Source organism: Eubalaena glacialis, chromosome 4 (genome assembly GCF_028564815.1).
Source record: "Eubalaena glacialis isolate mEubGla1 chromosome 4, mEubGla1.1.hap2.+ XY, whole genome shotgun sequence".
NCBI lineage: Eukaryota > Metazoa > Chordata > Mammalia > Artiodactyla > Balaenidae > Eubalaena > Eubalaena glacialis.
The window spans coordinates 57,440,278-57,512,366 of NC_083719.1; the positions used below are offsets into that span (position 1 = coordinate 57,440,278).

General features: G+C 44.1%; 1 protein-coding gene across 2 annotated transcripts; it reads left to right on the top strand.

The window, feature by feature from the left end:
- Window positions 1-621: 621 nt before the first annotated feature.
- Window positions 622-10,369, top strand: TMEM174 (transmembrane protein 174). Of its 2 annotated transcripts, none has more exons than XM_061187898.1 (2): window positions 622-1,347; window positions 10,147-10,369. In XM_061187898.1, exons 1-2 carry the CDS (start codon window positions 719-721, stop codon window positions 10,196-10,198), a joined length of 681 nt encoding a protein of 226 aa, XP_061043881.1. In that variant the 5' UTR covers window positions 622-718; the 3' UTR covers window positions 10,199-10,369. The 2 variants fall into 2 exon arrangements, with proteins under 2 accessions (XP_061043881.1, XP_061043880.1); XM_061187897.1 differs by lacking the exon at window positions 10,147-10,369 and adding an exon at window positions 1,538-2,913 and having other exon boundaries at window positions 628-1,347.
- Window positions 10,370-72,089: the final 61,720 nt, after the last annotated feature.

Consider the following 72,089-nt stretch of genomic DNA (forward strand, 5'->3'; position numbering starts at 1 on the left):
ACCCCAGGTCATACCTGATGCTCTGCCAATGACGTGGTGCATGGAAAGGCCTCTAGGGTGTCTTTCCTCTCCCACAGCTGGAATTGTTCCCCTAATGCTGAAAGCAAAGGCACTTGGAGCTGGCCAGGAAAGAGCAGGACCTCAGAGCTTTGTGAGAGTTGCTATGAAAGTTTAAGTGTCATCACAGCTAGAGATTCCTGGGGTGGGAAGGAAAACAGACAGTCATGAAACAGGTCTCTGTCTATTTCTAGTGAGCTGACCCAGCAGGAAAGTTGGGTTAGATTCCTGAGCATGTGGTGGACACATCAAGGGCCCCTGCACAACCAGAGGCCCTGGGGGGGGGGGGTCCTCTGCTATTTCTACAATCTTGGTTTGGGTAGGATGCAAACAGAGCCTTGGAGCAGCACCTAACACATCTAAAAAAGTACTGCCTGGCACATAAGATGGGCTCAGTAAAAACTTTCTGAATGAGTGAATGAAAGAGAGAGCTTGTCACTGAATTGCAAATCAGAGGCCTCCAATTGTTGACGATATATGAGAAAGATTCAGGCTTCATTTCTCAGACCTTTATTCTTCTAAACAAAGTTCAGGGCTCTGCATGTTCTACTCTGTTAACCACAGAAGCCCAAAGTTCTTCCATAACTAATCTGAACCTGGGATCCCTTTGCTCTGCTCTCAGGAGCTCTCACAACCTCTTTCCCCGTGAAGAAGTGTAAGGATGATGGAGCAGGGCCGTGGCCGCATGGAAGATTTCCCTCTCAACGTGTTTTCGGTCACTCCTTACACACCCAGTACTGCTGACATCCAGGTGTCGGATGACGACAAGGCGGGGGCCACCTTGCTCTTCTCAGGCATCTTCCTGGGACTGGTGGGGATCACATTCACCATCATGGGCTGGATCAAACACCAAGGAGTCTCCCACTTTGAATGGACCCAGCTCCTTGGGCCCATCCTGCTGTCAGTGGGGGTGACATTCATCCTGATTGCCGTCTGCAAGTTCAAAATGTTCTCTTGCCAATTGTGTAAAGAAAGTGAAGAGAGGATCCCGGACTCAGAGCAGTTGGCAGGAGGACAATCGTTTGTTTTCACTGGTATCAACCAACCCATCACCTTCCATGGGGCCACCGTGGTGCAGTATATCCCTCCTCCTTATGGCTCTCAAGAGCCCATGGGGATGAACACCACCTACCTGCAGCCAGTGGTGAACCCGTGTGGCCTCATACCATCTGGAGGGATGGTGGCCACCATGCCGAGCCCTCCTCAGTACTACACCATCTACCCTCCAGAGAATGCTGCCTTTGTTGATGACCAGGACTACCCTTCCTTCGTGGGTGGTGGAAATGACAGGTAGGATGTGTGCCTTGGGGATGCTCCCCTTCCAGCTGTGGCAGTCACAGTCTATGGCTGTGTTTGGTCTGTAAGGAAGGTGGTGGGAGACTGCAGATCTCCGTGTGGTCCGTTGCCAGGATGGTGGCATTGGTTCTGAGAGTGGTGCTGTGGGCTGTAATGCATCTTGTGCTTTCTGCCCCCGTTTCAGGACCAGCCCTGATGCTGAGCAGCTAGAAGAGACACAGCTGGGAGATGAGGACTCTGCCTGCTTCCCTCCTCCCCCTTATGAGGAAATATGCTCCCTCCCTCGCTAGAGACTATGCGGCTGAGGGCACAGAGTTTTAGTTTTTTGCTGACAACTGAAGTGTTCTATGCTGTGACCTTCAGAAGTTAGACAACAGAGCAGCCCAGGAAGCCTGACAGATACCATTCGAGGCGGGGAAGGGGGAAGTGGGAGGTAGACTCTCTCTGACTGTTAAAAATTAGTCTAGGGTGGGGATATGCCCTTCCGGTCAAGCTAGAAATCCCCTGGATATGGTTCAGGATCAGGAATTTCACCTGTTTATTCACCACCCACCCCTTTCCCACTGGAACGCACTGGTGTCTTAATTTGAGCTCCAGTAGCCAAGGGAAAAATCACTACTGCTGTGACTTTGGGAGTTTCCACAGTAGTGAGAATGGGGGTAGGGGAAGGAAGCAGGGAATAGAAAACGGGCTCAAATGGAGATTTCCCAGTTCCTGTTCTCAGCTGGGGATTTTCATATGTATAAGAACTTGGTTGCCATCTGGTGTCCCTTGAGGACTCTGGCATCTTAAAGGCTGCAAAAATAAATGAATTAAATGGAATAAAATAATGTCTTCTGTTAGAACAGTATTAGATAGCTGGCTAATAAAATAGACAACTGTTGGGAACATACTGTATAGCACAGGGAACCCTACCTAATGCACTGTGGTAACCTAAATGGGAGGGAAGTCCAAAAGCGAGGGGATATCTGTATGTGTGTGGCTGATTCATTTTGTTGTGCAGTGGAGGCTAACACAACATTGTAAAGCAACCATACTCCAATAAAAATTAATTAAAAAAAAAATAGGATGATGATGTCAATAAATCCTTAGGTTACCACGGAGAGACACATCACAGCGGCTCTCAGCTGCCGATGTTCTCTCTTGCAAGACTGAAGCTTGAGGTGCCCACCCCAGCATGGGATTTGTGCTGGACCCAGCGGCCAACAGAACACGAGCACCTCCCTACACATAGATGAGATCTGTTAAATTAGACAAAATAGAGCTGCTGTGTCAACACCTGGAAAATTATGTCATGGAAACAATCTTTATGGTCAAGATAAGCTCACCTGCTTTATAAAAAAACTTTGGTGCCCTTAATCTCCCAGAATCTGGACTGTGTAATAAACAACCAGAACAGATTCACAGGCTTTAGAAGAGACAGATAAAACCATCAGAGTTTAAAAGAAAGTATTTTCCATAGGCTACAAAGGTAGGCCACTCAAGGTAAGGGTGGGTGGCTCATCCCAAAGGAAGACCAGGATTTAGCAATCCTTTAGAGTTTTGGTACTGTGTTTGTATATGGAGTGATTTTTACTAATCTTTATCAGAAGTATCTAGTTTTCCAAGGATATGATTAACATAAGCTTGGTATATTATTATTGTGATTTATATTATATCTTAGGGATGAAATCTCTTTTTTTTAATTTAATTTTTATTTTATATTGGAGTGTAGTTGACTTACAATACTGTAACACACTCTCCTTTAATAGTCATTGCTACTTTTTTTTTTGTATCTATATTGTACTTTATTTTTTTTAACATCTTTATTGGAGTAAAATTGCTTTACAATGGTGTGTTAGTTTCTGCTGTATAACAAAGTGAATCAGCTATACATATACATACATCCCCATATCTCCACCCTCTTGCGTCTCCCTCCCACCCTCCCTATCCCACCCCTCCAGGTAGTCACAAAGCACCAAGCTGATCTCCCTGTGCTATGCGGCTGCTTCTCACTAGTTATCTATTTTACATTTGGTAGTGTATAAATGTCCATGCCACTCTCTCACTAGGGACGAAATCTCTTTGTATGATAATTCATTTTCATGTTCAGTGATAGCAGGTGATGGAAAAATATGATTCAGTTAACAGAAAATAGCTTTTTGCTCAGCATATTCATGAAATACTGGACTCCTGGTTGAGGGCCATCAGTTCAGGGAGGACGTTAGGTGACAGGGACATAGTTGAGCACCACCAGTGGCATGCCCACCGGCAATGCCTACACACCTGCCTCCCTCATCCCTCTCCCTCCTCATCCTCGCCCACCGCATAACTTTATATTCCTGGATTTGGGTTCCAATGAGCATCAAGGGTAGTTCAAAAGGGAAAGAGAGGGGCTTCCCTGGTGGTACAGTGGTTGAGAATCTGCCTGCTAATGCAGGGGACGCGGGTTCGAGCCCTGGTCTGGGAGGATCCCACATGCCGCAGAGCGGCTGGGCCCGTGAGCCACAAGTACTGAGCCTGCGCATCTGGAGCCTGTGCTCCGCAACAAGAGAGGCCGCGATAGTGAGAGGCCTGCGCACCACGATGAAGAGTGGCCCCCGCTTGCCACAACTAGAGAAAGCCCTCACATAGAAATGAAGACCCAACACAGCTATAAATAAATAAATAGATAAATAATTTAAAAAAAAAAAAAAGGGAAAGAGATGTTAAGAAAGGACATCCATGTGTGGAAGGTGGGCCGGTGGGACAGCCACTTTGTCTCAGTGATGCCTGGAGTCCGATGTGCAGGGAAGTGGCCTTGGGGGCTTTTTAGCTCTAGGCTGCCGTCATTCAGCACCAGCTGTCCCTGTTCCAAGGCAAAGTGCTAACACAGAGGTAATTTATGCTTCTGGAGACAGTGCACCAGAGCTGACAGCTCAAGGTGGGAGGTGGGGCTCAGAAAATAGGAATTCAGCACTTATTTATTGAGCACATCCTCTGTGTGAGGACCCGGGCCATCAAGTGGGGATATAACATTGAACAACCGAACCCACAGAAAAGCAGCTACGGCTAGTCTAGAGAGAGAGACAGCTACTGATCACTTATTCCCTGACACCCAAGAGGGGTCCTGGAGCCATAAGAGGGATTTGGACTAGTCGGGAGAGTCACCAGAGGTGACTTGGGAAAGTGAAGTCAGGACCACTGCCCTGTATAACCCCGGGAGCACCGTTACATGGACAGCCATGACATCGGACTCCCTGGACCTCTGAGGCCGGAGCTAAAGGAACAGTAGCTGACACCAGACAAAGAGGAGGAGGAGGAGCGGCTGTGTAAACCTTTTGATTTTGCTGCCGCTACAGCCCTCAAACAGAGCTGCCTTCCAGCACCTGGGAGCACCTTCTCTGGCTTCGAAGCAACCCCACCGTGCTCTCTTTCTGTTTTCCTTTTGGGGTTGCAGGGGCCAACATAATGGGAAGCCCACCAACTGGCCCCTGGACTCTGACGCCAGGTCTTCGCTGGTCTCTTTGACCAGCAGGGACACACTTCTGGCAGAGTTTCAGGTTTGTTGTCTGGATATTTGCCTTTGCTCATTCTCTCTCTCAGTATCTTATCAGGGCTGAATGGAGGGCTGTGATCTGGGGAGAGTGAATTGGGGTCTGTCTGGTCCCAGCTGTGCCAGCCACCCTGAGATTCCTGGTGTGGAACGTGGCCCTGGCTTTAGGCACATGCTCAAAGGTCCAGTGTCCAGGCCAGAACCCACGGGCCATTGTCGGCCTTGTTAAACATCTTAGTATGTGTCTGCAGAGCAATTGGGAAGTCATTGAAGAGTTTTAATGAAGAGGGAGCTGTGATCTGATTCTGAACACTTCCTGGTTAGGGCAAGACCCAGAGGCACATAGGGTGTGATACTGACCTTGCTGGTAAAGTCCAGATGTCAGTGACCGGAGCACCAGGAGACATCCCTCTCATCTACCCTCAGTCTTCACTGGGGTGCCATGGCTGGGCATGCTCTGGCAATCTACACATCATTCAGAACAAAGCCAAAAGGTCTTGTTAATCAAAGGGGACAGATGTCTTAAGAACTAAATGTTAACATCTCTCGGGAGACAGTTTGGGTTGGGCTTTTGGTCTGGAGGCACTGATGACAGCTGGCAACCTTGATAGGACAGGAACGGACCCTCCAAGCCTGGGTGATGAGGCCCAGGCACCAAAGGGAAGGAACTTTCACAAAGCTCTTAGACTTCTTTCTCCTCTCGGACTGATCTCTCGTGCAGTGTGGGTCTCGCCACACCCTCTGCAGGGCCCTGGGAGGTAGGTATCCTGCAGGGAAGGCAATCGTTTTCCCTTTCGCTCCACTGAACCAGGCACAGGTCTAAGTTTCAAATGCAGCAAGTGGCTCTGCTCCAAAACAGCCCTTTAAGTGCTCCCCCACCACTTTTTTGGGGGGCGGGGTGTACAGTATAAAAATAAACCGCTTATTTGTGATGAGCTGGCCTTGGGTGGCTGTTTTCAGCTTCAGCCCTCTGGGGTTCGTCGTTGGCCTTGTTTACTATCAGGTCAGTGGAGTGGGCCTGAGCTGAAGGTCCACACCTCCAGGGGGCTGGTGTTTCTCCCCCAAACAGAAGTGCCTCACAGGGGTCGTGGGATAGACACCTTCTTACCAACCGAGAGAAGGGGGCGGGCAGCCTAGTTCTCAGTAGTGTCCCCGCCTGTCACAAGCAGGCACTGTCTGCAGACGCCGCTCACACCCCTTGACGGTCACCAAGGGCCTCGCGCAAAGCCCTCTACAGATGCTCGGTTCCTGGTGAATAACAAATGCGAAATGAATAAACGAAGAACTTTTCAAATAGATAACAACCACTCTAGTTCAACTTAGCTCTTTTTTTTTTTTTCTCATTATGTAAAATTTCAAACAAGTACAAGATTAGAGAGGATAGTATATGAAACCCTATGTAGCCATTACCCACCCTCAACTCACGGCCAATCTTACTTCTTTTATCCTCCCACCCACAATCCCCCAACTGGATTTTTAAAAAGCAAATCCAAACCATCAAATGATTTCATCCTAAAACATTTCATTGTGTATCTTTAAAAGATAAAAACTCCAAAAAAATACACCATTATTACACCCAAAAAATTTATAATAATTCCTTAATGTCTCCAAATATTTAGTCATTATTCAACGTCTTCAGTTTTCTCTATTCTGTTTAATTTTTTACCTCTTTGTTTTGTTTGAAATCAGGATCCAAATGAGATTGGCTTTTGGCTAAATGGGTCCTTAATTTCTGTCTATATTATACTATATTTTGGAGGCAGAGAGTTCGCAAACTATTCATGGTAGCAGAATCATATTTATTAAATTTCACTTTCCAAACAAAAATGTTTTTCAAGGTTTTTTGCTTTATATTTCCCTGGCAGTTCCCTGAAACTCTAGGACTCTCCTGGAATTAGAAACTTATTTTTTTCTACTTTTAGCATATTATTAGAGATTTTTCTAAGCACAGTCCTAGAAAAAAATTTACATGAAAAAAATCTTTGAGTGTTTGAGAAATATTTGTTGCATAATAGTTTCAAGAGTTTCAATAATATCAGAAAACTGATAACCATCAGTATTTCTGGCTTGGTTGGTGAAACTTTTTAGGAAAAAAAAAAAAGTTTTTACTCCAGAGACCATAAAAAATCCTTTGAACATTTCAAAAGTGGGAACCAGCGTCTTCCCTCTAAGAAATAAAACCTCTTGCTCTACATTAAAATACCACCTGGTACTATTAAACTCTCTGAGGTTATTGACTGTGGGCCTCTTACCAATGAGTTCTCAATTTTCAAATTAAAAACGAATATATTTTCTGGTCATGCCTACAACTCTTCCTTTGAAGGTGTGTGTGTGTGTGTGTGTGTGTGTGTTCACCTACACCTTCTTATTATTGAATGTGATTTATGGATTTCTTTCCCACTCACTACTTGTAAATCATCAAGAGTTTTATGTCCCAAGCAGTCAGCAGTTGGTTATAAAATCAACAGAGAGCTGTACTAAATAAACCCTTACTGGATTGCTCCTAAGAACTGATGACAAATCAGAAAGTGAAGACAATTCCATGGGAATGGTTCTCACCTGCCTCTGGGATACCACAAAGGTCTCAGATATGGGGATTTTATTTGTCTTGCGCTTTTAGGAAGATTAATAACCAGATGAACTGGGAAGGAAGTCAGTTTTCTAGGTTCCAGAAGTTTTCTTATAACAAAGAATTTTTCCTCCAGCACAAAACCTACACATGTGTAAATCATAGACACAAATATGTGTGCTGGAGTCTGTGCTTACACACAAGGGGCTGGAAATGAAGCTATGTGATTTTCCTGTTTTAACCTTCCATTAGTTTAAAAGAACACATTTTTTTTTAAAAAGGGGTATGTGTGTGCATACTCTTTTTTAAATATATAGACTATCTCTTGAAGAAGACATAAAAACTGGTAATAATCATGTCTGGGGCAGAGGATGGGAGATTTATTTTTCACTTTAATTCATACTAATTAATAAATTTTTTTGCCATGTTCATAATATTGCCTGTTCATAAAATTATTTTTAGAATACAAGAAGAAAAGGAAATGATCTCTCTCCATGTGTTTTTAATGTTAACCTCATCTTCTTGAGTCCAAGGGTAAATGATTTTCATTGCCACTGCTGCTTATACATGTCACAGGTAAACACACACAAGACACATAGAAACAAATGTGGTATGTATACATACATCTATGTGGACACAATGCAATGTAATATGAGTAACACTTCTATATAGACACACACACACAAAGTCTCTGGGGGAGAGAACAGAGCTTTCACTGTGTATGTGGAAGAATTTTCACACATATATGTTGTTGCTGAAGTCCTCTGCCCATGGGGTAAAACACTGACCAACGTCAGTGTAACGGCAGCACACAGAGTCATGAATCTGATTCCACAGGGTTCTTCCTTTGATGATTTGTCTCAACCCAGGTTCCTCCTTCACACTTGAAAAACTGTTCACAGCAGACAGCCATTCACTTACCAAAGAGCCACCACCATTGTACCTTCAGAGGTGAAACAGAGCAACCTAAGTAAAGTGATTCCTCATCAGAACGAGCTCCAGGGATTAACTTTGCACGCTTCCCCTCCCTCCCCACCCCAAGTGGGTGTGAGAGGGAATCGTGGCTACAGCAGCCCCCCCTGCCCCTTTCTCTCCTGGAATTGGTCAGCGGCTCCTCCCCCGGGGCCTGTGGGGCTGGTCTGATCCCACCTCATCCAGGAAGGACGCCCTGATCCCTCAACAGCCTGAACAGGAGCCACACAAACATGCTTGGAATTTTTCAGAAGGCAAATAGATCGCTTTGTGTGCTGTCTACAAAGCTCAAAGAGGACAGGTTTAGGCTAGAGTGTGTCTGTGCCTCATTAGAGCCCCTTGGAGGCCATGGCGGGGGGGGCTCATCCTTGGGGGTCACCTTTCTGGTCCCTGTGCTCAAGTGACATCCCAACCGACTTCCCAGCCTACCCTGTGGTCCTTGAAGGCCTGTGGCAGGAGGCACCATAGTTATTCACTCGTGCATTTGGCAGACGTTCTCAAAACTGAACAAAGTGAGCCTGTCACTTCAAGGGAAATAACTGACAGTATTTGTTGCCAATGATAACATTCAACCTTTCAAGTGAAAATTAGAATTTTTGAAAACTTCTATTTGTCATCGTGAGCTTGACAACTTCTCCAAAAGTGGACTTTTCTTTTGAGATCGGTATTGATATTTTAAAATGTAATTTCTAAAAATTTATATAATGAAATGTGTCAGCATTTGAAAGGTCAGTACAACTCAGTGAACGAATATTTTCCACATGACCACTACATGATATTACAAAATCATGTATGGGAAAAATGAACTCAGTGTACAATATAGACCAATGGATTTTAATGTAACAGAGTACAAAATGTTCATTGATACAATTTCAGATTCCACATTGCAACTAGCCTTTCAGAAATTACCACCTGGGTTTTGGTCTGGTATCCAAGAATATCCACAATTACCTGAAAAGCTTTTAAAATACTTCTGTATTTTCCAACTACACATCTGTGTGAGACCAGATTCTCTTCATAGAGTTCAACCAAAACAACATATGGCAACAGATTCAAAGCAGAAGCAGGTATGAGATATGAGTCTGGCTGTCTTCTGTTAAGTAAGATAATAAACAAATTTGCAAAAATGGAAAACAATATCACTTTTTTTTTTTTTTTTTTTTTTGCTTTGGAAAAATATGCTATTTAATACAGAAAGGGTTTATAATTGTAATTTTCATGTTTTAATATTTTTGAAGGCCCTGGAGCTGTTTTAATTTTTTTCCAGCTTTATTGAGGTATAACTGACAAAAAATTGTAAGATATTTAAAGTGTACAATGTGATGATTTGATATGTGCATTATAATTTTTAAATGAATAAACAAATATTTTATCATTTTTTGGCTTTAATTTCTAATATAGTAAATGGTAAATACTAATAGACAGTCCATAAACAAAAGTTCTTTGGGTTCCTCAGTAAATTTTACAGGTATAAAAGGTTTTCAAGATCAAAAATGTTGAGAACTGCTGGCGTATATTACTGGGGGGAGAGGGAGAAGTGGCAACATGCCCAGCAAAAGACTACACTTCCCAGCCCCCTTTGCAGCTAAGTTTGGCCATATGACTAAGTTCTGGCTAACTGGATGTAAGGAGACGTTTTTGGAAGGGGTTTCCTCAAAGACTGCTTAGAAAACAGATAGCTGGGGGAATTCCTTTTTTGACTTTCTCTTTTTCCTCATTCTGTTTTTCTTCCTTGAAGACTACGACTTACATGTGATCACAGAAGCTTCAGCAGCTACCTTGAACCATGAGGTGACCTTGAGGATGGAGGCTACTTGTTACAAAGATGGAGCAGAAAGATAGAAGAAGGCTGGGTCCCCAATGACTATGATGCTGCCTGACTATCTACGTCAGAGCTCTTTTAAGAGAACATTTTGAGAGAGAGAAATAAACTTTGAAATCTTGTTTAAGTCACTATTATTTTGGTTTGTCTGTTCCACATAGTGGAACCTAATTCTGCTCCTTTTAAGTGTGGCAGTGTGCTAAGACCAGCTACAAAGGACCCATTTTATGCGGATTATATAATTATTTCATAGGTATTTCTAAGATTGGGTTTTATTCCCATGTCACCCACTGTCTTAAGGTGTGATGTTGAAAAAGCATTATTCAGGGTTAGTATTATAGGCACTCAGAAATTCATTCACATTGTAAAGCAATGATACTCTAATAAAGATGTTAAAAAAAAAAGAAGTTCATTCAACTCTTTGAGCGACAAACATTTAGGAAGCCCATCTTATTGGCAGGCAGTGAAGCAGGCACTGGGTACACGTGCGCTCAGAGCCCTTGTGGTCCATGGAGGAAATCGCCTCACTCCAGGACCTAGCACTGCCCTCACAGCTCTGCTGCATGCCCTACACTAGGATAACAGACTATTCTGGGTATGGAGAGAAAAGCAGACAGCTTGTCACTTAATTGGTATTTCCAGGGCGTGACTTAAAGTTCTCTTGAATAAATTTCATTGTCACTACACTCACTGAACCAGAATGGCCCAAATAAACAAAAAGACTTCCCTCTCCTTAATTTTGATGGGTTAACACATCTCGTGTCCCCGATTAGCCACGTCAGTTGTTGAGGGCTCTCTCACGCTACATTGTCAATATTGTAAGTAACTGCCTGGATTTGAAAGTCTAGTTGTAGGAGGCCATCAAACCTTGTCCATGGAAGCACCTGTAACTTAAATCCTCTAAGCAAAGGCAACTTTCTATGGACCCTCAACAGTCTCTTCTCTCCTGTTATACAGAATCTATTACCATTTATGTGGGGCATCACAGGTCGGGGCTGGATAAAGGAGAGACACACAGAAGCCTTACTCACAAAGTCCAGTAGATTCCAGAAGGGGAGCATCTTTGGGGTAAGCAAATCTCTCCCAAGCTCCTTGGGTGCGGAATGGATTCAGGCCGGACCTGACCATTGCACAGCCTGCTAAGGATTAAACAGTGTGCTAAGACCAGCTACAAAGGATATTATAATAATATTTATATACATATAATATTTATATTTAATCAACAAATAATATTGTTGATTAAAAACTGCACATTCTACAGAGCTGTAGTTATTGACTCATGTTCCACTGACAGGGACACAGCAGTTTTAAGTAAACGCATAGGCTGAGTTAGAATACTGCCTCTGCCGCTTATTAGCTGGGTGACTTTAGGCAAGTGGCTTAACCTTGCTGAGCACAAGAAATAGTTATGTCCATGTCCTCAAGTCATGCTGCTCACTCACGCAGATGGACTAACATGGGCAAAAATGTGCTGACATACTATAAGAAATGACTTTTCTATTAATTTTACCCTATCCTCATCTATCATTTAGGATTAGATTTGTTTTTGTATAAATAAAAACCCCAAATAACCTTAACTTAAACAAGAAAAGTTTACTTCCCTCTCACATATAAAAAATCCGGAGGTAGATAGTGTCAGTACAAGGTTGATCCCTCTGTCATCAGAGGCCTCTTTTTCCACCATCCTCATTCAGCACCTGGCTTTCCTCCTCAAAGTCATCTCATGGTCCATGATGGCTACTGAAGCTCCAGCATTATGTCTACATTCTAGAAGGTAGGAGAAAAAGAAAAGAAAAAAAGGACACACCTCACATCTGATTTGATTCCTTTCAAGAAATCCTTTCTGGAAGTTCCATGTCATACTTCCACTTCTACCTCTTTGACCAGAATTTGATCCTGTGGCCATACCAAGCTGCAAAGACATCTGGGAAATGTAAACTTTTAAAAATTACTGTTGTTAAATTACAAAGAGAAAAGAGTAGGGGAAAAAAAAAGGACACCATTGGAAGAAAGGATGAAATTGGAGTATGTACTGTAGACTATATAAAAAAGAGTAGAACAGATATTGGGTAAGCCACTAGCAGCCTCTTTCATACTTGGATCTCTCTCTCTCTCTCTCTCTCTCATTCACTTTAGTCAGATTCAAATATCTGCTCAAGAATTAGGAACTTTTCGGAAAATGTTTGTTTTAAATCCCTCTGCTGAACCAAAAATATTAACTCTGAAGTGCCAAGTATAAATACACGTGCCAGATGCAAGGTTTCAGCCAACGAAGTTCAACTTGTAATTTTAGAATGACAGATGCACTCGTGGTGGGGGAGCATCAGTGAGTTACAGAGCATCTAGGCTGTAAAACAGGCGAGCTTTTGACCGAACTGTGAGTCCACGGATTTGCTTACATCACATATTTGTCTCATTTCTCTGGATTTTTGTGGGATTTTTGGTCTGCCTCTTCTTCCCATTTGAAGGATGTTAGTTGTTATAGGAAACGGTGACATTAAATTCAGATGGCAGGATCTGATGATATTGACCTATGCAAAACAAAGTGATTTCATTCCAGAAGCTGTGATTTAGTAAGTTCAAATTGCTCAGAGTTTAACTTGCTCCCTGAGTTTGGAGAGGAGGTTGGGGTAGGGGGAGTGTGGGAAGCCAGACACCTTTGGGAGCTGCCATAACTTCTTTGGGGCATTAGAGCTATATTTATTGCAATTAAGTTGCTAATTCAGTAAAAACTGCACAGTTCCCTCGCGGCCTGGGAGAGGGAAATGCAGCTGCTAACAGTGGCTGATTTATAATCACGGAATGACCTAGGTACCAGGGGAAATAAGCCAGATTCTTCTGAGGGCCTAAATCACTCTCTCAGCCAGGCGATCAAAACAGCATGCTCACCCTGGGCAGAGCACCGGAGTTGGGTAGCCTCCAAAACCAGGCTTGATAAATTCCCAGTGTTCAGTGGGATTAGACCCCTGCCTCTCCCTCATCCCTCAGAAGGATGCAGGAAGTGTAAGAGAGCCTTCAAAGACTCAGAGATCAGTACCTACGTTCTCTTTAACCTCAATCCCAGCCCTAGGGAAAACATGACTCAAAAAAGTGTGTATTTAGTCTGTGATCTCTCCCACTAGCGAGTTCAGGTCATTGAAGATCACATATGGGGGTGAGCAGGGCCAAGCTGAAGGGCTAGCAGGTTGTATACCCCACATCCCCAGGGGATGCCATTCTCAGCATAGTCTAATTCAGTGGTTCTCAAACATGGTTGCATATTAGAATTACTTGAGAAGCTTAAAAAATCCCAGTGCCCAGACTGTACTTCAAACCAATTAAATCAGACTCTCCGGAGGAGTGACCAAGACATCAGTAATTTTTAAAGTCCCCCAAGTGATTCCAGTGTGCAGCCGGGTTTAAGAATCAATGGTCTACCCTCAGAATGGGAGAGAATATTTGCAAATGAAGCAACTGACAAAGGATTAATCTCCAAAACTGACAAGCAGCTCATGCAGCTCAATATCAAAAAAACAAACAACCCAATCCAAAAATGGGCACAAGACCTAAATAGACATTTCTCCAAAGAACATATACAGATTGCCAACAAACACATGAAAGGATGCTCAACATCACTAATCATTAGAGAAATGCAAATCAAAACTACAATGAGGTATCACCTCACACCAGTCAGAATGGCCATCATCAAAAAATCTACAAGCAATAAATGCTAGAGAGGGTGTGGAGAAAAGGGAACCCCCCTGCACTGTTGGTGGGAATGTAAATTGATACAGCCACTATGGAGAACAGTATGGAGGTTCTTACAAAACTAAAAATAGAACTACCATATGACCCAGCAATCCCACTACTGGGCATATACCCTGAGAAAACCATAATTCAAAAAGAGTCATGTACCACAATGTTCATTGCAGCTCTATTTACAATAGCCAGGACATGGAAGCAACCTAAGTGTCCATCGACAGGTGAATGGATAAAGGAGATGTGGCACATATATACAATGGAATATTACTCAGCCATAAAAAGAAATGAAATTGAGTTATTTGTAGTGAGATGGATGGACGTAGAATCTGTCATACAGAGTGAAGTCAGAAAGAGAAAAACAAATACCGTGTGCTAACACATATATATGGAATCTAAAAAAAAAAAAAAAAGATCATGAAGAACCTAGGGGCAAGACGGGAATAAAGATGCAGACGTACTAGAGAATGGACTTGAGGACACGGGGAGGGGAAGGGTAAGCTGGGACAAAGTGAGAGAGTGGTAGTGTATATATGGACATATATACACTACCAAATGTAAAATAGATAGTTAGTGGGAAGCAGCCACATAGCACAGAGAGATCAGCTCAGTGCTTTGTGACCACCTAGAGGGGTGGGATAGGGAGGGTGGGAGGGAGACGCAAGAGGGAGGAGATATGGGGATATATGTATAGCTGATTGACTTTGTTATACAGCAGAAACTAACACACCATTGTAAAGCAATTATACTCCAATAAAAATGTTATAAAAAAAAAAACAATCAATGGTCTGACTCATGTAGACTTTGATGTGAATGGCCCCCGCTGCAGCTGTGCTGGGGACAAACTGCACAGACATATGTCACAGCCCTGGGTGGGGGTGGAGAAGAAGAGAGGTGGCAGAGGACAGTAGGGAGATGAGTATGCCTTCTGGAAAGAAAGAACTCAAAAGGGAATCTAGAAATTGGGCCTCAAACCAGCAACCTGTGACGAGGGTGAAAAATTAAGGCACTGTATGATTTGGGGTCCCTGAATGGCTTATATGATTGCAAATTTCACTTTTAATTTGCCCCAGTTCCTGAGCTGCATTTCTTGGATATTTTCTAAGACATGTATTTTATGTCATTAAAACAGCAACCCACAGTCAAGTGTCACTTCAGAGTTTGCAAAGCACTGTTTCCATACCCACCATCCTTACCGGGCTGCACACCTTGTAAAGACCCTGCCCTAGTTTGTGGAGTCCAAGCCCCTTTCTCTGTCAGATCCAGATGTCATTAGAACCGGATGGTCAGTTTTCCATTTACGGTTTCTGCTGGGAATTTTTTTTTTTTTTTTTTTTTTTTTTTTTTTTGGTCTTCTCTGAGTTTTCAATTCCTATGGGCAGACTTAGAGGATAGAGCTTAAGGGAGAAATCACCATTTATGATGTATCCTCATCCTCACCAAACTCCACCCTCAAGCTGGACTCCAGATCAAAGGGCCCTGCCAGCCCCCCACCAAAGGCTCAGTGTTTGGAACGAGGGAATCACTCAGTGATACTTGTGCAACACGTGCACAGGTGAATGGTGCAGCGGCAAACCCCGCTGGGAGGCCACAGGTCAGAATGAAGGCTCTGGGTGCTGAGAGGGAAATGACAGCCCTGGAGAAGAATGGAACATGTGTGGTTATTTATTTATTTTATTGAAGTATAGTTGATTCATAGTGTTGTGTTAGGTGTTAGTTTCTGGTGTACAGCAAAGTGGTTCTTTTTTTTTTTCAGTTTTATGTATATATATTCTTTTTCAGATTCTTTTCCATTATAGGCTATTACAAGATATTGAATATAGTTCCCTGTGCTACACAGTAGGACCTTGTTTTTTATCTATTTTATATAAAGTAGTGTGTATCTGTTAATCTCAAGCTCCTAATTTATTCCTCCCCCACTGCCAACTTTCCCCCTTGGTAACCATACATTTGTTTTCTATGTCTGTGAGTCTGTTTCTGCTTTGTAAATAAGTTCATTTGTATCATATTTTTAGAATCCACATATAAGTGATATCATATGATATTTGTCTTTCTCTGTCTGACTTGCTTCACTTAGTATGATAATCTCTAGGTCCATCTATGTTGCTGCAAAAGGCAGTATTTCATTCTTTTTTATGGTTAATATTCCATTATATATATGTACCACATCTTATTTATCATTCTCCTGTTGATAGACACAGGTTGCTTCCATGTCTTGGCTACTGTAAATAGTGCTGCAATGAACATTGGGGTGCATGTATCTTTTCAAATTAGAGTTTTGTCTTTTCCGGATATATGCCCAGGAGTGGAGTTGCTGAATCATATGGTAGCTCTATTTTTAGTTTTTTAAGGAACCTCCAAACTATCCTCCATAATGGCTGCACCAATTTACATTCCCACCAACAGTGCAGGACAGTTCCCCTTTCTCCACACTCTCTCCAGCATTTATTATTTGTAGACTTTTTGATGATGGCCATTCTGACTGGTGTGAGGTGATACCTCATTGTAGTTTTGATTTGCATCTCTAATAATTAGCAGTGTTGAGCATCTTTTCATGTGCCTGTTGGCCATCTGTATGTCTTCTTTGGAGAAATGTCTTTTTAGGTCTTCTGCCCATGTTTTGATTAGGTTGTTTGGAACATGTGTGGTTAAACAGTGGCAAATTTGGCTGAGGGTTCTTCTGGCCTCAGTCTGCCCTCAGCCTTTTCAAAGGCAATAGTCAAAGGCGTCTCCAACACTGTCCGGAACACAGTCCTGGTCCTCGGGTGGCTCTCACGCTCACCTGCAGTCCCCAGGCCTCTGGCCCGCACACAGCAGAGCACAGCGGTCAAGGGCCGACTTCTGTAGCCAAAGGCTTGGCCCCTTACAGGCTGAGTGACTCTGAGTATGCCCCCGAAACTATCCCACCTCTGTCCCCTTTATCTGTCCAGGGGGTAGTCTGGGCCTCTTAATGTTGCCCTGAGGCTCAGCATGGGCCTGGAGCCCTGGTAGGAACCCTGTGAATGGTGCAGTGGTGTCCGGGCACAGCTCCGGAGCTACGATTTCACTGCCTTCACCAGGTGAAAACCGGCAGATGGAGGCTGGTGACCCTCTAGGTCTCCCTGGGCCCTGATTTGATGGGTGCTCTGTCCTGACCATGGTGTGAGTTTCATGGGTCTAGTGAAAGCAAACACTTCTGGCAGATTACATTCAACCTCTAAGGTTGTGGCTCAGTCTTTTTCTTTAAGGACATAGAGTGGTGTTTAGTAAAGCCGGTTCTGGAGTCAGACAGGTTCATCTCTCTCCATTATTCTCTTATGACCTTTGGCAAGTTCTTGGCCCTGCTAAGTCTCAATTTCCACATCTTTGGGAATGGAAGCAACATTACTATCCAGGTCATAAGGTTTATTGGGAGAATCAAAGGATATAATGCCTGGAACATAACTAGCACCTGATAAAAAAGAGCTGCTATTGCTGGGCAATCTTGTTTACATGCCCCCTCCTCCCCATGGGCCAGGTCTGGAGGGTCTCTCTGGGCTCCATGGTTTCCCATGGCAGTTCCTGCCAGCTTCAGTTCTGCTCAACTCCAAGCTTCTCCAGGGAGCCCCGTTTTCCAGGAGTTTCCATTCCAAAGTGTCCCCACCCGATAGAAATTCCTGATCTCCAAAAAGAGCTCTTGCTTCCTAGGGAAATAACCACTCAAGAAAATATTCTAACATTTGATCACATTGTCAATGTGCCCCATTAGGTCCCCTCTCTCTTCTTCCCCACTGCTTCTGTGGGCAGACCACGTCCTGTTTCAGCAGGGCTGCTGTATTCTAAGACATTGTGCTATTCAAAATGGACACTTTCTCAGACCTAGAGATGATCATACTAAGTGAAGTTAAGTCAGACAGAGAAAGACAAATACCATATGATATCACTTACATGTGGAATCTAAAAAATAATACAAATGAACTTATTTACAAAACAGAAACAGACACACAGACATAGAAAACAAACTTAGGGTTACCAAAGGGGAAAGGGTGGAGGAATGAATTAGGAGTTTGGGACTAGCAGATACAAACTAATATAAAAAATAGGTAAACAACAAGGTCCTACCATATAGCACAGGGAACTATATTCAATATCTTGTAATAACCTATAATGGAAAAGAACATGAAAAAGAATATGTATATATGTATAACTGAACCACTTTGCTGTACACCAGAAACTAACACAACACTGTAAATTAACTATAGTTCAATTAAAACATAATAAAAAATAAAATAAAATGACACTTTCTCCCAAGTAAGCCACTGCCCCCCCTCAAGCCTGGCAGACTGCTCTGCCCAAAACACAGGGCTTGGGAGGGGTGACCTGCACAAACGGACAACTCCTAGACCTAATAATAACTCTCTTCCCCTGTGTTGAACTATTTTGTGTTTATTCATGGCCCTAAGCCCCACCTACACCAATTTGACATCACTGTTTCCATAGCAAATAATAATTTTCAAATGGAATAAAGCAGGAGCTGAAAACCCCACAAAATGCAGCTGAATGAGACAAACGTGTTCCTTAAACAATGGATACAATGGAGTGGTGTGGCCACAAACCTGTGTATTTATGTTCCAGGTAACTTCCGTATCTCCACCCCCGGTCACCCCACTAATGAGGAATGAGGAAGACTGGCTGCTACAAAAACAATACACCACAACTTCACAGATCCCATGAGAGCATATATTTATTTTTTGTTGTTGTTTTTTAAAATAAATTTATTTATTTATATTTTATTTTTGGCTGCGTTGGGTCTTCATTGCTGCACGCGGGCTCTCTCTAGTTGCGGCGAGCGGGGGCTACTCTTCATTGTGGTGCACTGACTTCTTATAGCGGTGGCTTCTCTTGTTGCAGAGAATGGGCTTCAGGTGCATGGGCTTCAGTAGTTGTGGCACGTGGGCTCAGTAGTTGTGGCTCACAGGCTGTAGAACGCAGGCTCAGTAGTTGTGGCACACGGGCTTAGTTGCTCTGTGGCATGTGGGATCTTCCTGGACCAGGGCTCAAACCCATGTCCCCTGCATGGGCAGGCGGACTCTTAACCACTGCGCCACCAGGGAAGTCCTGGGAGCATATATTTATACACAGAGACGTGACTCTCACATTAAAAGTTCAAAACTTATTAATGCAGCCTTGCATTTGGAGCATTTGCTACTCCTCAACATTTCAAAGGAAGTATTTGGACTGAAGTTCTCTACAGAATTTAGAATAGACCCTGGAGTCCCGCTCTCATTCACTGTCTGTAGCCCTCCTTTGGCACCCAGAATAGGTTCTTTTATTGGCTGCCTAGACTTTTATGTTTAGGTGTTGAATATAAGCTCCTTAAGGCAGCGGCCCTGCCTTACAACAGAGACCTTGATGTCCCAGAATCCAGCACAGAGTCTTACACATAGAAGTAGGTGTTTCTGTTTCCTGAGGAACAGGATGACGTAATACTGCCCAAGAGAGATGGGAATCCATGTGACAGGTAATACCTGAATACGCTGAAGTACATTTTGTTCCAGGACGTCCTCAAAGGACATGAACTCATTCTCACCTTCACTTCGCAAAGTGTGGTCCACGGATCAGCAGTGGGACATCACCTGGAGCTTGTTAGAGTCTCAGGCTCCAGCTCAGCCCTCCTGAGGTAGGACCTGCATTTTAACAAGGTTCCCAGGTTGTTTATGTGCATATTAAAGCCTGAGAAGCCCTGGTCGGTCTACACGACCTTCGTGTGGATGGTTGAGAGCAGTGTCCAAGTCAGAGTGCGTGTGTATAAAAGAGAGAGAGTGACACAGACAGAGGAGCCAACAGTAACATTCTCTGAGTGCTCAAAGAGAGCCTCAGAAGTAGGTACTATCATTATTCCATTTTACTAACTAGCAAGTTGTGGAGATCAAATTAAACCTACAGAGTGTGCGCTTGTAAACCATTCTGTTAGGTGTCCTAGGAGCTGTGGGAATCCTGTGGCGTTCACTACCTCAGTAACACCTGGGAAGAATTCTAACTCACATTCGGGTAGCAGCTTCCTCTCACAGAGCGTCTACACACTGACAGGACTTCAGGCAGCCTATATTCTTTACCCTTTAAAACATGTTTTACAAGTAATACCTGCTTACTGCAGAACAATTAGAAAATACAGATAAGCACAAAGAAGAAAGTCATGCCCAGTAATGACAACGTAGTTAACATTTTAATAAATATACTTCCATGTATCATTCTATGAATAGATATGAGTGTCTGCATGCAGATGTATATACTCATACATGTTTTTAACAAAAAGAAATCATTGTATCCATACTGTTTTGTGACTTTCTCTGTTTTAAAATACCTGTAGAATTGTATAATAGATTTCTCCAGCTCTCACCTTCTTCTTTTCTCTGCAACTGTTTTAATTCCCACCCGTCCTTAAAAAATTAGCTCAAGGTCCACCTCCTCCAAGAAGCCTCCCCTGGTCACCCAGCCCATGGGTACTGGTGACACTCAGCTGACACGGCCAGCTTGGCCACCTCTACCTGTGGGTTGGCGTAATGCTCATTCCCAGGTCAGGTCAGCTCAGAACAGGATTCGGACGATATTCATAGGACGCTGGTCTTGTCCTCCAGCTCCTGCGCAGGGAAATGCTTCGGCCACAGCAAGCTCCTTTCTCTGGGCTCAAGGGCTCTCTTGACTATCTCAGGCCTTATCTGACCTCTGCCCTCCCCATGCCGGCTTCTCCCCGCTCCCTGCACTTACCCACTCACTGTGTTAACATACCCTCTCTCGGCCACAGCTGATGCTCTGCTGCCGGCTGAGCTGAATTAGAATTAACAAGTGAAATTGCCAATATTCTTCTGTTTTTGACCTACCTCAATGGCAATTTCATGAGGTTCACCCTGATACTCCCCCTCTTCCACTGGATGAGACCACGCCTCTGTTTAGCTCTGGCAGCTGTTCCTATTACCCGGAGCAAAGACTCTTCCCACCCGCCTTCCACTCCGTCACTGGGGCACAAAGCAGAACGAAGCTCTCCTCTCGGTTTCCCTCAAGCTTCTGGTGGACCAGGTCTTTCACTGAGCCTGCTCTTTCTTTCAGGTGATAGCACGTTCTCCTGAAGAGGCTGCCCCAGAACCCTTGGGTGGACTGGACCAGAAGACAATCTGAGTAACCTGCAGGGGGCAGTGCTCAGAATGGTCCCTCTTCACTGACTGCTCACCTGTGTCCCTGGCCCGGCTTGGCCTCCACAGGGGGCCACATCCTTATCAGGTCACTGCCTGGGAGTCTAAGGCGGCCAGTGTTTCTCATCACTCCAATGAGGCTGCTGCCTTCTGGCCTCACTCATGCCCAAACACCCCAAATTTCTCAGTGGGTGTCAGCTCGCACCCTTGCTCTGGGGGTTTTGTTATAATTAGCCTCCTCTTTCTACCTGCTTGGCCGGTAGCATGTGTGGGATCGTACTGGTGGGCTCAGCTGGATTTTGAATTCCGGCTCCAACACTTGCTAGCTTGCATCAATTTCTTTGCTGTCTCAGGGTCTCATTTTTCTCATCTGTTAAAAGGAGATAATAAGAGTGCCTGCTTCATTAGGTAGTTTTGAGCGTTAAACAGAACCACCCATGAGAGATGCTTAGAGCAGTGCCCAGAACACAGAAAGCACTTAATAAAATCTAGCCTGGAGGCACTAATGACATTTCCCACCTCTGAGCACTTTGGTGTGTGCCTGAATACATACTTGGTGAGTGATTAACGCTATCTGTAAGAAAACAGAGGCAGCAGTGTCTGTGTTAATTACAGGGCAAGCAGACTGTAGGGGGGAGGGTGAGTGAGGGGAGACGTAGGTAGAGGAGTCTGTGTCAGAGGGACACTGCGCCCGGTCCCCTAGCTGCTGGTCACACCCATCGCCCCAAACGTCTCACCCCTGGGGGCATTTCTGTCCAGCACCTACATACACTCAGGTAACTGCAGGGGCTTCTGGAAGCCTCAGGTGGGAGCAGCATGAATTCCAGAACCTTGGGGAAAAAGTGTCCTCACCCCATAAAAAAGTCATGTACGCCCCAAGAACCTGGGAACCAACTGCAGAGACATCATAAACATCAGGATCTGACGACTTCAACAGCGGATTATTCAGTTCCAAATATATACAAAGACGCCACATTGATGTGTAACTTCTGAAGATCTGTGGAAATTAAAGGCCAAGGAACAAGAGGGGACTCTGCAGGGAGAAATGCTCCAAAGTGTCAGCACTAGGGGAGCGCTTACACTGGGAGCAAGCCGGGACGCTTGGGACACACGTGTTACCATTCAGGCCTCCCTGGCACTTTCAACCCCGCTCCATTGAAATCCACCCAAAAATGCCGCCCTCCCCCACCCCCGCCAGCTTCACTTTCATCTCAGCTTCCCTTTCTATGCACCACCATGGTTTTCACATTTAGTTCTATAATAATACATATTGTTTATATTTAGCTCTGTTTTAGACGTGTGTAGCCGACCCTTTGGTGAACGAGCATTGCTTATAGAAATATAACGGCGCAAACAAACACAAGGTGGGTATGGCGCATGCGGTGTGCAGTGGGACTGACCTGTGGTTAGCGTCCTCTTTGATTGCTCCAGCCTTCAGTGAGGATTTCTGCTCAAGTTGTAAGATTTGGAAACTTCTGCTAAGTGGGGATGCAGCGGGCATGTATTTTTGCACGACTGGCTACTAATTCATACATGACTACAAAATGACAACGTGGGGCTCCTTGTTCAGAAATTAAGAGTTTCCAGATGGTGACGGCAGAGCGTTAAACCAAGTGCAGGGCTCTTCTAAGTGTGAGGCTCTGGGTGACTGCACAGGGTACATTCCCATATCGTCAGCCCTGAAGTTTAGGCCACAACGTCAAATTCAAGGAACGTCAAATTCCTCTATTTCTCCAAAATAAAATTTAGCCTCCTACACTGTTGGTGGGAATGTAAATTGGTGCAGCCACTATGGAGAACAGTATGGAGGTTCCTTGAAACACTAAAAATATCAATCCCACTCCTGGGCATATATCTGGAAAAGATGAAAACTCTAATTCAAAAAGATACATGCACCCCAATGTCACGCAGCACTGTTTACAATAGTCAAGACATGGAAGCAACCCAAATGCCTATCAACAGATGTGGCATATATATACGAAGATGTGGGATACACACACACACACACACACACACACACTCAGCCATAAAAAAGAATGAAATACTGCCATTTGCAGCAACATGGATGGACCTAGAGATTGTCATATAAGTGAAGTAAGTCAGACAGAGAAAGACAAATATTATAACGTATCACTTATATGTGGAATCTGAAAAATAATACAAATGTAATGAATCTATATACAAAACAGAAACAGACTCACAGATATAAAAAACAAACTTAGGGTTACCAAAGGGGAGAGGAGGAGGGGGGATGGACAAATTAGGAGTATGCAAGTAACAGATACAAACTACTATCCATAAAATAGATAAGCAACAAGGATTTACTGTATAACACAGGGAACAATATTCAATATCTTGTAATAACCTATAATGCAAAATAATCTGAAAAAATATATATATATAACTGAATCACTTTTCTGTACACCTGAATCTAACACAACATTGTAAGTCAACTATACTTCAATAAAAAAATTTAGCCTCCAAAATATTAGGGTGTTCCCTCTCTTAATCCTGCGATCCTACAAGAAACTGGGCTTATGTGGTGCTAAACAATGGCAGGGGTGGGAAGGAGGCCAGGAGGCCCTTGGGCCCTGGTGGCTTCCTCCTTTACCATTGCTCCCGGGGCTACAGGAAGCCACAGCTGACCCCAGTCCTCACAGGCTTTTGGGCACTCCTGAAGCTCAGAGAGGCCCTCACAGCTCTCCTCCCCACTGGCCACAGACTTGGTATCTACTCGCTACCAAATCTCTGCCTCTCCATGTTCCCTGACCCTCCCTTCCCCTCTCCAAGTCTGGGAGAAAACGGAACCCTCTCTCAGGATCTGGCTACTTCCACTCCCCACCGCCCGAGGCATGTCCCTTCACCCTCCTTTCTAAGACGTTTCCAGATCCACCCCCCTCCGAGTGCCTTCAGGAAGACACTGCTGCCCCCTCTTTCCTAAGGAGGGAGAAGGGAAAGCAGATACCTACCTCAGTGGGGCAGATTTTTTATATTCTCACCATGATTCACCAAGATTGTGGTGGGGCCTGGACCTCACATCTAGGTCTTCAGATCTCTGCCATTCTTTGCATCCGCAGAGGACGGGGCGGGGGGGGGGGGGGGGGGAGCCCAGCGGGAGACGGGTAGCAGGTGAGTGGGTGGAGTAAATGAAGTGGAGTAAGCAGAGACCTTCCTGAATGCTGACTCCATTGCCCTCTGTTGTTGTGACCTCAATTTCCCCATCTGTGCAATGGGCAGCAGCACCTGCCTCCCGGGATGGTTGAGGAAATCAGATAGAGTGCACGCTAAGCCCTTTACCACTGTTAGTTCTCTCTCTTCCCTTCCCTTCCTTTCATCTTCTAACCTTGAAGCAACCCCAGGCCAAAGGAAAGGAAATCAGAGGAGTTTTGTAGATTTGGAAAACTATCTCAACGTACTCATAACAGACCATTGAGTAAAAAGGCAGGTGATAAACTAGCATAGCCTGATTCCTTTTATGTAACATCTCACACACACACACATTTCCATCAGAAATGCTTGGAAGGATATTCGCCAAAACATTAGTGGTGGTTTTCTTCAAATGGTAGGATTTCAGGTGGTTATTACCTTGTTCTTTGTACCTTTATGGGTTGTTTAAATTTTTTTTTACAATGAATATGTCTCTTTTTAAAAAAATTTAAAGCTTAAAAATGTTGTAAAACACAGCTATCTAGAATAAGAGTGGTTGGTTTAGAAGATCTCTAAAGGTGAAATGCATAACATTGTCTGTATTAGGACACTGGGCAAAGCTATGATGTAAGCTCAAAAAATAGTTGCCCCCAGCATAAACTGGTCCAGCCTCTTCAAGAATCATTTAGCAATATCAAGCAGGACTGAAAATCCATATTCCCAACAATTCTATTTTTTGTTATACTCCCTAGAGAAACTCTCACGGCTGAGCACAAAGAGATACAGGAAAGAAGTCAACTGCAGCATTGTAAATAATAGTGAAAAACTGGAAACCAGGACAACGGCCATCGTCTTAGTCTGTTTGGGCTGCTATGGTGTGGCTTATAAACAACAAACATTTATTTCTCACAGTCTGGAGGCTGGGAAGTTCAAGATCATGGCAACTGCAGATCTGGTATCGGCTGAGAGCAGATGATTCACATTTTATTGGCCAGAACTAGTCACTTGTCCCTTCCCACTGCAAGGAGTTCTTTTAAATGAAAATAGGGCTAAATGTGTCTGCATGTTGCTATTATTCTTTAAAAGTGGTCATATGTAGCTTTGTCTAAACATGGGAAATCAGATTCACGGCGTGTTTTCAACCACTTTTTAAAAATGGGTTAAAGGATGTTGTAATAATTTCTGAGTCTGTTTAGTAAGCCTATTGCTACGCAAAGAAACAGGAAACAGAAGCAGGAAACTACTTTAGTTGCTTAAGAAATCATTTCACTAACCCAGGCAGTGGCAATGTGGATTTCTGAAACTCCTAGGGCCCTGGACCACTGTGGGAAACAGGTATCTGACCCTACACTTGCTTCTACTTCCACATAAGCTTATTTCTGTGTTTATTCTTGCTGCTCTCAAAGAGCAACGTCCATCCCAGCCCATTTCCCTATTTCTGCCTCCATCTAACCTTACAGATCCACTCCTAGCTTTGTTTTTCATTATTAATTTTCATACGTTTAATTGTTATTAAAACATTCTGCATATATTTACAAGGCATCTTGCCCTGGAGTTGCTGAAATCCCTCGTCTATTTAAAGAACCTGTCTCCCATTATGGGGCCAAGTTCAGGGCAGAGCAAACAGCTGAGGAAAGAAGTGCCCCCCAGAATCTGAACACCCTTCAGGCAACACAGTGCCAGGCAGGCAGAGGACCCTGCCTGCAGCATTTGTCATTTAAGGAACTATTACGACACTCTGACTGGGAAGCAGCCCAGTTGAGGCACCCTATGTGGAGAGCCTCCCAGCCTCCTGCCAGAGGGTGGACCAATGCTGAGCTTGTCTTCACCCTTCGTACCCTATGGATTCTGGTTCTGTCTGTGCAGCCACCAGTGCCCAGTCACCCTCCAGCAAAACCAGGGCTCCCCTCTCCCTCGTCTCTCTCCCCCAGGTCCCTAGGGCTGGATAAACCTCCCTTCTTGGAATCTGCCCTTCCCTGGCCCTTGTCCAGCCTCTCCTCCTTGCATCTGCCCCTCTGCAATTGTTTCTTGGCCAATCTCCCAGCCTCCAGTTTCTCCCACACCCAGAGCCCTCTGCCCTTCGCCTTACTGGGACTCCAGGAACTTCCCTCAAAACTGCAGCGGCTCCCCCTACAGGACAAAGGAGGAAACTCAGTGGGGCCCCAGACCCTTCTATCCCATCCAACCTCACACCTCTATTTCCGCCACTTTCTTCTGCACAGACTTTCAGCCACACTGTGACAGGGTCTATCCTGGGTGGAGGGTAGGCAGGAGGGTCATTTGGCTCTAACCCCATTTTCACAAAGAACCTCAAAGTTAAACTTCTGAAGTAATTTTCAAATGAGGTTATGCATAGAGTCTCAGAGATAAACTGACAGATGTCCCCATACAACTTTATCTTAGGTCCTGTTACTGGACCATATTATCAGTGGAGAACTATAAATTAATATATTTTTAATAAACTGTAATTTTTTGGTAATTGTAATCATAATTGTTTCTGTAGATGTAAAGCACAATTATCTAGCATTATGTTAAAATAATTAATTGGTCAATGAAGACATACTATTAAATGACCACAAAGGTTATCACTCTGTTAAGCATTTCTTTCTTACATCCTTTACTTTCTTCCTTTTTTCTGGAGAGGGTGGGGTTAGGATTCATTTCTTAGAATACAGAATCTTTTTTTTTTTTTCCCTTTAATGGCCTGTCTTTCCTTGTCTCTGCTGTGCATGTGGCTTTCTCCCCTCCTTCCCCAAATAATCACCAAGCTCCCCCTGCCCAGAACTGTCTCCTTCCTGCTGATCTCAGGCCAGGCTCCTGCCAGGCTCAGCTGTCACCTCCCAACCTCTTGGCCCTCCCATGATGGCTTAGCTCACTGAGATGCAGTGCATAGTGCCAGCCCTTGTTTGGGCTTGGCATAAACCACCTTGAACTGCATATTGTCTTTCTTCTTGTGCAGCATGTCTTTCCAACTAAACTGGAAGCAGGGGCTGCATCCCACCCTCCCTTTTTGCATCCACAGCTCCCCTCAGTGTGCCCTGAACCCCGTTAACCCCACAGTGAACGCCCCATAAGCCCTTCCTCAGGCTGCTGAGGGTCCAGCTTGCCGTCCCTGTTTGTGGACTCCTCTTAGGGAATGTCCTTTAGGATGGGCATTCTTAACCAGAGGTCCTAGGGCAGGCTTTGGGGGGCTCCACGAACCTTGCAAAATCGTGCAAAATCTTCTGTGCGAGTGCAGTTTTATGATGAGAGGGTTTATAACTCTCATCAGAGTCTCAAAAGGGCCTGTGACCTAAAAAAACATGATGAACTCCTGCCCTGAGGTGCTCTGGTTGCTATCAGCACAGAAATGAATGCAAGAACTCAGTTGTCTTATCTGCAAACTGGGAGCAATAACGGGGGCCTATATGGAGGGGGTCCTCAGGAAATGGTAATTATTAGTATCCCTGACCTAGTTCCAGAAATGCCTTAGCTCAGGGGTTCCCAAACTTGGATAGTCATCAGAATCACCTGGGGGGCTTGAAAAATACAAGTTCCTGTCCGGCATTCCAAGACCAAAGGAGAGACAGTCTCCACGGGAGGAGCAGGAGTTCTGCATCTTTATCAAGCCTCCTCCTGGTGCTTTTGAGGATCCATCGGCCAGGTCTGGGAATCGCTGCCGTTCCGTGCTCCCCTGCCTCCACAAGGCCTTCTCGGCCCCATCTTGCCTCTTTGTGGGAAGTACACGTGTTTAAGGAAACTGCCCAAGCCTCTGAGGGAACAGCGGGCTGCACAAGTCTTTCAGAACAAGGAATTAAGTATCTTTATAATTATATCCAGGCCTATATTTAGGCCCTGGCTCATATGCCCTCTTGAACTTCAAATAAATACCTATTTTGTTCCTTGTTTAAACAGGTGTAACAATATCGGGGATACTAGATTTATCCAGGCAGGAAGGCAGCTCCCACAGCTGTCAGAAAGCACGCTACCCTCATTCCTCACAAGAGGAAAAGCTAATTATACTGTCATAGAGCAAAATAAATGTACAATGTCTACCCCTGAGCTCACTGAACCACTCGGGGCTGCGCTCTGGCAGGATTCAGGGCCAGCTCGGTTGGCACATGCTCAGATATGATAGAAGCCACTGCGGTGGGGCGATTCTGGGTTGGTGAGGTCTGCTGTCCCCAGAATGCTTACACTCTCACACAAACACACACCCACACACACTCATGCACACACACTCTCATACTGGAATGCACAACTCTCACACATACTCATGGAACACTCTCACACACCCCTCCTCTGATGCCAGAGCGTTCCCACCCAAGCATGACAGTTTACTCCCCGTGGACTTCTGACTTCCCATTCCCTGTCCAAATGCCAGGGACTTTCCTGATTTTAGCACTTAAAATCTCACGTCTGGAAACACCCCTCTCCCCCAAAGTCCTGGGCAAAATGGGGTGGCTGGCCACCCTAAGGTGCACCTTCTGCTTTCTCGGCTGCGCGGTGTCCTGTGAATGGGGCTCCACCTGCCCTTCCGGGAGGGATCTGAAGTCCTTGTGGTTACTGACTCGGCAGAGCTGACACATCCAGACAAGTACGCACCGTGGCAGCCGGCACCTACACAGCTCCGGTGAAGGATATATCCTGCTGATTAGGGGTCCCGTGGCGGTCCTGACTGCACATTAGAGTCACCTGGGAGACTCTGACCTGCACCCTGATGCCCTGGCCCTACCACACAGAGTGTGGTTTACGTGGCTGGGGCGGGGCCCGACGCTGACAGGTTCTTCTAGTTTCTGAGGTGGTCTGAATGTGCAGTCAGGATGGAGAATCGCTGAATCCGGGCAAAGCATACAGCAGTCAGGTCACTCCCTAGTGCCTTCCTCACACCTCTACGGGGCGTGGGGCTTACGAGCACAGGCCAGAGGTCCTGTCAGGAGAGAGGAGCCCTGAATCTCCTGCTCCTGCACTTTGAAATGGACATGTTATCCTATAAACCAACACACAGACCCGTGCAGTAACTGAACCTAAGGCCAGTGCCACATTAAGACTTTCTGATTATGCCTCTAGCCAAAGGCTCAACTCCAACCGTTTTTTTGCCACTGAAAGAAGTTTCCAAGCAGCAGTTTTGACTATGGCCTGCCACCTATCATGGCAGAAAAAGGCACTTCTCTGGCTGTAGGACTGAGTATTCCTGTGGATGAACAGGATGGCGTTGAAGAACAGTGGCTCACAAGCTGCTCTCCGAGAAGCGGCATAAAGATGGGCTGCAGGAAACAGCAAAGGCTTTGGAATTAGCTGAAGAAGTGGCATCCCTTCTCTCCACCTATCAGCCACTGACGTGTGACCTTGGGGCAGTTGCTGTACTATGCCGAGCCTCAGTTTCCTCCTCGGTAAAAAGTGCATAACAATACCTACCACCAAGGGTTCTTGCTGGTCTGTCAGTGACTAGTCCAGACCTTGGCTTGGTGTAGGTGGCGGTGGAGTAAACGACAAATGATAACTATTGAGAAAAAGTGGATGGCGACGCTGCTTCCTTCTTCGTGTTGTACCAGCGTGCTCCCATCACGTCCTAAAGAAGGTATTCTGTTCTCAAGTCACATAAACAATTAAGTTAATGGAAAGTACTGGTTTCCTGTTGCTGTTGTAACAAATTACCACAAACTTAGTGGCTTAAAATCATGCAAATTTTTTATCTTACGGTTCTGGAAGTCAGAAGTCTGAAATTGGGTTTGCTGGATTAAAATCAAGAGGTTGGCAGGGCTGTGTTCCTTCTGGAGGCTCTGGGGGAGGATCCAGTCCCTTGACTTCTCCATCTTCTAGAGGCTTCCGGCATTCTCTGGTTCTGGACCTCTTCCTCCATCTTCAAAGCCAGCACTCTAGTATCTTCAAATCTCTCTCTGACTCTGACTCTTTCACTTATGATCACCATTGCGATTCCATTGGGCCCATCCAGACAATCCAGGACAATCTCCCCATCTCAGGATCCTTGGCTTAATCACATCTGCACAGTCCCGTTTGCTCTGTAAGGTAACGTATTCACAGATTCTGGGGATTAGAAGGTGAACATTTTGGGAAGGCTATTATTGTGCCTACTATATGGGGAGAGCTTTATCAATGTTAAATTTTTTATCTTCTCTAGGTTTTTCTCCAACCTTTGATACCTACTCCCAGTCACCGGGTAGCAAATGCTGGCAGAGGTTAAAAAAATTGCCGAACAAATTAAATTAGCATCACCAGAATATTCAGAAACTGCCCATCAGAGACTTCAATAGTTTCCCTTGTGTGTGTGTGTGTGTGTGTGTGTGTGTGTGTGTGTGAACCTGTTTACTGGTGGTTGTGATTTCACGGTACAGTACATGCCATAGCAGGATCATAGTTTTTGCCTGTAAAATTGTTCCTAGAACATTTGAGGGGACTAATTGGTGACACGGTGTCCTGCAGAGATGACTGTGACTTTGCAGGCATTCTAACCTCTGACAAGTCTGAGGGCTGCCCCAGGGGGCTGCCAGGCTTAGAACTTTAAAAGACCACTCCTCCCCTGAGTGGGGGACCACTGGCAAGCCCGGCCAGGAAGGAAAGACTTGAACTGAATATGCAGCGAGCTCTCATGTCCTTCAAATGAGTTGAGACCTCAAATCTGAAGTTTGGATAGGAAACTGGGACTCAGTGGGAGGTCTGCGAGGGTGGAGGATGGGGGTGCTTCCAGGCTTTCAAAACACAAAACAGGTGGTTTTCAGTGGTGCTGGCTGGCTGGGGAGAGGGGGGGAGGTGAGGGGTGAATACAAGGCAGGCAGGCTTCTGGAAGGGTGGGACCCAGGGCTGAAGCCTGGGCTGGCTGCCTGAGAGTAGAGCGACAGGGGAGGGCTCTGAACCTCCCTGCACGGGAGGGGCTGCCAAGAGGTTCGGGGAGGAACCCCAACCCTGGCCTGAGAAATGCTTTTCTCGGGCTCAGAGGCCAGGGTGCACAAAAGTGGGAGTCCAGCCAAGCCAGAGGTCCCCCAGCAAAGAAGAGGACCAAGGAGCAGAGTGGTGTGAACCCGTTCTTCTATTGAAGCAGCAGTGATGTGGGTGACAAGGAATCTGAAGGCATGAGCTCAACCAGAGGCGGGATCAGCCAAGTCTGACAGGCCTTAATTATTTTAGGGTAAGAAATCTGTGCTCGGTAAACATGCCAGATGTTTATGCTTTTGTATATTTTGATTTCTTGTTTGTTTTCCTTGTTATTGATGATGATGATGTTGTTTTAGTAAAACTCTAAATAAGAAAAGGGTAACGGGGTCCTTGTTTTTGCCTGGGAGGGCCCAGCTGGAGAATCAAGGAATCCTTGTGCAGCTGAGGCCCCTGGTGAGGTGAAGCATAGAAACGTGACAAACCTTAACCCCAGAAGTGGCTGCTCTCAAATCTCCCGGGGAGTCTTTAATTACCTCTTCCACACGTGGCGTGAGTGAGGGAAATGGTGATTTTAGTGACATCCTGGGCATGGGGACAGCAAGGGCAGGCGTCGAAATGGACAACTTAGCCATGTCCCATTTCACTCACACAGAAGGCTGGACGACAGTGCTTTTTTAAGTAGCTTGGCTGATCATGCAAAATGCCTCCTGGCTCACCAAAGGGTCGTGGCTGCCCATTTTCCCTTTATCCTCTCTAGCCCTTATACACACAACAAAATAAATAGAAGTCTACATTCTTCCCAACAGACCTGCCTGACATCCATTAACACTAACCTCTGGCAAGTGGCAATCCTCAAGGAAGCTCCAAGATGTTTTCAACGCAAGGATTTTGATGTGTTCTCTAAATGAGTGTTCTCATGGCCATTTTCCTGACAAGGCAACTGGCCTCAAGATGGTAAATGGAGACACTGGTTAAGTGATCCTGCACGCAAGGGATAAATCTGTGCACAGAATATGGTCCGAGGGCCCCAATTCCCTGCCTATTCCATTAGACAATCAAAATCTCTCAGTCAAGCATGTAGCAAATGGGTGTCCCAGGACTGGCAACTGACTGATACGTCCCAGAGCTCACATTCTAAGCTGTTGTCCAGAGAACACCCCAACTGTTCACATGTGTGGGGAGCAGGGGGAGTGGCAGTGGAGAGAAGGGGTGGGTAATTTATTCAGGAGCTGGAAGCTGAGAAACAGATTTGGTAAGCAAATACTTCAAAGCCCACTAGAGAACTCCCATAAAACACAGGCTCTCTGAAGCAACCAGGGAGTGATTTAAGTCCACTTGGAATTTTGAGGGGGAAGGGGTAAGACTTATCAACTCTGTTCAGAGCCTCATGAATAATTTCACCTGACACGGGACACTGAACCAGCAGAAAGCTGGGATGTACAAAGGAAAATAGGTTTCCAGCTAATCTTTGGTACTCAAGTCTTATTCCAAAGTGGGGAACCAGGGTGGGTGAAGCCCAGACAGGAAGTTCACCATTTTTAGACACATTATATTTTGTCCTTGTGAGAGAAGTGTTAGATGGGAAACACATTTTCTGACAACCGAAATTGGGCTGGCTGGTTGGCTAAGGGAAAGGCCATGCACCCACGTACTGCCGGGATGTGGAAGTCGTTTGGAACTCTCTCTAGGCTAGTAGAGGCAGTGAGAGAGGGGCCTTAAAATGAAATAAACATCTAAGCCCCGATCTGCAAAGGTGGTGGCTGCCACAGTTCCTCCTGTCGCCCTACACCGCAGGGCACCGTTCCCCTACCTTCTACCTCCACACTTCATTTCTGCGATAGATACTTCAGTTACTGCCAACGAGACGACCAGCCTGGCGCTGGGAGAGGGTTCCCCCTGTTGTTCTCATTGTTGTGGACAGAGTGGGTTTGGGGGACGGTTGCCTGAACCTTCTCGATGATCCCAGGGGGTCTCGGTCCCGCGGGAATCACCTCCGTCCCCTTCGGAGCGCAGCCTGTCCACCCAGGTGCCCGCCGTCGAGGTGGCAGCGGCGGCGGCGGCGACCCTGGCCGGCCAGGACCGAGGAGCGGCCGCGCTGCTCTCCCCGCGATGGCCGCAGGGGGGCAGGACAGAGGGACCGAGGACACCGGCCCGCCGAGGCGCCGGGCGCTCGCTGAGTGCGGGGCTCGCGGGGGACCGCGCGCGCTCGGGTCCGGAGCCCTGGGAGTGGCCGCGCGCTCCGCCGCTGCCCGACCTGCGCTGGGGGACGTTCGGGAGCGAGGGGGCTGTGCCGGCCGAGGGGTCCCGCCGCCCCGAAAGCCGGGGGACAGTCATGGCAGCCTCCGAAAGGAAGGCTGCCCTGGGAAGGAAGGTGGCCAGCTGCTCCCCGCGTCCCTTCTGTCCTCAGGGCCGAAACCACCCTCCCAGCATCTGGCGACCCCGTATTCCCCCCACCCTCCTACCCCGTTTCGCAGGTACAGAGGCCTGGAGGTGTCATGAGCCTAAAGGACATAATTTAAACCGTAAATCAATTCTGCTAATTCTGAGCCCTGGGGTTCAGAAGGTTTAAATTCAGGAGCCAGGTTTTTACATCTAATTAGATGGACACCATTTCTTGTTGTTTTCTCCGACCGTGGCCCCTCCACGTCAACTCTTTTATCTTTTAGCACAAACTTCCGCACATTTTCAGCATTCACCCCAAGAAGTTACGGTCATCCCGGTTCTCTTCCCTTCTTCACATAGTCTCCATTTCTCTTTTTCTTCCTTTTTCCAAATTTATTCCTGACGCGTTTGAGCCGAAAAAGTACTAGTTCAGAGAGCTCCGACACAAATGGAAATGGCCCCGGAAAGGAAGAAGGCGGAGCAAAAATCAAATTGCATCTTTGAGGGTACTGAGTCGGCATTAACTTGTTCAATAAAATATTCTCGTCTTTAAAAAAAAGAAAAAAAAACTTTATCCTAAAATGACTTGCATTGATTTGTTTCACTGATATTTATTTTGAAATGTCAAATATCCTTACAGACCGTGTAAACATTTTATGTTCATTAAAAGTAGACCTGGATTCGAAAGGATTGTGAAACACTGCTGTTCTGACGTTTATAAACCATCGACTTAGAAAAAATAAAAAGCACCGAGAGGGGGAGAACACTAAAGTGAAGGTCAGTGGGATTTACAAAGGGGTCCTAAAAATAGAACCTTTGTCTTCTTCCTTCCTCATCCTGGGAGTAAATGGCAGTTCAGTTGAGGAGAGCTCTTGGATCAGTCCACCGCCTTGGTGCTATGAACCCAGGGAGAAATCTCCTGATTGTAGCTTGCTCTTGTTCATCTTGGGTGAGCACACAGATGGTCACACTGGGCAGAGGGCAATGATCTGAGTGTGACAGCTTTGCAAAGTAGAACCACCCTGCTGCTTCTGGCAACTGTAGCCCAGGACTCCCAAGGCAAGGCTCCTGGGCTGCTCCTTTCTGCTAAGACTCCAGGGCCTTCCAGGTCCTCAGCGTCTGCTTTTCTAGCTTGGCAGTGGCCCAGGCCCCTGATTTTCCACTCTTCTTTCTGCTGGCCTATTTGTCTGGCAGTTTGGCTGATTCATTAGCATCTCCACCAGAGGGTAGGCAGGGGAACGGGGAGCTTGGAACTCCAGGCAGCTTTACTCTTCTTAATGGTCCTTCTAGCGCTGGGCTTGGTGGGAAAAGAGCCGTGCTGTTGGCTAAAATGGGATTTTGGGATTATCTGTGGATTTAATCTGGTCTTCTCACATCTACCATTTCCACAAATAATTAGAGATTACTAGATACATTCAGAAGTTGCATTAGCCTTAAAGAATTTGGAGAAAATCTAAATAGGCTTAAAAACCATCTTGGAGTCCAGAATGTTAAGCTCTATGCTCCAGATAATTAACATTTTTAAGCCCCACCCTCACCCCCGGAGCTAAAATCTCTCCTAGGTAACAATTTACTGAACACATTTTAAAGATAATATTGATATATTTTGCAGGAAGGGTGAGCTGAGTAGGGAAGCAGTAAATGCAGCGCAGCTGTGTTAAGAGAGAAGGCCAGGCAGCACCGGTGATTTGCAACTTCTCTGTTCTCCAAAGGTATATACTGATCCTGGAGGTTTGAGAATAGCTTTCCTTATTAACGTGTGGGAGACAGGCAGGTGGAGGGCAAGTCCTAGAGCCATGCCCTCTCTCTGTGAGCGTGAGTGCGCGAACCATCCTCCCGGTGAGCACTCTGGCCAGAGAGTCCATGCGGAGCGGTGGGTGATGCTTAGAGAGGGAGCATGGCCCTTCCTCAGTGCTCAAAGAGCTCCCTCCGGAGAGCTCGAGTGGAGGCAGCGGCATTCTTTTGATTATTCTCTTCCCAGTGAGAATCCTACATTAGCACTGACATGAAAATGGCATCCTATTACTGCAGGATGGTTGAGAATATGATGATAATCGTATCTTGTCCCTCTGGAGTGTTTGACAGTTTTCAAGGCAATTGTATATATGTTCTCTTATTTTAGCTTTGTAATAACTGTGAGGTAAGAAGGACAAATATTATCATCTCTCTTTCTTTCTGATGAGGAGACTTAGCCACAGTCAGAAAGCTAGTTTAAAAAAAAAAAAGCAAAGCATAATTAGAATCCAGGCCTTCTGAAATCCCCCTCCAAATACTTAAAGTTTTGTAATAAAACATCATAGCTGATAATTTGACTACATTATCATGCCTGCTGTATGTTCTTTAAATGTCCACTACACTCCAGCATGTTAATTTCACACTGGTTTAATTATGCAAATTATACTCATGAAAAAATGTTAAGTGTCATTTTTAACACTATGTCTCTTTTGGAATACCATTATTGTAACTCTTCCCACTGGTTGTATTTCTCCTCCCTCATAATCAGCAAAGTGTTAATCTAGCCATGATGGACAATTTCCCAAAGTCACTTGTAAAATATCACCTGGTATTCACTTTATCCCATGGATCTTCTTTTCCATCACTGGAATTGAGTGCATATTGAGATAGTCCTCAAAGAAATGGGTCAAGATCACAATTTACCAAAAAACCTCTGGCACAAATAGAATGTTCAGTGTATATAATAACTACAAATTTTTATATCTATAGATATTTTTAGAAAGACTGATAAAATATTCTCTGACATACCCCACATGGAGATAGTCCAATTCATGCTCAAAAAAGCATTTCAGCTTTTTTCCATCAGCACCATTCATAGTTTAGAAAACCAACTTTGCAGGGATCTCCCCAAAGTAGTTCCTTAAACCTCTGCCAACCTATGGGGACAGGGAGTGAAGATATTACATAAATATCTGCATCAAGGTCTTGGATAGAGTTGCACAATGGCCATATATGGTGAAAGGTAGATTTTCCCCTGTGACTATATTCTTGGAATATGTTAAAATGCATATGTCTCCATTTCTGCTCCCAAGAAGCTGGTGCACAGATGTTTAGTATTGGGGTGGTGGAAGCACTGCTGTCTACAGTTTACATGATGTCTAATAGGCCTCTAGAATGTGCTTAAAAGGCAGTGTTCAGAATTAGGCCCCTAACCTTCTTTGACATAATTGTCTTTCTTTGGAGTCACATCTTGAAGGAAAGGATGAAGATTTGGAAAGGGAATTAATTTTCTCAACCAGACTTACTATTTTCCCCCTGCACTTTATAGTAATCCTCTAAAGTCAAAAAATTCAGCTAATTATGGATTTCTACCTGAATAATGCTGCCATTTGAGTGGTTGCATGTCTCTGTTTCTGGTTTCTGACCCCTTGTCAGGCCAATTCTGCCTGATTTCACTCATGTGCTGCTGCTTTTTATAATCTGAACATTATTTCCACTCAAATGTTTCCAGCTTTACAGAGAACCTAAGAATTTGAAAGGCGGCAAAAGACCCCTCATAACTGTTATTTGGATAATTATCACTTTGAGTTATTCTGACTTTTGCTGCAAAAAGGACACTCTGAGAAAAACGTTTGAAAAACGTTAAAAGTTTTAGTTTAAAACTAAATTTTCTAACTTACATTTTAAAAACAAAGCTTAGGCTGTCTTTCTGGTAATTATAATATGATTTCTCCCTTTTTTTCCATGCTCAGTAAACTCTAACTATTACAATGTATTTTGAAACATAGGACATTGAGTCTAGGGCATTAAAGAAGTTAAAAGGCTTTGAGGGGATTTTTAAAGATCCAGTTTCCTAATATGTAAAATGGAACCAGGAAAGACTTCATGGTGTTTAATATGTTTTTCCCTATCTTCTAAATGCAATAATATCTAACCGCCACTTGATCGTTAGAGATTTATAGTCATGATAATTTATGTCAACTTATATCTGGGACTCCTTTTTTTTTTTTTTTTTTTTTACAACGTTTGGCAGCCAACTGCTGGTGGAAACTAGAATGTTTCACATTAGTCAGCAGCCCTCTTAAATTATTTCTATGAAATAATTTACTGTGGATTACAAATTCTTATATGGCATTTATAGTTAATGATTAGGTAGAGAGATATATCAAAAATATGATTAGTCACATATGTACCTACCTTGCATGGTTTTAACTCTATGCGTGTTTTATAAGAATTGCTTTTTAGAAAGATATTTTAGGGCTTGTATTTTTACATGTTTTTCCAATAAAAGGCAACACATTTTTAAAGGAAAAGAAAAAATAGATACACACACTCTTATAAACATTCTCCTCTAATTAAATGTCCATAAAATTATTTTCTATTTCCTGATGGCCATTTACGGCGTAGGTACTGGTGTGTGGTCTGAAACTACAAGAACTGACAGTGCTAAAAATCTCTTGCAGCATCACTTGAAGTCAAGATGTACAAATACTAACGAAATTTGAGATCTTGCATGAAAATTGTAATGTCTCTTTTTCACTACAAAGAATCAGTAATGAAGTGATGTGCCTCAACAGAACACGAAATGAAATGAAACCCAGCGTTCCTCCTGCTAATCTGAGAATGAGCTAGTTCCTAACTCATTTTCATTCTTCCACATACTTATGGTTAAAGCTTTTAGAAATTTCTTTGTTCAATTTTATTTATCACCCAGGAAAGTTAAGACGTGGAAGGATGGCTGTGAAAGTTGGGTTGAACTTTTACTTGCATGGAAGCTGCTCCCAGAGCATCTCTTTTGTATCTCAGATATCTTCTTTTCTCATCCCTTCCTCTCTCTTTCTATTGAACAGTGGTTTTCTTAAACTCAACTATTTATGATTCATTTCATGAAAGCCTAGGTTTTCTCTGAGGGTACTAAAACGTCTTAAAGTAGTTTTAGAGACTAGCAGCAACAAGGAACTATTTTCCTTCGTGCTTAGAATAAAGTCATTGTCAATAGCCTACAACCTGCAATAAACTATTAAAAAAGGAATTTATGGTGGCTGGGTATTATCCTCCTGAAATAATGTTGTTACAAGTCCGCCCATGTCAGTCATCTGCAGGAATCAGATCTCAAACAAAGGGAGGATCTGGATCCACACAGAGGCTCATGGCAAATTACCCAGGGATGGCCTGGCCTGATAGGCCCTATGCCCTTCGTCACCTTTTCAAAGCAACAAAGTAATAACCACACGTGTATTTTATCCTGATTGCACTAAAAGGCACCTGTTTGTGAGGTGGGCTTAGAATTGGGAATTAGGAAAATATCTGCATGGCTGGTAACAGCAAATTTTGTGGGAGTGCCTTGGGGGCATTGGGGGAGTAGCAGGCAGGACTTCAGAAAGACAACAAGAGCATCCTGCACACGCTTAAGGCTGCATATCAACTCTTTTCCTTGTTTTTGATGTTAACGTTAAGTCTCGCTAAGCTCTCCCTCTTCCTCTCCTTGCCCTGTGAGCACTTTCCTTTGCTGAAGCTGGGTCTGTGTGGTAAGTCCCTTGGGGGGAGAGGAGGGGAGAGCACCCTATGGGCTGCTGAGTGGGGCATGGGCAGGGGAGGTGGAGGGAGCGAGTGGTGGAAGGAACAGAATTAGTCATCAGTGGCTGGATGAGCCTGAAGTTGCAGGACCACCAAAGGCAGAGGGTCCACCCTGGAGAGAGAGCTGCACAGAGTGAAGAATAAGACTGTGTGTGGCTGCGGAAGGATGTGAAATGGTCAAGGAGGTGGATGAGGAGGAGGGAGGAAGAGGAGCAAAGAGGGGGCAAAGGCACGAAAATGGTTTCATTGAATTCCAAGAGCTGAAGATAAAAAGTTCCACGTTCTAAACCTTAGTAGTATAAATCATCATTCCCTGAAGGCAGTAATAGAATGTCACTGGTAAAATCATGGCTTTCTTCAGTTGAAAAAAATTATGTTGTGCCTGCAAATGTGAAAAGAAAAGAAAAAAAGCTTCCCAAGGTTTGGGTGTATATTGCTTAATGTTTAATGCTAAAGCAAAGAAAATTGGTTTGAAAATGAGAATAAAAATGAGAAACTAAGAACCATCACTTCTTGGACATTAATTTACATAAGTCTACTCTAACATGCTGTGCTGTTCATTACTTGTTTTAGAAAGTTATCAGAAGCATATGTTGAACACGTTTTGAAAGCCAGCTTTCTTGGTGTTGTGAAGCGATGGCTGAAGTTAGCGCCTGTGGAAAACAGAATAGCACACGTATGACTTTCATCCCATTATTCTGGAAACTTGGGAAAGCTTTGGTATCACCTGAAATGGTTGATTTTCTTATTTTGTGTACTTAGACAAGCACTAATGATTTTATTTAGGAAAAAATTATGAACATTTAGAAAACTGAAAATCAAAATCTAGAATTTAAATTGTCACTTAAATACAAAGCCCTAATTTGTAATAGTCTCCATATAAGTGACTTCACTTTACCATTCCCTCATAGCATTACCTCTATAGTTTAGCAAGAGCTTTCTAAAACTCATCTCCTGAGGAAAATCTAAATTCTGCTAAAATGTTGTTACACAAATTTGCAAATGAAAGACCTAATAAAATAAATATCAGGAAACAATAAATGCCATCTGCCAAAATAATGCTAATTTATATTAATAACCTGTTTGGTTTTTTGTACAAAATGTCAGAGCAGCCACTATCCACTAACATGTATAAAATAATGGCTTGTGTAACAGTCCCTGCCCTTCACTTAATCACCCAGCAAGTCCAAAGGGGGAATATTTTCAGCAACATTTATCAAACGTCACTTTTAAGTGATTGAAACTATCAACGACAGCCTTTTAGTAGAAGTAGTATCTGCTTTTGGTCAAAATATGGCTAGAGAAGTCATTCCTCTCTGAAGGGCCATGTATTACGTCTGCAATCATGCTGTCAAAGTAAAACGTATTTAAGACAGAAGGAAGAGAATTTCTTAATTAAGTGTGGCAAAAAAACACAGAGAACTATGTTCATTCTTGTAATGTAGCCCTATTCTATAATTACCGGTAAATTGCCAGAGCAGAGGAGACTCAAACCGGTGGCCTTCTGGTCAGAAGATGGAAAAACCATTGAAAACTTATGAGAATTTGTCATCGTACTAGCAAAATAAAATAAAATCCAATCGAAATACAGTTTTCTAAAATATTTTTCTAATTAGCACTTTGGATCTCTGTGGTTCTGTAAATAAACAGAAAGCTAAGTCCTTCATTTCTTCCTAACGTCAAACTTAGCTACAATACTCCTAAAGGAAAACACAGCTTTCTGGTGTTGTAGATGTCCGTAGCAGTGAAGCACAGATATGCAAGAATTCTAGGAAAGGCTGTGGAGGATGGCGGGAGCAGTCACGGGTATGCTGGAGAGTGTGGCCTTGTCTCAGGCTGCCCACCCCTCATTCTGACCCACTCACCACTCTTTGCTAAGAGACCGTGTGGGACAAGCGGAGCCGCTAATGTTGGTTCATTATCACCTGAAACACCAATGTTATCACCAATGCTGCTGTTATGCCCTGGTGGCAAGAAAATGCTGAAATGAGCAGTTGTTGAACTATAGAATGTTAGAGCTGGAAGGAACATTAAAGCGGTCTCTCTGGGTACAGTGTCCAACTAACTGGGGGCTAAACTGAGAAGAGAGCAACTCTTGACTCTGAATCCACAGCTCTTTGGTATGTAAATATCAGGAATGGGCTTAGCCAAGAAATTAGAGATTATAACATAATTTGTAAGGTTTATACCTAAATATTTCATGACTGTCTACATCATAAATTAGACTCCTTAGAGTCCTGAATTAAACTGGGAGCACTGTTGCCCCGTCTGAGCCACAGAGACCAGTGCTGTCCAACAGAAATGGAATGTGAACCACACAAGTAATTTAAAATTTTCTAGTAGCCACATTTTCAAAAGTAAAAAGAAACCAATGAAATTAATTTAAATAATAGTGTATTAGTTATTTAGTGCTGTGTACCAAATTACCACCAAACTTAGCTTAAAACACACACGTATTATTTCTCACTTGCTATGGGTCAGCACGCACAGTGGCTTAGTTGGATAGTTCTGGCTCCGGGCTTCTCCTGAGTCTGCAGTCAAGCTAGTGGTCTGGCTACATCATCTGAAGCGTTGACTGGGACAGGAGTGTCCGCTTCCAAAGAGCATCACTCTCGTGGCCGGCGGTTGGATTCTCCGGGGCCTCTCTTCTCCATCTGGCATCTTCAGCATGAGAATCTGTTCTTCACTGATGACTAGGCTCTGAGATGGAAAGAGAGAGAGAGGGAGCAAGCTATTGAGGGAAAGAAGGAACACCCAAAAGAGGCGCTGCAGTCTTTCTTTTTGTGATCTAATCGTGGAAGTTACCTCCCGTCACTCCTGCCAAATTCTATGCATTAGAATTGAGCCATGAAGTCCAGCCTACTTTCTAGGAGAGGGAATTACATATGGGCATGAATACCAGGAGGCTGGGGTCATTAGGGGTCACCTTAGAAGCAGCTACTACAAATATATTTTACCCCAATCTGTCTAAAGTATTACTTCATATACAATCAATATAAAATGATTGAGATATTGTACATTCTTTTTTTCATACTAAGCTGTGAAAATCCAGTACATATCTTATGCTTACGGCATCTATCAATTTGGACAAGCTACATTCCAAGCAGCAGTAGCCACATGTGGCCAGTGGTGACTGTATCACAGCCCACATCTAGATGCTCTGAAGCCACCTGAAGACCCAAAGACCATAATTACGGGAATCTTCCTTACCAGGAACTTAAATGATTTTAGCTATCCATCAGACCCGTATCAAGTGCTTACCATGGTGCAAAATGTGGGGAACCCCAAATCAATAAATCATAGTGCCTGCCCTAAAGGAACTCAGCCAGTCAAGCAAGAATTTATATTCTGAATCTACATTAACCATGCTGGACCTACCTCAGAGAGCTCTAGCCTGTGATGGGTTCTGGAATAAAGCAGAGCTCAGACTCCCCACAGCCCTGGGAAAGGTGGGTCAGCTGGTGTCTGTTTGGTCCAGCCAGAGCCTCCAACAATGACCACACACATCATTTACTCCCAGCCAACCTGAGGCCATGTCTCCGGCCCTAAGCTGGAGCCCATATGTTGGCCTGAAATCTGATTTGCCTTGGACATGGAGCAAGTTAAATATTTGTTTAACTCAGTACATTGTACTTTCCACTATTCTCCACAAGTGGGGCCTGTAGGGGAAGAAAGATGCCAGGGGTACCTTAACTATTTCAGACTTCTTGGGTGCTTTGGAGGGGGCTCTGTAGAAATGCTGGTACATCTCATGGTTGCACCAAGCTTCATACATATGTGACTAAATTTATGTGGAGAAAAAAATGTCCATAATTATTTTACCAGCCATGAATGGATTTACCATCAGGGAGAATTACTTTTAGTCTATTCTCTGTCCTAACTCTGATAATACAAATTTCTTTGCTTTTGCAGAACGTACATATGTATTTGACTTGCATCTTTTCACACAATGTATCTCCTGAGGTGTATTTGCATCTTGAGAGTATAACTCTGTGCAGCCAGGGCCTACTAGAAGAAATTCCCATCCCCCACAAATAGCACTTAAATGCTATTTATTAATGGTGATACACCTGGCAGTCCAGTTTAAAAATTCCAGGTTTCATTTGGGGGAAATGCAATATACTCTTCATTAGCAGTAGAAGAAAACAGCTTCTGGTCTTTCTACTAATGCAAATAGTAGTAATTAATTTTATTTTATTTTATTTTTCTTCCAGTTTTATTGTAATATAATTGACATAAAGCACTGCATAAGCTTAAGGTGTAGAACATAATGATTTGACTTAACACATATCATGAAATGATATACCACAATAAGTTTAGTGAACATCCATTATCTCAAATAGATACAAAATTAAATAGAAAAAAAATTTTTCCTTGTGATGAGAATTCTTAGAATTTACTCTTTTAACAATTTTCATATATAACATAGAGCAGTGATAATTATACTTAACATGTTGTGTATTACAGTCCTAGTACTTATTTATCCTATAGCTGGGAGTTTGTACCTTGTGACCACCTTCATCCAATTCTCTCTCTCCACAACCTCGACCTCTGGTAACCTCAAATCTAATCTCTTTTTCTATGAGTTTGTTTGCTTGTTTGTTTTTAAAGTATAACTGATCTCAAAACTATGTTAGTTCTTGACACACAGTAAATTCCATATTTCTATATATTTCAAAATGATCACCATGTCTAGTTACCATCTGTCACCATACAAACATATTACATAATTATTGACTGTGTTCTCCACACTGTACATTTCATACCAGTGACTCATTTATTTCGCAGCTGGAACTTTGTACCTCTTAATCTCCCTCACCTATTTCTCTCCCTCCCCCACACCCTTCCCCTCTGGCAACCACCTGTTTGTTCTCTGACTCTATGACTCTGTTTCTGTTTTGTTATGCGTGTTCATTTGTTTTCTAGATTCCACACATAAGTGAAATCGTACAGTATTTGTCTTTCTCTTTGTGACTTGTTTCACTTAGCATAATACCCTCTAGGTCTACTCATGTTTTTACAAATGGCAAGATGCCATTCCTTTTTGTGGCTAATATTCCATTGCTTGTATATGTGTGTGTGTATATATATATATATATATACACACACACACACACACACACATATATATATGGAGGGATAGATATAGAGATAGATAGATAGATAAATCAATCTCACATCTTCTTTATCCATTCATCTATTGATGGGCATTTAGGTTGTTTCCATATCTTGGCTTTTGTAAATAGTGCTGCCATGAACATAGGGGTACATATATCTTTCCTAATTAGTGTTTTCGTTTTCTTTAGATAAATATCCAGGAGCGGAATTGCTGGATTGTATGGTAGCTCTACTTTTAGTTTTTTGAGGAATCTCCATACTGTTTTCCAAAGTGGCTGCACCAATTTACATTCCCACCAACAGTGCACGAGGGTTAGTAGTCATTTATTTTAAAGTTAGAGGAAAACGCATGCCTGTCTCAATGGGAAGAAGTCAGTTTCATTCAGGTGGTATCTGGAAGAATGATCTTGAATATCTTCTTTATTTTTTGTCTTCATAAAATTATTGTTTAGAAAAAAATAAAACAACTGTGTGAAGACAGTTTCAAGTAAAGGACTACAAATAAAACAATATACCTCTTACATGTAAAGGCCTTCATCAAATTTGTATCATATATGCATAAGCGGTTTCATCAATGTTATAGTAGTTTCATCTTTAAAATAAAATGTCTTTGTTCCACAAGGTGGACACAGTTTTAAAAAAACATGATGACACATCTCCTTTCTGTGTTTAATAATGTCATGATTTTGGATGAGCTGTCATAGGCTAGGACTCAACCATACAACCTGGAAAAACATTCAAGGGGTCTGGAACATAGAAAAATCCCCAAAGCTGTTTGGCTGGAATTTGAATGGTGAAATTAAAGCTTCTGTTCTGTGTAAATCTGTCCAGATTTAGTGTTTTACAGCATCAGGCACTGCTCTGGGAGCCAAGAACTGACTGTGTCTAAGGGTCCCTCCAAGAATAGAAGTCCCTATGCCCTGAAGTCAGGTTATATTAGAGAAAGAAGTGAATTTTAAACATTCCATTGAAAATATAATTTATACATGTCATCTTTTCATGTGTAGAGTGGCTACATTCTAAAAGTACAGTTTGCTCCTGTTTTGGAGGTTCTAAATAAAAACTAAAAGAAAATAGCATTTTAATTGGCCTTTGAGAAGACCAGCATGCTCAAGCATAGCATATGTATTGGGATACATGACTGTATTTTTGCAGCTTTAGAATGCAAATTTAAGTCCACATTATATACTCAAATATGCGTGTTATCTATACATGAGTGGATACACACACACACACACACGCACATAATGTGTATTAGGACAATGGCAAAAAAAATCTGTATTTGTTTTGAAAAATTATAGATCTTATTGTCATTAATTCTAACATATCCCACAAATGTTTCATTGCTGTAGTAGTCCAGGCAGCTGGGAAGGATGGGGGATATGCACCTCTTTGGGGAAAGAGGAAGACTCAAAAGTGGATAACATCTTTTAGCCTTTTCCATGCGAACTTGGGTTTGCTTCTTAAAAGGAGAAGCTGAGTCCATCAGTTAAGCCGCGAAGCTTGAGATTTGCTTTAAAACTGGAACTCCCGCCATTTAGCGGGGTCGGCGACTGCCCGCAATCTCCCTGGGTCTCCGGTTCCCCGGAGAGTTTGCGTGCCCTAGTTCGGCGGAAAGGGGGCCTTCCCAGCCCGGGAAAGATCTTGTTTGCTGCCCTCTCCCCCCACCGCCGGGCCCACCTTGCCGCACGAATCCGGAGACGCGCGCCCTCGGCGGGGGCCTTGAACCCGCTGCACCCTGCGCCTTCCCGGCGGGAGGCGGGAGCCGACCCGGTTCGGGGGCTCGCTGGACCTGCGATCTTGACGTTGCGCCCTACTCCCGGGGCTCGCGGGGCACAGGCTCAACTGCAGCGGGTCCCGACCCGCGCTGGAAGACCGGGACGGCGGGCGCAGCCTCCGGGCCGTCCACACAACCTTGGTCGCCCAGCGTTCCCCGGCCGCGGGGCCAGAACGGGAACGGGGGGGGGGGGGCCCGTCGAAGCCCCAGGGCTCCCGGCTGGAGGCGATCCGCGCCCGGGTCTCCCCGCTCAGACCTTCCAGGGGGAGCTCCTTAAAAAGTCCCAGACTCCTGGGGGACATTCGTAAATTACGCCGAGGTTCCTCACCGCCCAAGGGCCGCGTCCACGCGGACCCCACGCCTCGTAGAACCTGCAGGCTTCCACGCAGGCCGGAGCGGGCTGGTGGCCTCCCTAGGCGGGGACTTGTGGGACCAATAGATCTATTTTTAAAACTCCAAAGCGACTTTATCATCAAACTCACGAAGCTTAAACTTCCAGGTCCTTCACTTGCACTACCCCTTCCAAATCCCTGGGAGGGGCGCTAGCAACTCCGGATTCCGAACTGTGGTCTTTATTTAACTCCCCCCCCCAAACCCCCGCCCCTTCTAAGCTCAGACCCGCAACTCCTCGGGGCGGCCCGCCTGTCTCGACGCTGCAGCCGCCGGTCGGGACCCGCCCTCTCCTGCATCCAGCTCTTCGGTTTTCCAGGCTGTTTGGGGTGCGGCCCGCAGGCGTAACTGTGGAGTAACTCCGCAACGCCAAGGTGACGTTTGCGGGGCACCGATTCAGATGTATTACGTCATTTTCACACCTCCTTTTTCGGTTTGTCTCGCCTATTTTGAGCCCACCGAGGGAACAGGCCCACAAGGCACCGTAAGCAGAAGTGGTGTAATTCCGAGGAAGTAGAGATTCGACGGAGGTTCTCGTTTTCCCAAGAATCTTTGTTTTTCTTCTTCTTGGTATAATAATTTAATCTCTTGGCCAAGTTTCTGAAATTGAATATTAAATTTCATGGGTTTTATATGTTGTTGAAACCAGTGTGGCGTGATGAAATATATGCAATATTAAATCTCAAAAACAAAGCAAAACACAATGCCAAACCAAAGCTTTCTCTTTAGGGCAGCCTGATTAAGCAGCTGGAGAGAGAAGACAGGATTTCGGAATCACGAGAAAGGAGCAGGAAGGTCTCCTTTGCTGTCATCGGAATATTCTCCCCTTCCCCCAAAACAAATAAATAAAGCGTTGATTGCCTCAAAACCTGAGGCCTAACCTGAAAAGTGTGCCGCAGTCTGAAAATTCAGATAGCATCACCCATTTCTACGAAAGGAAACTTTGCAAATCAAGGTTTTAAAATTTTTTCCTGACTTTTATACTCACAGGAGGGAGGTGTGATAGCTCATTCTTTTATGGTAGAGAAACACAACACTTTCCCTCATTTAGAATCTTCCCAACTATTCTCTGGTCAAGAGAATTATCCGAAGCCTACAATTACAAAAATTTTAAAATCTACCGACAGTTATAAACTTTATTTTGTATTTAATCCTCAACAAGCTAAGGGTATCTTAATAAACTGGCAATTAGAAGTAAAATGAAAACAGGTATTCAAAAAATAGCATTTTTCTCTTATTTCTCGGCAATGGTGCTGTCATCCGGTTTTCCCGAAAAGAAAGGGGTGAGACGAAGGGCAGAAAAATGTAAGCAAGTGTGTGCGTTTTGTCCGGATCTGAACCTTTAGATCTTAAATCTCTGTCTGCAGAATAGTCCTGTCTGGTGAACCCAAGCTGGCTTTGGGTTAATGTAGGCGACCCCTGCGGGGCCTATATCTAACCCGCGGGTGCTCTATCTAAGGCCACTGTGGGAGACCCAGGTGGCCGCAGCCAGCCAGGGGAGGTCCAGAGATCACCCCCGCCACCTCCCCCAGTCCCAGGCCAACCCAGAAACTTTTAACCTTGAGCTTTATCTGAAGCACACAGTCTTTGCAAGCCAGGTGGGTCCCTTCTGCTGGGCCAGCAGGCCCCAGCGCGCGTCCTCTGCCGCGTGGGGAGGGCCCAGTCGCGGGCGGATCCGTCTGGGCCACAGCTGCAGGGTCGGAAGCTCGTCTCGGACTCGGCTCCTTTCAGAAAACCTTTTTCTTGTCGGATGTGGTTTCTCTTTAATCAATTACTCGTGCCCGCGTGTTCGCCGCGCCGCTTCCCCACTCTTCCTTCAGCCCCGCATAAGATCCGTATTTGGAAGCGGAGCGCAGGCCCGAGCATCTGGGGACGGCGCGGTTGTGGATTCCGCCGGCCGCCGGGCTGCCAGCCGCCTTGGAGAGACCCCAGTTGGTGATACTCCGGAAGATCCACTCCCCTCTGCGGACTTTCTAGCCGGTTGGCCACGCAGGCCTCAGGGTTTCGCAGTTCCAGGCCTCGGCCTGGGTGGTCCAGGTGTTGCCGGTGGTCTCGAAGACCGTATTTCCGTCAGCTTCTCCCCCTTTTCCACCTTCCTCCCTCCCCTTCCCGCCCCTCGCCTAAGGAGCTGGCATCCAGCTGGCAGGAGCTGCTTTTTGCCCCACACCTCCACCCAACTCCTTCAAGGAAACTTCCAGGCCTGGCTTGGCCTTTTCGGGCCCTGTGGCTTCCTGAACTACGAAGGGCAAACTAGCCGAGCTCCCAGAAAGTTCTGCCCCCGGAGATTGTTAGCCGAGGCCTGTTCAGTCTCCTCCGGAACGCCCTGGCCCCAAACCCCAGCATCAAGCTCGCCTCGGGATTGTGGGCCTTGTTGCCGAGCCCTGAGGCAGCGGGTGTGCATTAAGCTCGTTTCCCTAGTTGCGTTTAATTCTCTTGTCACTTCCAAGCCACGAAAGGAGGCCTCCTACGCGGGCCTTGGCTTCAAGGACGCAGCCGGATGTGGCTGGGACCACCTTGAGATTCGGGTGTCTCCAAATGGGGCGCAGGCCGCCTCACGCCCAGAGAGATGGGACCGGATATTCATTCCCATTTTGTGAGCTTTAGTGGGTCTGAAAAAGGCCACTTGGGGCTCGGGGTGCAAACTTGCGTAGCGGAGCCTCTGGAGCTCGGCCGCACCCGACACCTTGGGCGGCTCGGGCGCCACGTCCCTGGGTCCCTGGCCACCTTCCGCCAACCCGCCGCCGTGCGCTGGGCGCGGGCCTCTGCTGCCCAGCCCCGCTGCAGGCCCCTGGGCTGCAGCGGGCTTCCGAGGCCGCAAGCGCCAGGCGGAGAGACAACCCGCTTTTTGCCGAGCTTCGCGAGGGCCGAGCGCGAAAGCGGACCCCGCGCGTGGACTCGGGCGGCTCCGGGCCCGGAGGCCCCCCCGCACCCCCCCCCGCCCCCCGCGGCCAGACTCGGCCGCGTTCCCAGCAGCCGGGAGCGCTTCCTCCCTTGGTCACGGATCCAGGCCGCTGTTCCAGCTGTCAAAACAGGGGGTGTCTCTTTCATTCTGGCTCACAAAGTCCCAAAGGGGAACAGGGGGCCTTAATGCTTGTGTTTGGACACAAGCAATTATCCCTAATTATTCTTTTTCTTTTGAGCCTGCCCGTCCCGCCGGCGAGCTCGCCGCGGAACAGGCCCCGTAATCCTCCCCGGTCGGCGGATCGCAGTGGGTTCTGTGCGGCCCGGGGCTCGGGAGCTTTCATGTCACTGCGGGTTTAGAGCTGATTCAAACTCATTGCGATGGGGGAATTAACCCCGGGGCCCGGGCTTTCAGGGGCCTCTGATAAGAGATTATACGTGTTGATGGCAAGCTTTTCTTGGCAAAATGTTTTCAAAGGGCTTGGAGTTGTTAAATCAAAGCGCCATTGAATTGCTCGGGACCGCCCCCTCCCCCTCCTCTTGCCCTTCCCCCTCTCCGTCTCTTTTCCCTTCATCCCGCCCCCCCGCCCCCCATCGTCGCCCAGGACTGCCCACCGTGAACTGCCCAGCCTTCCCGGAGTTGCAAGTCACTTTGCTTAGTACGATTTTCCTTCCGTGCCTCACCAAGGGAGGATTGTTTTTGTAGGTGCTCCTGCTGCTGGGCACTTTGGTACCCCCTTCCCCGCCCTCTCTCCCTCCGCCGTCCCCTCCCACACACACTTGCTCTGGTAAAGAAAACATATCCCAGATGAAAGACTTTTTTTTTTTTCCAAACGTACATGTGTTTTTTAGAAAACGGAGGTGACAGGGTGGGATAACGAGGAGTAAAAGAAGGGTGGTTTCCTTGCCTCCCTCCCCCCCACCCCCATCAAAGGTCAGCGCAGTCAGAGGGGTAGCTGTAGGGTTACACAGTATTGCGGGCAGAGTTCAGATGTCCCGTGAATCTCACGGTCCTGCCCTGGGGGCGATCTGGGGCCGCCCAGAGGAAGAAAGCAAGTGTTGGGAAGACTGTGTGGGTGCCGGTGCTGTTCTGTGGAAAGTCTCTTTATTCAGGGAATGGGGGCCAACTGATAAATTACAGAGGCTTATTGGGTACTCTGCTGGGCCCCGCTAGGGTGGAGCGGGGAATGCAACTTTTAGATGGGGACTGGAAAAGCCCTACAGGGACTAGATAGACATCTCCCCTTGAAAAAACAAGATATTAAAAAACAAGTGCCAAATATGTAAAACTGTGTTCCCTGTCATCTTCTCTTACCCACCCCCCACCCAAATATATCACATATTCCACACTGTATTGGCCAATTTCCACAGCTAGACTTCTTGGCCATCCAGAGCTTCATCTCTCCTCTCCTTCCACCCACCCCCATCCCTACCCCTGGACCGGAACCCTGCCCTCCACCCATTTGGCTGGTCTGACACGCTGGCTGGTCCCTGCCAGGAACCCCTGGGGTAGGTGGAACCGGATCCTGTTCTTGATACCTTGGCCAGTGGCTGGGGTCTTGCTGGGAATGGACTGGTAATTGGGAGCGCTGACTGCCTGGCTCAGTATCCACACCGTACACTGGACTGGACCCCATGGCACACCAGCTGTTGCCTATGCTCACTAGAATTCTGCATTGCATCACGTCTCTAGGCTCTTAGTCCCCCCACCCTCTTCCTGTTTACTTTTTCCTTCCCACGCTGGCTTTGCTAAGACCCAGTGTGCCTGCGCAGAAGCCTGGTCGTGAGCCCGACCAAGTTATAACAACACTTGGTGCCAAGTTGGCACCCATCTGGTCTGCTGGCTTCCTGAAGGATAACTGGTTCCTTGATTTGTTTTTCTGCTTCTATCATGGTTAATGAGCTATGGACCCTGTAGGAAACGGAATTCAGTTATGACTTTTTGTTTTACATTGCCATGGAATCTTTGGCCCTGTGTCTCCCAGTAGCTGGCTAATGTGTAGCTAGCTTTGTCTTTTTTTAGCTTATATTGTCTGAGGTCCATATGTTTTTTATAATCTTAATCTATTTCATTGGTATCATTTCATTGGTAACATTTTATTTAAATTTTTGACTCTGCATTGATAACTGAGACTCACTCAGTCTTCCTTTTCTCACACTGTTGTCTGGTTTTGGTATCAGTTACACTAAACCCATTGCATTCCAATCCACCAATATTCATTGAATGCTTCCTCTGTTCTAGGCACTCTCAACAGTGAACAAAACAGATGAGAAAAGGCAAAAGTCCCTGCCTTTATGGAGTTTACATTATAGTGGAGAGACAGACAATAAAAAACTTAAGAAATAAATGAATGACATAGCATATTGGAAAATGATAAGTGCTGTTGTAACAATAAAGCAAGTATTAAGAAGAGATAATAAAATATGTTGGAGGGGATATGGAAGAATTGCAACCTTCATACACTTTGGTTAGAAATATAAAATGGTGTAGCCACTTTGGAAAACAGTCTGGCAATTGCTCAAAAGGTTAAACATGGAGTTACCATATGGCCCAGCAATTCTACTCCTAGGTATCTACCCAAGAAAATGAAAACTTATGTCCACACAAAATGTTGTACACAAATGTTTATAGCAGCATTATTCATAATAGCCCCAAAGTGGAAAAACCCACGTGTCCATCAATAGATGAATGAATAAATGAAATACGGTATATTTTATTTGGCCATAAAAAGAAATGAAGTGCTGACACATGCTACAACATGAATGAAACAAAAACTTAATGCTAAGTGACAGAAGCCAGTCACAAAGGAATGCATATTGTATGAGTCCATATATATAAAATGTCCAGAATAGGCAAATCCATAGACACAAAAAATAGATCAGTGGTTGCCAGGGGCTGTAGGGAGGGGAATTTGGGAGAAATGGGGAATAACCGTAATGGGTATAGGGTTTTGGGGGGGTGATGAAAATGTTCTAAAATTGATTGTGGTGATTCTGTGACTCTAATAACTAGTATTGCATTGTATACATTAAATGAGTAAATGTCATGGTATGTGAATTATAGCTCAAGAAAGTGCATAAAAAATAAATCAGGGGATGGTGATTAGGAGTGTGGTGGTGGTAGAGAGGTTGCCTGCAATTTCTGAAGAAGACCTGCTGACATTTGGGCAAAAACGTGAAGTGAGGGCATTACCCACGCAGACACCTGCGGACGAGCATTACAGGCAGAGGAGACAGTGACGGCAAAAGCTCTAAGGCGGGAGCCTGGCTATTCGAGGAACAGTGTGTAGGCTGGGGTGGCTGGGTGGAGTGATAGAGCAGGAGGCGGGGGTGAAGATGAGGTAGGAGATGAAACGGAGACAAGGTATGGGGGAGGCTCTGTGGGTGCCGTAAGCCTTCTGCTGTGTGGGCCTGGGGAGGTTTGAGTAGAGGAAACACACAACCTTGCTTACTTTTTAGGGGATTTCTGGACTACAGAACAGTAAGGATGATGCAGGAGGCCAGTCAGGAGGCTCTACAGGAGTCCAGGTGGGAGACAGAAGCTCAGAGCAGGGCAGTAGCAGTGGAACTAGTGATAAGTGGTCAGTTTTAGGTATATTTTGAGGTATAGCCAACAGAATTTCCTGACGGATTGGATGTGGAATATTAGGGGGAAAAGGGTTTTAGACTATAAGGTTTTAGGGCTGAGCTACTAGAAAGATGGCATCACCAACAACTGAGATGGGGAAGATGGGTGGAATAGGGTGGTGGGAGAAGGCCAGAATTTCAGTGCTGGCCATGTTAAGCTTGAGGTTTCTGTTGGATACCCAAGCGGGGTTGGCTATTAGGCAGTTAGATATATGAATCTGAGGCACAGGGGAGAGGTGTGGTCTGGAAATAGACAGCTGGCAATTGTTGCATATTGATGGCATGTAAAGCCATGTGACTAAGTGAGAACAATGAAGGAATGAGTATAGATAGAGAAGAGGATGAGGAGCTGAGCGCTGTGACAATCCAATGTCGAGAAGTCAGGGACAAGAGGAAGAGCCAGCTAAGGAAGAAACAGAGAGAGTAAAGTGAAGTAACATAGAAGCCAAGTGAAAGGCTATCAAGGAGAAGGGAGTGATCCACTGTCTTTAAATATCACTGAGACTGGAAAAGGGCGCTTTCAATGGAGTGGTGCAGGGGAAATCTCCATTTCAAAGAGAATAGGAGGAAAGGAACTGAAGTTAGTGTAGACAACACTTTCAAGGAATTTTGCCACAATGATGCGCAAAGACATTAAGTGGAGCTGGTGGGGTCAAAAGGAAGTTTCATTCAAGATGGAAGAAATAACCATATGTTTCTATGCTAATGGAAATGATCCAGTAGAGAGAGAGAGAGAGAGAGCAATTGCTGGAGAGATGTCCTTTACTAGCCCTTAGATCAGAGGAAATAATACCTAGCTCTGAAGTGGAGGGATTGACTTCAGATGGAAGCATGGATAGTTCACTTATAGTAGTAGATTAGATGACAGAATATGTGGCCCTTAGACCAGGAGGAGGGTAAAATCTGTAGAATTTCTGATTGCTTCATTTTCCTTAGCGAAGTGGAGAGCAAGGTTTTCAGTGGATGAGGAGGAGGTGGGATTAGGTGTTGGAAATTTGAGAACAAAGGAAAAGGTATGAAATAGTCAGGTATGAGGAGATAAATGGACTAGGAAATATAGTATGTCTGCCAGGCAGCATTAAGAGCTCACTTGAGGTTTGTGATCCTGAATTTAAAATAGGCCTTTCACCCGCGCACCGCGATGAAGAGTGGCCCCCACTCGCCGCAACTAGAGAAAGCCCTCGCACAGAAACGAAGACCCAACACAGCCAAAAATAAATAAATAAAATTAATTAAAAAAAAAATAGGCCTTTCAGATTGGGTGTGCATTTTTCTTCTGCAGGCTCAGAGTAGGTGGAAAGTTGGATTTAACTAGGATCATGGTTTTGCCAAGTGAGTAGGACTAAGGAGAAAGGGGCAATGGCACTGAGGAATTTCAGCTGGGTAAGGTGGGAGGGGAAGAGGACATCAGGGCATGGGAGGCAGAGAAAAAGGTGGCAGAATCAGTGGATGGAGGTCCTGGTAGGTCCAAGGGTTTTTGAATTTAGAGTACTAGAAAGAAGGACCTGGAAAGATACAAGGAGGTGGTTAGAGGTAGTGGTTAGAGTAGAGAGGGGCTGCATGAAATTGAGATTGTGCCCGGTTCCAATTACAGGGGTGAACAGGTGGAGGACAAGATCATCAGAGGAGAGGCGCTCAAAGAACCAAGTGTTCAGACTGTTGGAAGGGTCGTCTAAGTGTATATTGGATTCACTAAGAATGAAGATAGGAGAAAGATTGATAGTGACACAGGAGCTAAAATAGTTGAGAAATGAGAATAAGGACCCAGAAATCGTAGGTAAAATAATTTTGGACATTTCCATCTTTCTTTGGAACAGTTTGTGTAATATCAATACTTGGATTACCAGTTCCTTAAATAATTGGAAGTTTTTAAACTAATGATTCAATTTTTTAATGGCTAATACTCTATTCAGATTTTCTATTTCAACTGTAGCTTGGATAATTTATCTTTTTCCAGGATTAATGATCATTTTATTGAAGTTTTCAAGTTTAGTGACTTGTTCAAAATTATCCTATAATTTAAAAAATCTTTATCTTTAGGTAGGTCTCCTTTCTAGTCTCGATTTCTGTATTTGTGCATTTTTTTCTCTTTTTTGATCAATCTTGAAGGAAGTTTGTCTTATTTTATTAGTTTTTTTCAAAGAGCCTATTATTGGCTTTGATGATTCTCTTTAAGTTTGATTTATCTTTGATCTATTTCTGCTCTTGTTATTTATTCAGCAGAGGTGCATTAGTGGTAAATTATCTCAGATTTTGAGAAGGTCTTTTATTTCATCCTGACTTTTGACCCAGTGGTTTAGCTGGTGTAGAATTCCAGTTGTCAGCACTTTGCAGATATTATTCCATTGCCTTCTGGCTTCTGTTGAGAAGTCTGCTAACCGAATTGCTATTCTTGTAAAGATTACCTACCTTTCTTTCTGGTAGCTGTTAAGATCTTTCCTATGTCTTAAGAGTTTCTCTCTTTCATTATGATATGCCTGGGGATGTTTTCATTTTGATTTATACTGTAATTTCTGAAACAATTAGTGACTTCTGTTGCTTCTTAAAATTTTTCAGCCATTATGTTTTATTAAAAGCATCTTTACTGACGTAATTCACATACCATAAAATTCACCCATTTAACATGTACACTTCAATGGTTTTAGTATATTCATAGAGTTGTGTAGCCATCACCATCCATTACTGTTTTTCTTCCTTTCATCTTATTCTCTCTTTCTGGAATTCCTTTTAAATATATATTGCACTGTTTGGGCTTTAGGGGGCCCTTTCCCCTCACTAAAAGTCAGAATTAATTGAGAGGTAAGCAAGGAAATTAAACAGATGGAAATCAAAACAGTTATTGCTAACAAATGCTATATTGGAGGATGTAGCTTAGATGTGTGACAAGCATAAATCTTTCGGAACTAACCCTGAGATGACCCGCACCCTCTGCCACAGGTAGCACTGAATTAGCACATGCTCACCACATGGAACTTGTCTTGTAAAATGTGTGGCCAAGAGTTGTAGGTCAGAAAGCATGTTCTCTGTGGGCAGGCTGGCTCCCAAGAGGAGGGCAGGAGGTAGGGGCCGGCTCTACCCCAAACTCACCAATAAGATAAGTCACTCCAGCAGAAGGAAGCCATACTGTCACACTGATGGATGTTCCTCGACATGCACATGCCTGCAAAGGTACCCAGATCATTTGATGAAGCAAACACAGTTCTGATACTAAACCCAATAAATATAAACAAACAAAAACTATAGATATTTTGAAAATGCAAAATTGGGGGAAACAGAATTGAACATTATATGTTGACTATAAAGAACAATATGTAAAATATCATTTACCCCAAAATTCAAGGAGATTGTAATTGAGAGAAATTTATGAAATATAATGATATAAGTATATATTATATATAAGTATATATTATATATTACATATATATATAAGTATATATTATATATTATATATAAGTATATATTATATATATAGTATATAGTATATATATAGTTATATATAGTATATATATTATATATAAGTATATATTAATATATATGTTTATATATTAATATGAGTCACTAAGAGGGAATATGATCATTTTAATAGAGGTTCACATAAAAACATTACAGGATAACAGAAAAGAGGATACTTTCTTAAGCCAGTATCCAAAATTATACAAAGATAAATTTGACATGTTCACTTGAAAATCCAGAACATAGTTGGTCTTAATAACATTAATTTTATTTTGGAGGGGTGAACACGCTGTATGCTTTGAGGCAACAGAAGAAATCACAGAGGAAACAATCAACAGATTTAACTCTATAAAAGTTTATACTTCGGGGCTTCCCTAGTGGCGCAGTGGTTGAGAATCTGCCTGCCAATGCAGGGAACACGGGTTCGAGCCCTGGTCTGGGAAGATCCCACATGCCGCGGAGCAACTAGGCCCGTGAGCCACAACTACTGAGCCTGCGCGTCTGGAGCCTGTGCTCCCCAACAAGAGACGCCGCTATAGTGAGAGGCCCGCGCACCGCGATGAAGAGTGGCCCCCGCTCGCTGCAACTAGAGAAAGCCCTCGCACAGAAACTAAGACCCAACACAGCCAAAAATTAATTAATTAATTAAAAAAAAAAAAGTTTATACGTCTGTAAAAATAAAAATAATTAAAATAAGAAGACATGGGGAAATACATTTATAACTAACACACACACATAGACACCAACAAAAAGTAGGGTTAATGTATATTCATATAAAGAGTTCCCTTACAGTACTTAAATAAATCATATAAAGAGGTCCCTGACAGTACAGTAAATAACCTATGGTATGTTCATACAGTGGAATTCAATTTAGTCATTAGAAAGAATGAATTGGATCCTACAGTTTGTCAAAATGGATAAATCTCAGCAATACAATAATGAGTTTAAAAAGAGCAAGTTGCAGAATGCTAAGGTTGGTATATTATCACTCATAAAATTAAAAAACTTACAAATCAATACTGTGTGTGTGATGACCAGAGACTAAAAATATTAAAATCTGGAATGGAAAGATATATAGCAACTCTAAGTGGTTTACCTCTGGAAGAGGGGGTGGAAAGTGGGATCCAGGAAGTTTATAAAAGGAGCTCTAAGTGTATCTGTTACTTTTCTGTATGTCTGAAATATTCCGTAATTCATAAAAGAGGACTTATGAATTGTTAAGGAAAAACCCTTAAAACTCCAAAATAAATATGTGAAAACAACATGAACAAACAATTCACAGGAAAGGAAATATACACATAGAAAGATGTATGGCCTCCTTAGTAATCAAAGAAGTTAAGACTAAAATGAGATACCAATCACACGTATTAAATTGTAAAAAAAAAAATTTAAAGGAAAAAACATTGTCCCACATGGTCCAAAAGTTAGTATGATGTTTTAAAATACTTATACAGAATCTTAAATTTTCAGAGTGGAAGGAATGGCCATCTAGAGTAAGAACTTCAAGCAGTGTTTGAGATTTTTCACTTGTCTTTTTCTTGTCTTTGCAGTTAAGACCACACTCATCATCACCCCTGAATATCAGGAGCAAATTTCTCTTTTTTTTTTTTTTTTTTTTTTTTTTTTTTTGCAAATTTCTCTTTTAAAGAACTTCAAACTTCCTGGAAACAAAGAAGATTCGTGAAAGTAGCTAAGGACAGAGTCTGCCCTTAATGTTTCCCAAATAACCAACTCTTGATCCTTAAATGTTCCTCAAATAAAACTTCTAATTCTTAAATATCCACCAAATCCTCAAAGTTTTCTCAAAACATTCAAGGCAAATCGTAATCCTGCAAATCAAATCCAGACTCTTGTGAAGCCCCCCTCCCACCGATCCATGAGCTTGCGTGTACACACACACACACACACACACACACACACACATGCATACACACACCAGCACTGACTTGTGGTTTTTGTTTTTAAGGTCTTGTCAGTCTGAAAGACTACGCCTCTTCTATACCAGCACATACTCTAACCCCCCAGTGACTGCCATCAACACTCGGCTTTTTCCATTTGTTTTTACAGCGAATGGCGGGGGGGGGCATCAGTGGAAGAGAAATGCTGAAGTGGCAGGAGGCATTTTTATTTTTGTTTTTGTGTTTTCACAAGGGAGCCCTAAATATACTGAATTTCTGGCTCCTCTCAGCTCCTAAAGCTGTTTCTTTGGGATTCCACTCTTCTATGAGGTTCTTCATCCTCCCACCCCTCCAAGGTGGCTAAAAAGAGAGAGCAGAGAAAAAGTTACATTTCCTTTAGAATCTAAATATTTGAGTTCGTGAGTAAGTGGAGACATGTTTGTGTGACAGTTCTCACCATTCATGCCTCCTAGTGATTTCAAGCTAAAATAGAAGGGAAGCTGGCAGTTTGCAGGTTCAAAGGTGTCTAACAGAGAATGCCCAGAGCCTGTGCTGACTGAACCGGGGAGGAGCCAGGATCCCAGGGTCAGTAACCATGGAGATGGCCGCAGCGAAGGCAAGCTGAACCGAGGACTCAAAGCAGGTGATTCACATGGGCAAAACGTCTTCAGCTCAGGTAAGGGTGAATGGCAGCAATGGCACAGTAAGCGCCAACTCTCCCAGAGGCTGTGCCGTGTGCCAGATAGTATTCCAAGCACTTGACATCGCTTCACTCATTCAGTCTTCCTAAAAACCTCTGATGAAGACATCATTATCCCTCCCATTTGCTGTTCAGGACATCCTGTCGTGGCTCATGCTCATGCAAGTGCATGAGAACTGGGACAGGCGCCTCTCTATAGACTCTGGAGGTTTCATTTTGAGTCAGGTGAAACACACTGACATTTTACTGTCTCATCTCCCAGACCAAAGGCTTTCTTCTTAATACTTTTCTTTTTCTTTTTCTGTGAATGTATTACTAAGGATGCAGAAATTATAACACCCTTCAGCTTTGTATGTCCACTGAACTCTGCCTGGAGTGACTCTCTGGTTTAATTTGATGCATGACTTCATTCTTTTCAAAGGTGATTTTTAAGAAACAGACTTATTAAAACTCAGCACTAGAATTAATCTTTAGGCTTTGGTTAACTTTACAGAACTGAACGATCTATATGCATACTGAACAAATATATATAAAAAGTGCAATATAATTCATTTAAAAATTCAAACAAAAATCACTTTGAGTTTATGTAATATTTAAGGCAAATGATAGTTGACATATTTCCGTCTGAGTCATTCAGGGAATTTAAAGATATTTTAGGATAAATAATCTTAAAGAAGCTTTAGAAGGTTAGAATAGGACCTGCTTGAATCATAAAGAATATTATATTGCTTTACTATTTTAAACTAAGATTTCATTGGATTTATTAAATCTGGGCAATATTTAGAAACTGTTCTTAAATGATGGTAATGCTATTTTTACTTTCTTCTCACATCACTGAGACTGTTTTAACAGTACAACTAGAGGTGGGGTGGTACAAGAGTTACATTCAAGAGAACTTTGTTTTATTTGCTCCACTTCCCTTTTCTTCCTTCCTCAGCCCCACCCCTGCCCCCAGCCCCAGCTGCCTCTTTTACTCAGAGATTGGGCCTGAGATGATTGGGCCAAGGACAGACACCTGACCCAATGGGGAGCCAATTTATAGGCCAGCTGATCCAATCCTCCTCCCAAGGGCATTTACATTTGGAGACAGAGAGACTGAGTCAGCCTGTTGATGGATGGTGATGGCCCAAAGGTCATATGGAGTCAGAGCTGGAGTGAATCCATGTGCCAGTTGAAGTCACGTGGTGATCAGCCAGCAGAAGCAGGAGCAGCTACTTGGTGGAGAGAGGTAGGAGAGCAGAGCCGAGGCACAGAGAGGAGGAGAAAGGAGCCCCAGATCTTTATTTCCTGGTTCAGACAGCTATGGCCAGATAACTCTGGTTTCCTAGTTCTGAATGCCTGAGGTTGCTTATTGTTCATTTTATTAAGTTCTCTAGATAGGTTCTCTCCAGATGAAGATAACGTCATATATCAAATGTCAAGTCCAGGCTACAGAATGGTTCCCTACCTCTTCAGGATCACACCAAGTCACCCAGATTTCAAAGGTCCATGGAGCAACACAGGGAAAAATACAGGAGATAGGCAAGATATAGGAAATGGATATACAAGGGGCTTTGCCACGTGTTATAGCTTATAAATGCCCAACTTCCAGTCTGACATTTTCTGATAGCATTTCCCATTAAGCTTTTTCACCTGCAACCTCTGTGGGCCAGTATGTATGTTCTGCCAAGATCAGGGCTCAGCACCCTCAACATAGTCTCTGCTGAGTCATGAGTGACATCATTCCAACAAGGCATGCTCCTCTGCTCCTGACAGGTGGTAAAAGAACCTTCTAGGGATGCCTAAGAGAAAGTTTCATTCATTCAATAAATATTTATTGACTGCCTGCTATGGCTGGGCACTGTGCAAAGTGCTATGGATACAGCAAGGAGCTAAATAGTAAATCTCTTACCTGCATGGAATTATATTCTGGGAGGTGGGAGGAGGGACTTGTGATGAAAACCATGAAGAGCGTAAATAGGGCAGTCTTAGAGAATAACTTGTGATGGGAGGGCTGGATGACAAGCCTACCTAGATGGGCTGGTCAGTAAAGGCCTCTCGAGGATGAGAAAGAGTCAACCATGAAAAAAATTAAAAATTGAGGAAAAGGTGTGCACAAAGGTCCTATCATGGGACAGAGCTTGGAGAGATCAAGGAACTAAAAGAAGATAGGGTGGCTGGTACACAATGATAGGGACCACAACCTGTTATGCGGTGGGCAGGGGCCAGACCTCATCAGGATGATGGGCCATGGTGGGGAATTTGGATTTTAGAATGAGTGTTTGTCAATCTTTTGATCATAAGGGTGATAATAGTTACCCTTTTATTATGTTTTATTATATTTTCCAAGGACCTCATGTTTTGATATGTTTTTTTCCATTCTAATTAATCCAGTCATTACTGCAAGTTACATCTTATGCTTATATAACTTAGAATATCACTTAGGGTAGTATACTCCTGGCTTCTAAAGAAAAAGAAAATTAAAGTTTTAATTGATGTGTTGGATTAAAGATGGCTGCAAATTGTTGATACTCTTCCTATCTCCTCTCCCTTTGAATCTGGGCTTGCCTGTGACTACTTTGACCAATAGAATACACAAGTGATACGATGCGAGTTCTGGGCTAAACCTTGAAGAGAACTGACCGTTTCCTGCTGGAGATCTTTTGGAACTTTGAGCTGCCATCTAAAAGGTCTAATTACTCCCCTAAAGAGACTACATGGAAAAGGAGAGGGGCCCAGCTGAGCCCCAGCCTCTAACTGTCCTCGTCAAGGTGCTAGGCATGTGAACGAAGACACCTTGGAGCCTCCAGGTCAGGCTCACTGCCAGCTGAATCCTGCCTCATGGCCCCAGTTAATGCCTGTGGAGTAGAAAAACTGCCCCTGCCAAGCCCTGCTTAAATTCCGCACAATGTGAGATCCAATAAATGGCTGTTTGTTTGAGTCAGTGGTTGTTCATGTTTCAGGGCAGTTTGTTACACAGCAACAGATAACCAGCATAGTTACCATCTGCATTCTTAACAGGAATGACTAATGCATATTTATATCCAGCTTTTTAAATAATTGCAAGTAGTCCATAGGCCTTCCTTATCAGTAGAAGCCTCAGATTGGGAACCACTGATTTGTGGTCTCTCCTATATGCACCTCCTTGGTGCCATGTTGTCCCATATAATTTCCCTCTTCTTCTGATGCATTTGTCTTATCTGGATTATTTTTCCCCAAGTCTCTTAGTTGGATCTCCACAATCTCTTTCCCATTCCACCCCGTCCTCCTCTATCTCACACCTGTTGGTCCTGTCAGGCCTCCCTGTCACATCCCTGAACTATTGCAACCACCTTCTAGCTGCGGGGGCAGTGACTCAGGTCTGTTCACTGCTGTAGATCAGCATCTAGTGTCTGGCATCGGTAGGTGCTCAAAAGATATCTACTAAATGAATTAATGAAATTTCCACTCCTGTCTTCACCCTGCCTCCTGTCTCCCATTCTGCATCCCTATCAGCATCCTGCAAGCTCTTGCCAAGATTATTGCTCTGAAACAGAGATCCAGTTATGTCACTTAGCAACCTAAAACTCCTCTGGTGATTGGTCCCCTTTGCTAAAAGACCAAAACCCCCAATATCACCTTCAGAATTTGATCCCAATCTACCTTGTAGGCCCATCTCCCCAACACTAAGCCCAGCCATGCTGAAACGCCATCTGCTGAGACATCATTCACTCCCTCTGCTCTTGCTCTGCTCTCCCCACCGGGATTGCCCACCTGCCACCTTCTCAGTTAGGCTAGATATTCCCCATTCTTCAAACCCCAGCTCCCTTGCATGTCCCTGGTACTGCCTTCTCCTGCTAGAGATGCCCACCGTCCCTTCTGAGCTCACGTGCTTAGTCCATATTGCTCCGATGGCCCATCCCACTCATCACCCATTAGCTTGCATATGTCTGTCTCTCCCAAGAGATGGCAAACTCCCTGAGGGCCCAGAGGTCACATCTTCATCTTTGTGTCCCAGTTCTTAACACAGAGGCACAGGTGAAATGACTAATGAAAGCTAAAATCTACTGAGTGCTTGCGATGTGCCAGGTAGTTCACACAATTAGCTCTTTAATCCTCAAAAGAGTCATAGGAGGTAAATCATATCGTGGCTACTATTTTAGAGTCAAGGAAACTGAAGCTTAGAGAATTTAAAAGAACTGCCTGGGGCTGCACAGGTAGAAGCTGCCGCAGAGCCCAAAGGTGAACCCAGGCAGCCTGACTCCACAGCCTGAGCAGAGCTGCTACACACGCTGGGTCCCAGAGTAACCCCGAGTGCTTATCACAGTCACTCGAGGACACCCCGTGCCTGGGCCCCATCTCACAACAACTGGACCACTACAGCAATGAACTTGGGCATAGGCAATTTTCAAATGCCCCTCAGGGTTGCGAGCCCTGATGACAAGTATCACCTGGAACATTTGTTAAATATGTAGATTACCATGTCTCTTTTCCAGGACATTCTGTTTCAGCAGATGAGGGTTGGAGCCCAGCAATTTGTGGTTTAAGATGCCCAGGTAATTCTCATCTTAAGGGAAGTTTGGGAAATACCGCCAGAGGTCAGGGTTTCAGAGACATTTCAATAGGTCTTTAAATAATCCATCACTGAAAGACTCTGTGGGAGGTTTTTGGCTCTGTCTTCACGTGGATGAGCCTTAAAACTTCATCGGCGTTGCTTTTGAGGGGGCTGGGCTGGAGCAGCTGAGAGCACCGCACAACTACACGTCCCTAACACTGTCCACTGATAGTACCTGACATGAAAACCCAGTATTTTGGCAGTACTCACTTGAGCATTCTATATGCTTTAACCAAAAACTGGAAGAGAGGGGCTTCCCTGGTGGCGCAGTGGTTGAGAATCTGCCTGCCAATGCAGGGGACACGGGTTTGAGCCCTGGTTTGGGAGGATCCCACATGCCGCGGAGCGGCTGAGCCCGTGAGCCACAATTGCTGAGCCTGCGCGTCTGGAGCCTGTGCTCCGCAACAAGAGAGGCCCGCGCACCGCGATGAAGAGTGGACCCCGCTTGCCGCAACTAGAGAAAGCCCTCGCACAGAAACGAAGACCCAGCACAGCCATAAATAAAAATTTAAAAAAATTAAAAAAAAACAAAAACTGGAAGAGAGGCTTCGTGCCTCCTTAGTGAGTGTCGAAGGAGCTCGTGTAGGGACCAGGGAAGCAGGGCCTGAGGGCTTCTCCACCTCCACCTCCTCTTCTGGGGCCTCCTGAACTCCGTCTGCCAACACACACACACACACATGCACACACACACGCACATGCACACAGGGTGGCAAAGCAGATAATGGAGTGAGACTCCCATCATCACCTTGATTTCCTTAGATGTAAACTTATAAAGTGCCTGGATTTGCCTGTCCCCACCCACCAAATAGCTCACATATGTTCCCTTTCGATAGTCTCCTGTCTTATGAATGACTCTCTGGAGCCTTGGTCAGCTCATGTCTGAGCTATTTCACAATCATCATTTTGACCAACTCCATTTTATGCTTCTTAACTGTTGCATTTACTGACCTTTCCCCAAAGTCAGAAGGAAACGTCTGCTCTTTCACACACAATGCATATAATTTGACTCCTGCAATCAAGCCAAATCTCTCCTTTGCTGCTTTCTTCTTCTCCCTTCGTCACCCCAAGAAAAGTCCTGAATCTATTTGTGGACAATGTTCCAGTTCTAGAATTTACCCTGCCAGAAAATCTTCCTAATGGGACATCTAATGGGGCCTCCCACTGACAGAGGAGACCACCCCATCTGCAGCTAGGGACAAGAGACACTCCCAGCCCAGATGTAAAGAGATGTAGCAGCAGATCAGGGCTTGATGTATATTCACTGCTTATTTAATATTTGAGCATCTTTTTCTAAAGATATTTCTATTGAACTCACTTGTGGTGTCACCATCTGGAAAATATCAAGCGTCACCCCACTGAGGTAAACCCCTATGGGGTATTTTTTCCCTTTTATGTGAGCCCAGTGGACATGGAGCGTGTATCTCTATGTTTAGCACAGTTCCTTGCCAAGGCAGCCCTCAGGCACATGCCACTCTCTAAATAAATCAGTGTTGTATAGACCCATTAACAGCCCCTCCTAATTGATGCTAACCGAAAGTTTAAACAGGGTTCTACTAAGGAGCCTCCATGACTTCTTGATGTGAGGTCCTTTTTACATTTTAAAGTGCTAGATTAGGGTTTTAAGAGAGAGTCGGCTGTCCAAAAACTCATTTATTTCATTGCAATCAGCTTATAAATCGGGCCAAATCTTCTCCAAAGTCTAGAATTAGACCTATGTCTAAACCTATAAATAAAGGGTTTATTTAACTCTGAAGGATACAGGCCAACAGGGTAAGCAGTGTGCTACAGACAATTCAACCAATGGAAATTGAAAATCCATCTATGTTAGACAAGAGAGATTAAGATAAAAATTTATATTTGGGTGGGGAGAGTATTCATAGCTTTGTCTTCTGAAAAGGGTTAAGAAAATTAATTTCCATTCTCTGGGTGTTCATACACTGCTGGTTTGGGGAAGTATCTCAGATGTAGTCTAGTTGGCAGATGGAAATGTCTTGATTTTTAAGTTTGTTGTGGATAAGGCAACAGTAGATAAAATTTATTTATTCAAAAGTTTATGAAACACTTGCTCTGTGCCAGGTAAAGTGGTCACCTAGAGAGAATAAGACCCCCACCTTCCTCCCAGGAAGCACTACCCAGCACACTGAGTTCAACTCAGGTGGAGATGATGTTGGGGCAATGTATTAAGTCTAACAGTAATGTGCTTCAGGCTACTGCTTTAAAAAATTATCCATTCATTTGGTGATCACCTCATTTTCCCCTATGCCTAGTAAGTATTACATAGAGGTACTGAAAAAAAGTGATTCTAGATAAAAAGAACAAAAGTGAGATTGACTTAAGAAGGAGGAAAGGAGACAAACTTGTTCTACTTTTGACCTGAATTACCATGGAGAGGAAATCATGAAGTGGTTAAGAAGTAACGTAGTCTAATAGGAACCATCCCCTTGCAGGCACTCTCTTCCCTCTCCAACAGGGTGGCCTTGAATTTCAAAGGTAAACCCCCAAGTGAGTATAACAGACAGGTTTGCCTACTCAGAACCCTGCCAGGACAGGGGTCAGAGCACAGAGTTCTTATGCAGTACCCTCACACTTTCATTCTTTTTGTACCACTTGTTCCCACAGATTTTGCTGCTATACTTTCCCATCCCCCCTTGCAAGGCTCCCTCCATGTCATCACATGCTCATTATTTCTGTCATTTGCATCAGAACATTGCTCTTCTTCAGGCCATTTGGCAACAATTTACCATACAGCATGACATGATATCAAAAACCATTTTGTTGACATAAGGACTGAGACAATGTCAGAATCCAGATGTGATATTATATCATCTATTTGTCATATGTACACTTGGGGACTGAATTTTTATCATTTGCCTACTCTAAGATAATTAGGTATATCAAATGAAAAAGTATTGTCCTAGTACAGTGGGTCCTAGCATTTCGACATTTCTGAATATTGAAGTAAAATAACGTTTCTCAAAAGGGAAATGACCCAAGTGAGATTATCATATGCTTTTCTCCTTTTCTTTAGCAAGAAGAGGTTTTGTTGGAAAACAGCGGGTGAAATGAAGTTTTCACCAGGAAGTTTTTGGAGGAGTAACCCACTCTCTGTTCATGAGCACATAACACTGAACAAAAAATTGGAGGTTTGCATGCACCAGGAAAGGTGCCAAGTATCTGGATAAATGTACCTGAGCCACATTTGCTGGAACAGGGGTCTGTAAAATGACATTGGAGGGCCTGAGGAGGAGTTAGTAAGACTGCCTGAGAGGGAACAAGGAAAGGAAGAATCAAAGACGACACTTTTGTATATTAACCTGTGTCCTGCCACCCAGCTATACTCACTTATTACTTTCAGGAGTTTTTTATTGATTCTTTGGCATTTTCTATGTCATCTGAAAACAAAGACAGTTTTATTTCTTTCTTCCAAATTTGTAAACATTTTATTTCCTTTTCTTGTCTTATTGCACTGGCTAGGACTTCCAGTATGATATTAAAAATGGGGCGGTGAAAGGGTACATCCTTGCCTTGTTCCTGATCTTAATGGCAAAGCTTTGAGTTTCTTAACATGATGTTAGGTATACATTTTTTGTAGACTTTTAAAAATCAAGTTATGAAGTATCTCTCTATTCCTAGTCTGTTGAGACCTTTTATCATGAATGAGTGTTGGATTTTGTCAAATGCTTTTCTGCATCTATTGATATGATCATGTGATATTTATCTTTAGCCTGTTGATGTAGTGGAATACATTGATTGGTTTTCATATACTGAACAAATCTTGCATACCTAGAATAAATCCCACTTGATCATGGTATTATAATTCTTTTATACATAGTTGAATTTGATTTGCTAATTTTTTTTGAGGATTTTTGCATCTATGTTCATGAGAGACACTGGTCTGTAGTTTCCCTTTCTTGTAATATCTTTGGCTGGTTGATATTAAGGATAATGCTGGCCTCATAGAATATGTTAGGAAGTTTTCTCTCTGCTTCTATCTTCTGGAAGAGATTGTGGAGAATTGGTATCATTTCTTCCTTAAATGTTTGGTGGAATTTAACCAATGAAACCATCTGGGCCCAGTGCTTTCTTTTTTGGAATGTTATTAATTTTTGATTCAATTTCTTTAATACATAAAGCCTTATTTAGATGATTCATTTTTCCTTGTGTAAGTTTTGGTAGTTTGTACCTTTCAAGGAATTGGTCCATTTCATTTAAGTTATCAAATTTGTGAGCATGGAGTTGTTTGTAGTATTCGTTGATTATTCTTTAAATTTTCATGGTATCAGCAGTGATCTTGCCTCTTTCATTATTAATATTTGTAACTTGTGTCTTCTCTCTTTTTCTCTTGGTTACCTTGGCTAGAAGTTTATCAACTGTATTAACTTTCTTCCTAAAGAACCAGCCTTTGGTTCTGTTGATTTCTGTTTTTCTGTTTCAGATTTTGTTGATATATTCTCTAATTTTTATTTTTCTTTTTTCTCCTTTAGGCTTAAATTGCTCTTTTTTCTCTAGTTTCCTAAAAGATGAGGCTTTGAGACACTTAAGCTGGGTATGTTAGTCTGAATCCTCTGAGAAACAGACACCAAGATGGAATTAAACATTTTCATTAGAGGAGACATCTGTGAGAGGAGATAGGGAAGGAACCCAAGAAGGCTGGGAGAAACTGTCAGACCACTATGTAAGTCTGACCTGGAATAAGAAGAGAGGGAGGGAAGGTTGATCGTCTAAGAAAGGTTCAGCAAGACTGACAGGGAGTCTTCAAGCCACAGTATGCTGTTGAAAAGTTCTGTGTCTCCTAAGAAAGGGCCTTCCGTAATATTCTGCCAGACTCTTTCAGTAGCTGGGAGCATCCCATGGAATTAGGCCTTACTACAAATGTAGCAATGGATTTCAGCACATACAAGCTGGGGCCCTGGTCAGTTATGTATCCTGTAATGGGAGGTCTGAAATGTACACTTTCATGTCTACCTCACCAAGTTTTAAAAGGGGGAGAGAAGGAGGCAGAGGCCCCTAGAAGCATGGAAGAACTCAACATGAGTTTGAAATAAGTAATCCTGTTGGCTAGAGATTGGACTAAGTGGTTAAAAGGGCAAGAGATTTGTGTGAGGTGGGCCTTAGAGGACAGCTAGGGAAATTTTGGATTGTATCCTGAAGGCAAAGAAGATCTATTGAGGGGCTTGAATCAAAAGAGTGACAAGATTAGATGAGATCAGTTATAGGAAGAGGATTCTGGCAGCAGTGTGAAGTACTGAATAGGGGGCAGAAAGTGGAGGTTGGAAGACTACTGAGGAGAGTGTGGCCTTGGTCTAATGAGAGATGATGAGGGCCCGAACTAGGCAAGAGGTGATGCAGAGGGACCAGATTCAGGAGTTCTTTAGGAGGTAAGATTGACATGACTCAGGCATGGGATGGGAAAATTATAAAATGAGCCCCAGACACTTGACTTAGGGGACTCAGGGACAGGGGAGAAATTTACAGAGAAAGGGAATTATAAGAAGGGAAGCAAGTATGGAGGAGGAAATCAAGAGTTTGGTTAGTTTTGGACAGGTGGCTTCTGAGGTTCATCTGTCTAGGTGGAATTTGCATACATGGGTCTGGGACTCAGCATCATTGCCTGGACTAAATATAGCGGTTTAGGTGCATTTTGAGGCCATGAGTATGACTGAAATCACCCAGATGTAGGACATAACTTTGGGAGAAAAGGAGGCCAAATACTGACGTCCACAGAACTCACTGGTAGAGAGGCACAGAAGAGGAACCAGTAGAGGAGACTGAGGAATAGTTAGGTGGGTAGAAAAGAAAGAGTGATTCCCTGAAAGTCGGGGAGGGGGAATTCTGAGCAGAGTGTGATCAATAGTGTCCAATGCTGATGCAGGGGAGCCAACAAGATGAGAACTAGGAAGGGTCCTCCTCTCTCCTATGCACAGTGTCACAGGTTGAATTGTGCTCCCAAAAAGATATGTTGAAGTCCTAAGCCCTGGAACCTCAGAATGTGAACTTACTTGGAAACAGGGTTGTTGCAGATATAGTTAAGACATAAATTAAGATGAGGTCATACTGGAGTAAGGTGGGTTCCTAATCCAATATGACTGCTGTCCTTATAAGAGGAGAAAAGACAGATATAGAAAGAAGAATGGAGGCACAGATTGGAGTTGTGCAGCGTAAAGCAGGGAACATCAAGGATTGCTGGCAAACACTGAAGCTAAGGGAAAAAACATGGGGCAGATCCTTCCCTAGATCCTGCAAAGAGAGGATAACCCTGCTGGAACTTTGATCTAAGACTTCTAGCCTCCAGAACTGTGAGAGAATAAATTTCTATTGTTTTAAGCTACCCCAGTTTGTGGTACTTTGTTACAGGAGCCCCAGGAAATTAATATGTAAAGTTAAAGAGGCATTTTGCTGCAAAGCCAGACAGGTAAGTCTTCCTTTAAGGATGGAGGAAAGGTAAGTGCAGGTGCAGAACTGATACCTTTAGATATGGGGAGTAATGGAGTGGGAGATGGAAAGAGTTACAGCCTGTTGGCATTTTTTTCTACAAAGTCAGGGCCGGGGATCATCTGCTGAGAGTGAAGGGAGCTGAAGGAGATCACAACTTCAATTACAACCTGTATTAGTTCTCTATTGCTGCATAACAAATTACCCCAGAACTTAGCAACCTAAACAGCAAACGTGTATTATCTCACATTGCTTCTTTCTAAGAGTCATGAATCTGGGATTGGCTGAACTGAGTGGTTCTGGCTCAGGCTCTCTCGTGAGGCTGTAACCAAGACGTCAGCCAGAGCTGCAGTCCTCTGAGGTTCTGACTGGGCTGCTTCCACAGTGGCTCACTCACATCCATCTCTCTATAAGGTTGCTTGAGTGTCCTCACTACACGGCAGCCAGTTTCCCCTATAACAAGTGATCCAAGAGAGAGACCAAGGCATAAACCACAATTTCTTTTATGACCTAAGCTCGGCAGTCGTATACTATCATTTCTGCTGGTGATGGCATATGTATCATCTATTGATTATACAGACCAATTCTGATACAATGACTACACAGAGAACAAATACTAGGAGGCAGGGATCATTAGGGGCCATCTTGGAGGCTGGCTACCACATCACCTATATGCTGAAGCCTCCCAACTCTTGATACAGGTCCTAATGACTCCCCCTGAGTTTCAGACACTTATATTAAGGTATCTTCTGGTCATCCTTTCTTGGATGTCCCATGAGCACCTCAAAGGCAACGTGTATAAAACTAAACTCTTCATTGTACTCCCAATCAGGTTCCTTCTCTAACACTCTCTTAGGCATAAGCTCTTCTAATGACTCAAACGCCCAAGCTAGAAGGTGGGATCATCTACAATCACTTTCCTTTACCAATTCTTCCAATCCAAACCATCACAGGTCATATCAATTTTACTTTCTAAATATTTCTGGTATCTATTGCCTCCTCTCTATACTGACTTTCATAGCCCTAGTTAACGAATTTATCTTTCACCTGAATCACTGCAACAGCCTCCAAACTATTGGACCAACATACAGCTGTCAAGAACCATGAAAGATCTCAGATTTACCCTACTCAGACTGGATGCTAGCAATTTCATGGATGCTGACAGAATACATGAGACTCCTGGGTCAGATACGAAGGACTTTACAACTTTCAGTAGAGCAAGTAGCTGGGAAACTACACTTTTGTTCAGGATTATTCTTTCAAGGACGTTTGTATAGCAAGCATCTTTGGAAGATGGAGATAGAGACTCAAAGGGCAGCAGCTTTGCTTGCACCCATTATAAAATTATAAAATATTCAGGTTCCCTAAGCTCACTTAGGGTTTCTCACGGAGACAGAACCTCCACTTCATGTATAGCATCTGCCTGAGTCACTCCATGCTGTCCCTGTGATTCTCAAGAAGCAAGGAGGAACTGAGATGAGTTAGTACCCGATTCACAAGACATGCAGAAAAGTGATAAACTCATGGGGAATTGTCTCCCAACAACAGCCAAAATCTAAATCAGGCCATTCAATGGTTCCCTGCACCTACAGAACAAAGTCAAGTTTCTTAAAAGACACTGTCCACCTCTGCCCCTTGCATTCCTCCTACTTCCTGCCTCACAACATGGGTCAGAAATAACATGTAGCCCCTCAACGATTTGTGTTAATTCTTGCCTCTAGGTCTTTGCTTGGGTCATTTTCTTTGCCTGAATTTCCCCCCTCCCTTCCCTAGAAATTGTTCATCTTAAGATCTGTGAAGTAGCTTCAGAGGCTCACATTCATTCTGAGTGTTACTGGGTTAATGTTTGTCTATGGGCACATGGGGCCAACCATCCTCACTCTTTAATGGACTAATATTTCCCACTCACAACTGTTTTCTTCTTCCCCTAATTGGAACTGCCCTTTGTGTGACGAAAGTGCAGCCTGTTACAGTAAAATGAGTCTCCATGATTTTCTTGGCAACTTCTGTGGTGGGGTCTGGTAAATACCTAATTTCTATTCTTACTTCTGGTTCTAGTTTGCCTCTCAGCTGTGCTGTCTCCCCAGCAGGCCTGAAGCAGCTCCATCTGGGTTCTGTTTCTGGTTGTTTTCACTATCTCAGAGTCAAAATCAAAGGCAGATTCTCATTT

What these genes read in the sequence shown, in the direction of transcription:
- TMEM174 (XM_061187897.1), top strand. Translation starts at nt 719, where the DNA reads ATGATGGAGCAGGGCCGTGGCCGCATGGAAGATTTCCCTCTCAACGTG. An exon ending in GTGGGTGGTGGAAATGACAG is followed by an intron (nt 1,348 to 1,537) that starts GTAGGATGTGTG and finishes CCCCCGTTTCAG; the next exon opens with GACCAGCCCTGATGCTGAGC.